The 72,089-nt window shown below is 42.8% G+C and overlaps 1 protein-coding gene across 1 annotated transcript; it reads left to right on the top strand.

Moving 5' to 3' along the window:
- Nucleotides 1–51,402: 51,402 nt before the first annotated feature.
- Nucleotides 51,403–53,008, top strand: LOC116642791 (importin subunit alpha-1-like). Its single transcript, XM_032421329.1, has one exon. It carries the CDS (start codon nt 51,419–51,421, stop codon nt 53,006–53,008), a length of 1,590 nt encoding a protein of 529 aa, XP_032277220.1. The 5' UTR covers nt 51,403–51,418.
- The last annotated feature ends 19,081 nt before the right edge of the window (nt 53,009–72,089 follow it).

Genomic DNA, 72,089 nt, shown 5'->3' with positions numbered 1-72,089 from the left:
CACAAATAAAATGACAACCCAATTTAAAAATGGGCAAAGGCAAAGGGCTTGAAGAACCATTTCTCCAGAGAAGGTATATAAATGGCGAATAAGCTCATGAAAATATACTCAGTCTCATTAGTCATTAGGAAAATGTAAATCAAAATCACAATGAGATGGGCGCCTGGGTGGCTCAGTTGGTTAAGCGACTGCCTTCGGCTCAGGTCATGATCCCAGGGTCCTGGGATCGAGTCCCGCATCGGGCTCCCGGCTCAGCGGGGAGCCTGCTTCTTCCTCTGCCCCTCTCCTCTCTCATGCTGTTTCTCTCTCGCTCGCTCTCTAATAAATAAATAAATAAAATCTAAAAAAAAAAAAAAAATCACAATGAGATACTGCTTCCCATTAGGATGGCTATAATAAAAAAGATGAACAGTTATAAGTGTCAGGGAAGATGTGGTGAGATTAGAACCCTTATACATTGCTGCTGGGAAAGCACATGGTTCTGTTGCCATGGAAAGTTTGGCAATTCCTTAAAATGTTAAACATATAGTATAAGCTATATAGTATATACTGTATATACGTATATACCCATGAGATTTAAAACCAAATGTCCATACAAAAACTTGCCCATGATTGTTCATAACCACATTATCTTTCATCACTTTTAAATTAAAGTTATAGTCACCACGTACATTATACCCCAGGACTTATTTATCTTATAACTGGAAGTTTGTACCTTTTGACCACCTTCGTAGCAGCATTATCCGTAATAACCCCAAAGTGAAAATAACCCAAATGTCCATCAACTGAAAAATGGAGAGACAGAATGTGGTGTATCCACACTATAAAATGTTTGGCCATAAAAAGAATGCAGTTCTGATACATGCGCAATCAATGAACGTTGGAATGTGCTAAGTGATAGAAGCCAGACACAAAAGGCCATATATTCTATGATCCACATATATGAAATGTCCAGAAAAAGCAAATCCAGAGAAGCATAAAGCAAATTAGTGGTTACCATGGACTGGGAGAGCAGGGGGAAAAGGGGAGGGAGTGCTCACGGGTGCAGCATTTCAAATTGAGGCAATAAAAATGCTCTGGAATTAGTACCGTCCGGATGTACAACTCTGAATAGAGCCCAAATCACTGAATTGTATACTTTAGAAGACTGAACTTTATGGTATATGAATTATAGCTCAATAAGGTTATTTAAGGGGCGCCTGGATGCCTGTCGGTTAAAGGTCCAACTCTTGATTTCAGTTCAGGTCGTGATCTCAGGGTCATGAGATGGAGCCCCATGTCAGGCTCCGTGCCGGGCATGGAGCTTACTTAAGATTTTCTTTCTCCCTCTCCCTCTGTCCTTACCCCCTTCTCTCTCTGTCTCTCTTTCTCTCTCCCTCTCTAAAAGAAATAAAAATAAAATAAAGTTGCTATTTAAAAATAAAAGTCCCCAGTGAGCCCCCTTGTCACCAGTAAAGAGTCCAGGATCCATAGCAGGTGTGGTCCATCTTGCCCACCTTTTCCAGTCACACCGTCTGCAGCACCCGCTTGGACTTGACCCTCCAGCAAAGTGGAGTTCCCTGTAGGTCCCAGAACCCATTTTACGGATTCTCACCTCCCTGGCTTAGAGTGTTAGATTGTCCTTTCCTCTCTTGTCGAACTGCTATTTTATTTTTTTAAAAAAAGATTTTAGGATAAAAATCTTATTTAACTAGTTTCTCTACTCTCTGAATTTCCTGTGAAGTACAAGTTAGATCTAAAGATTAATGACATTCCAGTTGTTTGGAAAGAGTACCCCATGGGAGATATCATGCACTTCATACTACACTGCAGCAGGACACAAACTGTGTTATTAGCTCCCATAGTTTGTATTCAACCCATAAAACTTCTGCTTTTAGAATATCCCTTTAATCGTTAATTACGTTTGTGCACAGAGGTTGTCCTTTGGCCTAAAGTTAATGCAGGGCTGTAAGTCTCAGCTTTTTTCTAAGTTGGTATTATCTTGTGATTTCATTGAGAATAAGCACTGTTTTAGTCAATGGGCTACCAAAAATTGAACAAGAGGTAACCCCTGTCCTCAGGGGTAGCACTGGGGGCCTCTTGTGTTTCATGCATGTCAAGTGTTGGATTGTGGGTGCACATACAAACACACTGTGCCATGTGGTACACGCATGGACACGCATGGACATGCATGGACATACACCATCGTGTCAAGAAAGAGAGTGCCTTCAACAGTGTTGAGCACCTGCCCAGGGCCCAAACCACGCTCCAAACTCCAAGCTCATGGGAAGCTGTCGGCTTGGGGACTCCCCAGCTCCTCTGCTTTCCCGCCAGCCAGGAAGCCTGAAAGCCCAGGAAGTAAACAAAAATAAAAAAATCAGTAAAATAATCTGTGACTGTTCCTTGAGCACCAAACTTGGGATTTGGCTCCCGCCTTCTCAATATTTGCAGTTAAAGACACAAACAAGCAAACTGGTTCACACTGCACACCAGCTAGTCATGCGTGCTGGCATTAAGTCAAACCCAAAACCCAAGCTGCTTTCAGCTCTCCAGGCTGTATGGAACCGGATTAGGAGCCAAGATGTTCCTTCCTCTGTGGTCAGCTGGAAAGCTAGGAGCAACTGAACTCTATTCAGCACAGACTTGAGACCTGCTTCTGAGCCGACACTTGACACCCCCCTTCTCTCCTGCGCCTGCATAAAAACCCAGTGTCCCAGCGTTCTTTCCACATGCACGCCTCACACGCGGTTTATACACTGATGGCTAGGTTAAGTCAGTTTGAACGGGTGGCCCAATCAGGATCGATTTTAGAAATGCAGCCCTGTCTGGAATGGCGAAAAGGACACGTGTGAGGGAAGGGAATGGCCTAAATGGTGGCTTTGCTCCCAATGAAGTGGTGCTGATTGCTTTTTGTATGTGTCTTTCATCATCATTAGCCGGCCCCAGCTTCCCCTCTTCAGATAAGGATACAAAAAACAACAGACTGAGCAGAGAGAGCTGAAGAGGCACAATCCAGCCAACGGTCACGAGCGCATGAAAAGGCAGCAAAATACGAGGAACTAAAAACAATGCATCTGAGACCTACCATCCCAGGCAGCAGATATCGATGGCCATCGCCCACGAATTCTCCCTGCCCATCAAGGGCACCCTAAACCACCTTCCACATCAGCAGCAAGTCTCTCACTTCACCTGCGTCCCGAGGAGGTAGCCTTTTCCCACATGCTTTTTGATTACCAGGTCGTGAGATAAATGGCCCTTTGGTAAATCCAGGAACAGAGCAACTCTGGAAAATCTTTTTAAAAAAATTGTAATATTCATCTTCCAACTTCTGCTGAAAGACCAAATAAAGTCCAGGTTGTTTGACAAAATGCCATGCAGCTCTGAAAACGGGAGTCGGAGTCTACTGTGTGACATGTTAGATCTATTTATGACTCGGGAGTTTGCATTACAAAGTTAGATGGCTGCCCATCCCTATCCCTCCTGGCAGAATCGCTCATGACTATCAGGCGGGAAAAGCCCCATGTATATTACGACTTTCATTCTGTCTTCGGTCATCAAAAATGAATTTCCCCTGGCAAACAGTTTATTTTGCAAGTGAGTTGAAGTGATTCATAGGCTGCTGAAAAATAGCATCTTGAAATTTATTCTTAAATATAGTGCTTTATAAATTTAGTTCACACATATGGTGTTTCCCAGGCAAACATTCAAAGGCACAGGGATCTGGGCGCCTGTGGCAAGGAAGAAATTGGGAAGCTGTTTGGAGGCAGTGTTCTGGTGCCTTCGGGGAGGCCTGTCGGGCCTCCCCTGATGGCTCCGCGCATGCGCCCGGGGTGGGGGGAGGGGGCCACCTCGATCTGGAAACCAGTGTGGACCGAATCTGTGCCATAGCAGAGAGAAGGGGTCTTCGCTCTCCTTCCTCCGTCATCCCCTCTACTCCCAGTCCACAAACTCAGGGCCAGTTCACTGCTCCGTGTCTTGTAAGAAAACCCCTGAATCACTTGGAATGATTCACAGAGTCACGCATCATCTGGAGCCCAAAACCCTGGGGTGCAGACGGCAGAATTCAGAAATAGAACGAAGTTCCGTAGTTCCAAGCACAGGGGCAGACACCTGGCATTGGGAAAGCCATGGTTACAAAACTAACATGGGACCAGACACTGCATCCTGGCATAAACGTGTCCCGGGAGACAGCGGGACAGAAGTCAACCACGAATCTGCTGTCCTAGGAGCGGGGCTTATCACAGCCAGCAGACTTCACTGGCTTTTTTGGGGGGGGGGGGGGGTGGGCAATGTGAAAAAAACAATTTCTCTGCACCTAGAAGACAGTGTTCTGGTCCTAAGCAAGTAGCTTAACTTCAGTTTGGATCTCAGCCCCCCAGCCCCCGCCCAACAAATAAACCATCTTTCATTGCACCCAATTCAGGGATACATGAAACCTGAAGTGAATTCAGAGCAATCTCTGGGTTTTAGAGGCTTTAAGAAACTTACCAAGTGGTAAGAGATAAAGTTGGGGTTAACACATGCCTATCCTTGCCGGTGGAACAGGGCTCTTTCTAAAGCCACAAGGAATGAGAACACAGTCCAAGAGCAGAGGCAGAAGGAACCCACCTCCCTTCCACATAGATTTCCCCCTTCCTTGCCCCTTGGTTGCTGAAGGGGCCAAGAAGGATAAGTCCTGGCTGGGAACTCTTCTTTCCCCTCCGCTGTTGATGGGATGCTGAGAGGAACCATGAATAGTGATACATTATTTACAATAATAAAAACAAAATAACAACACTCAACTTTTATTGGGCACTTACTGTATGCTAGGCACTGAGCTAAGCGCTCTATGTGCATGATTTATTTAAAATTTCTCGTAACACCGTCATGAGGTAGATCAGTGTGAATAATATTATTATTCTTCTTTTGATAGTCCAAGAAACAGTGTTAAGTAAGCTACTTGCTCAAAATGAGACAGCTTGTTCATGAAGGAGCCACACCCCGCCTGCTTCCAGAGCCTGGGATTGTACTCCCCTCCGGGCATTCTCATAGGCGGGGAGGGGGTGAGGATGGGTGATTAGAGAAGCCATACCCTTGCGAGGGTATGTGATTTGCTCTCAGCCTGCAGGAGTTGTTCAGGGGTGGTCTGGGACCCAACCATACTCATGTTTCTCCCCATTCCTCATCTGCACACCGGTCTCTGCCCCAAACCTGAAGAAAAGTGAGAGGGAATGGAGCCATCCAATCAGAAGAGGAAGGGTCTCTGATTCCACATTCTGGGAGGGGATGGAGGAATTTCATTGTCATCTTTAGACGTGAGGAGGGACCTTACCCAGATCGCTAGGAGGCCCTCTCCCCTGTTCCCAATAAGGAGAGAACAGCAAGAAGCACACTGAAGTCACAGCCTTAGGGAACTGCTGGAGAAGAAAGCATTTCATGACTGAGTTGCTGACCACAGGAAGAAGCTGCCAGAAGGGAGCAACATCTCCTCTGAGCTCCCTAACAGGAGGGGACATTTTCTGCATGGTGGTGTGTTGCTGTTCATTGTAACACTGGAAAATTTTAAATCAAAAATGAGATTTCCAGAAATGTGTTTTCCTAAATTCTTCACACGGGTGTGCTATTAATATGGAAATGAGGAGAGAGTTTAATCATGTTTGACTGTTTGCTGGAAAGAAAGCAAACATGCTGGTATGCTAAGTATCATCAGGTTTGTAAAATGGGGTCAGGCTGATGTGGGATTGATGGATTTCTTGCTGCTTATTATCCTGTTGAATGGTTGGAATAAATTCAATGCTGAGATGGGCCACCCTGCCCCTGCACCTGGCGCGGCGATCCTGAGAAGCAGGTGGCCTTGGTGGTGGCCTTGGCAGTGACCTGGAGGGCTGGAAGGTGGACCTCTCCAGGCCGGCACCTGTCCCTGCCCCTGAACCTGGCCCCAGCCACATGTCCCGCAGGGTGATTGTGGGGCAGGGCGGGCACAAAGCCGGAATAGAAGATCAAAGGGCAGATCAAACAAGGATTCCTTGTCTGCGTATAATTGATTCCTGTTTACAAAATGTGTCCATGTATATTGTTTCAATTAATCCTCCGAAGACATGAGTGAAAAAGGCAAGGCAGATATTTTTATCTGCCTGGTTTAGAGATGAATGAATGAGGCCCAAAGAGAGGGTAAGGGATTTGTTCAGTGTTACTCAGTTCACAAGGCGCAGACAGAACCTAGGACCCCGACCCCATTAGGCCACAGCCGTGCCGCTCATGCCAGGGTCCCAGGTGGGCTGGGTTCTGTGCCTTCAGCCTCCACATCCCGTGTGGGCTCCGGCCCCAGCTTAGACTCCGTTAGTTACACGTTCAGGGGCTAATTTTGCTCCCAGACACAGCAGAGGTAAGTACTTCGGGGTGATTTCAGAACCAACTCCCTCAGTTAATTAATCTCTTCAGGAAATAAGTCCTATGCGGTCATCCTGTAGCCACCGTGAGGATAGGAAGGAAGAGCACCTGTTCTCGGGAGCTTGTTGGCGAGGGCTGTGCTCCTGACTTTAATGCATTCACGGTCGCCCTGCGACCGTGACCAAAGGCAAATTCCGATTCAATAGATCTGGGCTGGGGTCTGATCTTCTGCATTTCTAATGGGTGGTGTCAGTGCTGGGGGTCCGTGGACCAGACTTTGAGCAGCAAGGCCCTAGCATCTGGTGGCAGAAGCCACTATTAATATTCTTTTTTCTCTAAGTCTTGTTCCTACTTGTCCCCGTGGGAACTGAAGTCCAGCCTCGGCTACCTGTCTGCCCAGCCCCCATGATAGGATGCTTGTCAGTTTACGCGGCTGCCTGATACTCACCGCCAGATGCTTTTCAGGCTCTCCGCTCGTCCACCTCAATGTGCTTTCATCCTGAACTTTGAGGTCCCAGCTCTTCCAGTCCAGCACATCCTGCTGTTGACTGGTTAGATCAGGACACAGAAATGTGTCCAATCAGCGTCCTGATAAACTAGGATGCAAGGCACTCAATTCCCAAACAAGGAGGTATATTTTAAGCTATGTCAACCTCTTAATTAGACATTAGTTTTATTTACTGTCAATTATGCAGAAGAGAACCCTTGTCCCACCGAGGATAAATGTCTCTCTGCACTCACTTGTTTCTGCTGATGACTTTATTAAAAGGTAAGAAGATGGGGCCTGCTTATTAGCATCACAGCAGGCATCAGATCAGTGCTATAAATGAACCTCCTGAGATCCCTTCTGAAATTGCAGATGGAGACAAACCAACTAAGAAGCCAGGAATTCAACTTTCCAAGGGAGGGAATGTAAGGGTAGGGTCTGAATGTTGGTATCAAAACACATGAGCAGAAATTTCAAGAGTAGAAGAAAAGCACATTCAGGTACCATCCATGGTTACCAAACTGCATGCCCTGTACATGTGTTAGAAGTAGAAGATAGTCCGTGACTTTTAAGATCACGGGCATGAGATTTCAGAATTCTCCGGAAGTCTGCCGCAGATTTGCATTTCACCCAGAGGCCCACAGCAATGACTCTGTGACTCCTAGTTCTAGAAACAGCTCTTGCCCATGCCACATCCTTAGCAGAGAAGTCTATTTATTTCCTACTCTAAAAGGGTCTTTGACTCTTGAGTGTGGAATTGAAATCTGCTTTTCTCTCTCACCCAAACTCAGCCTCCCCCCTCCATCTCCAGCCTTTGTGTGACGAGCTGTTCACGACACTGCATATCTTAAAAAATAGGCTATCTCCATTTTCAGACCAGAGGATAAAAGTATGTAAGGAGCATAGAATCAGGTATGTCAAGTGCTCAGCAATCACGTTTGTGAATGAATATGCTCATGTGACTCTAGCCGTCCACATGGGCAGTGGTGTAACTCCCTCTAGGTGGGGCTCAGAACTCCCTAGCATGGTCTAGTCCCTGCGTATCTGAAAGCCATCCCCATTTTATTTTATTTTTTAAAGATATTTATTCATTTGACAGAGAAAGAGAGAGACAGCATGAGCAGGGAGGGGGGTCAGAGAGAGAAGAAGCAAACTCCCCACTGAGCAGGGAGCCCGACGCAGGGCTCAATCCCAGGACCCCGCAATCATAACCTGAGCTGAAGGCAGGCGCTTTAACCACCTGAGCCACCCAGGCGCCCTGAGTCACCCCACTTTAAACTGCAATTCAAAACTCACCTCTTCCAGGTAGCTTTTTTCCCTGACGAACTCCTACACTGTACACATAGACTTAAGCTCTGGCTTGTGTCCCTCTTCCCACCCTAGCACTCCCAAGGTCAAATGCATGTTCATGGTACATGTAGAAAATTATTCTTACCAGGGGATCTCCTGAGAACTTCTACTTCATAGTGACTATTAGTATGAAAAAAATATTAATTAGCACAGGCCTGTTCTAGGAATAAATGACTTATGTAAATATTAATAGTAACAATTATTATTTTAAATGCAATTTACACATACTTATGAAATTCAAGCTCTTTATCATTCACTGACAAGTAGTAATGATAATATAAAACTAAAGTAACCTCAGTTCGGATGAGCAAATAAAGTTGATAGTAGAATGACTCTAATTAATGAATTTGCTAAAAGCCTTTCCCTGTTAATGAGTCTTTAGTCAAAGGTGAGTTTAGATTTAGGACATAAATTTTAGGTCTACTGATAATATATGTGGAAATGTGAAAGATTCAGCCCAACAAATATGTATTTCTTACTATGTATTCTGTACTGAGGGCAAACAATGATGAACCAGTCAGGACCCCTGCTCCTGAGGCTCTTACCATCTGGAGAAGATGATCTGAAAATATTTGTGAAGCAAGAGCTAACAGGAGAGAGAGAAGTTGAAAATACAAGGGAATGAGGCAAACTTTGTGGGGGGTGGGGCACTGGAATGGAGAGCAAAATTTGGGACGGGTGACTGACTTTTATCTGAAAACGGAAGGGAAGAATGAAGTGCGGGTTTCAATAGAAATAAGAAAGTGTTCACGTTCTATGGTCTTCATTCACTTAGAAAGTAGGAGGCTTACAGTTTGCTGAGGGCCAGAGAGTTGAAAGGAGGAGGGATGACTGGGGAGCTTGAGGAAAGTGGAAAAAGATGAACAGGGTAATTGACAAACAAATAGTTTCTTGGTGTTCAAGACCCAGCCAGGATAGGGGACCAAGGACTTGTAGTGACACCAGCCAACACAGGTTGAGGACCCTTTTCCAGCAGGACAGGCAATAGCTAATACCTGGGTATATTAGTAGACATTTTATGGAATGGATCCATTGGTGGGAGATTCTGGGGAAGAGCAAGAGAGGGAGAGGAGTATGAAGGCATTAAGCATGGTCCCGGACCGTGCTTGGTTGCATGTTGTGTTGGAGGGAAAGAGAGGCCTCAGGAGCACTAATAGGAGGGTATGGGCACTGGCAGCCTGCCTCCAGAGAAGAGCAGGTGCAGCGGTGGGAAATAGGAGGTGAAGAGTTCTATAGAGAAGCAGTTCTCAACAATGACAAGCTCCTTGGTGTGACTCTGGGTGTAAGTGACAAGCATGATGTGGAGGTGAGGGCACCTGGGTGGCTCAGTAAGTTAGGCGTCTGCCTTCAGCTTGGGTCATGATCCCAGGGCCCTGGGATTGAGCCCCTTGTCGGGCTCCCTGTTCAGCGGGGAATCTGATTCTCCTTCTCCCTCTGCCCCTTTCCTCTGCTGGTGCTTGATCGCTCTCTCTTTCTCTTTCTCAAGTAAATAAAATGTTTAAAAAAAGTGACATGGAGGTGGAAGTTTCTGGATTTAAGGTACCATGAGGTTAGGCTGTTTGATGGACCACCTAGATGGATACCAAAGTCACAGTTGATGATAGCAGGACAGAGTGCAGAAAGGTCTGTGGTTGGGCTGCTAAGAGGACAGTGAGAGACATGGAGATGGGGAGACAGAAGTAGCAATGAGAGGAAGAGAGTGATGAAGATGGCAGCACCCGTCTCTGGCAGGTGAGACTCTGTTTAGGGGAATCCCCAAGAGAGGCAGGTGAAGACCGCCTTTCATTAGGAAATCAGGATCACTTTGGCAGACTCCCTGGCAGATGGCATAATCTGACACGCCCGCCCCAAACCTGCGGCAGGAAGCTCAAGCTGCACCCGTTGTACAGGAGCCATGCTCGAAGGAGATGGCCGCCGAATCCCCGCACCCAGCACTAGCCGCACAGGTTCCCCGGGGCGGGGGGGGGGGGGGGGGGCGGTAGGACGGCAGCCTACAGGAGTGCCTGGTGCCGAGTGGGCCAGCAGTGGGTTTTCAAAAGACCAGTTCTGCAGAGTGGTTTTAGGCTTTGCTCCTGCTTGCAGACCCTGTAAACCTGGTGCTCCAAACCAGACCCCCACTTTGACCCACAACAGCATCCGAGCTATAGCTCTGTGTCTATCCAGCATCCCACGAACACATGCATTTTCAGCCCACATCAACAGGCCAGTTTCTGTGGCTCACAACCCACGGAATCCTGACTGACGCTGGGATGTAGCCGGACGGAAAGCATCCCAAGGGAGAAAGGGTTTTCCTGCAAGGGTGGGAGGAGAATGGTTTGGAAATGGATTTGGGAGGTGGTGACTGCTGCCTCTGCCTGACCTTGTCCTCTTACACCCTTTCTGGACTCCCATCCTGGGACTGCTCTGTGTTTGCCGGAGAATGTCACTTTTCCTGTAGCCCTCAGATGGAGAAGGTTCGTACTCCCACCTTCCAGTTTCTTGTCAGTAGGGTAGTGCTCATGTTCAGGTGCCGAGCAGGTCTGGGTGGTGGGTGGTGGTGCCTGAGGTTTCCAGAACCCCTGGTTGATTCCACATCAGATCTGCCCTTCTATCCGGAGAGAGTTGTCTATGACCATGGTGGTTAATGCTTCTTCAGGTGCTATGCACAGAGGGTTCGGGTTGCTGCCTCTGCCCATCTGAGTACCAGGAGATAGATGCCAAGTTCTTGTTGGGTCAACCAGATTCTGGAATTCTTTTTTTTTTTTTTCAAAGATTTATTTATTTGTTTTAGGGAGAGTGCATATGCACACAATTGGGGGAAAGGGTAGGAGGAGAGGGAGAGAGAATCTCAAGCAGACTCCCCGCTGAGACTGAGCCCAACACAGGACTTGATCTCACGACCTATGAGATAATGACTTGAGCCGAAACCAAGAGTCGGACGCTCAACTGACTGAGCCACCCAGGTGCCCCCTGATTCAGGAATTCTTATACAACAAGACCTGAGGGGATCCTTGAACTTGGGACTTAAAATAGATAATAAAGGACCAGGGTTAAGAAGACTTGACTTTCAGTGCCGAGTAGGGAAAATGGAGTTGACAGAATCATTCATTACTTAAGCAGAGATGTAAGTAAAAATAGAAATAATATGCAAGCATCATGTTTTGTGTACCAGTGTGGTTCTGGTAGGAAAAACCTGAGTCATGAGTGAGTAGGGAGTATCTCGGTACCAGTTCTATTCAAATCTTTTTTCTATTAAGTCATCTATAGAGAATTCCTTCTTGCATTTCATTCTGGTCCATGCCAATTAAAATAGACAATAATTATTATATGCCCATCATCCGACAGGCTCTGCGAAGTGTTGGGATATAGCACTGGCTACAATATAGTTGCCCTTGAAGGGAACTTACAGTCTGTCGACATGGGCAATCACATCAGGGAGAGCCGAGCAAGCATCTGTAATTGTGAAGTGTATAGGATGCGGGGGTGCGGGGGTGCACGTCAAGCTGGCTGTTTCTGTGTCCCAGTAGTATACTGTGAAGGGAGTTATCAGTTGACTTCTCTGAAAGTCCATATTTTAGTACTATTTCTATTGCTCTCCCAATTCCTTTCCTTTTGCTATTTCACAAATCCATGCCGGAAGAGAATCCAGAGCTGCTGAAAGTGTCTAGCAATGCAATTCTCTCCCAATGCAAAATACTCCATTGATGTTTGCCATGAATGCCTCCCTCAAAATGCATTCTGGGAATACTTTTCAACCAGGTGGGAGGGATTTTATAGCCTTTGCTGCCTGCAAGTTGGAGAAGTACATCTTCTCTAATAATGGCTGCCCTGAAGCTATTTCCCCATCCTGGGTGAGGAGCTCTCATTTCTCATCGTGGACAACCCACCCAGATCCTATAGGTGGGGTTAAGAGCCATTCCGTTATATAAGACAAAATGCTACCTTGCTGGCTGTTGGCCATTTCACTGATTTATCTTTATGGCATATGGGTTTCAAAAGCATTTGAAAACTAAAACCTTTAAAAATTGTATGTCTTTTCCCCCTTGACTGTCATCTCCTCTGTCCATTCCTTAAATAAAAACATTGTCCCCGGTTTAGTGTTTGCTCCTCTGCTCTCTCCCTCCCCATCTCTTGGGAGTCTCCTCCACAAAGGCTCATAGGATGTTGGATTTTGGTGGGACCTTGATGATCAACCCCTGCAACAGTTCTCTACTTCCTTTGCTATTCTCAACGAACCTCCTTCAAAGCATGTCTTGCAGAGTCCAATACATAAACCAGATAATGGGAGGCTTCTGTTTTTTTTAAGGGGATCAGGGACCCAGACCCTACCAGCTGCCTCTTTGTGCACCCACGCAGTAGTCCCTAATGCACTCAGTGTGTCCTTTTTTTTTTTTAAGTTTTTTTTTATTTGTTTATTTGACAGAGAGAGAGAGCACAAGCAGGGGGAGTGGCAGGCAGAGGGAGAGGGAGAAGCGGGCTCCCGGCAGAGCAAGGAGCCCAATGCGGGGCTCGATCCCAGAAACCTGGGATCATGACCTGAGCCAAAGGCAGACGCTTAACCCACTGAGCCACCCAGGCGTCCCCACTCAGTGTGTCCTAGACAGTGCTTCTTAAAGTAAGTCCCCCGGTCCTTGCAGGAGACCCAGACTTCTGCCTTCCAAAGCACCACCACCCCTGACCCACTAAATCAGAGTCTCAGGAGGGCCTGGGAATCTTCATTACACAAAACTCCTCAGCTGAGTCTCCTATTCATAAAACTTGAGAACCACTGCCTAGCAGGCGTAGTTTAAAGCTGCTATTCTGAGACAACACCCTTATCTTACAGAAGAGCCTCTTTTTTTAAAAAAAAGATTTTATTCATTTATTTATTTGAGAGACAGAGAGCAGGGGGATGAGCAGAGGGACAGGGAGAGAGAATCTCAAGCAGACTCCCCACTGAGCACAGAGCCAGATGTGGGTCTCAATTTCACAACCCATGAGATCATGACCTGAGCTAAAATCAAGAGTCCCACACTTAGCCACCCAGGCACCCCACACAGAGGAGGCTCTTGAGTCCCAGAGGGACAGAGCCAGACCTTCAAACAGAGTACATAGAAAGGTGCTAACTTCATGCTAGGCTCCTAGGGACTAGTTCCAGCTGCCTGCAGGGAGTTATGATCAATCAGCATTTCAAACTCCAATTTCATGTGGAATTTGCACTCTGTTCCTGCCACACCCACCATCCTGGGCTCAGTGGGGGCCTCCTGGAGGTCTCAAGCTTGGCCTTCGGACCTGAGGTTGTGCTTCTGACCCATGACTCTAGGTGACTCCCTGCACACCTCTGGGCTTCCTGGTCAATGTCCTCCTCTTGGCATTGTCACCAGTGTTAATCACAGACTCTCTCCAACACCACATTGCTGTAGAAAAACCCCAACATTCACTGCTGTGCTGATACCTCCATTCTTTGTCCTTATAATGGATGCAGTGATGTACCCATGGGTGGTCTCCAGTGTTGGGTAAACATTAGCACCACTCAGGGAGCCTTTTAAAAATACCCGCCAGGTCCCACCCAGAGATTCTTTCATCAGCCTGAGATGGGCACTGGGCATTGATATTTTTTTAATAATCTTTACCCATGGCCCACCTCCTCCCTCTGCACCACCTCTAATAAGCCCGATAGGGAGCACAGGTGGAGAAGCACTGTTCTAACTGGAATAGAATTAGTTAGGGAAACATTTGTCTTTCTAGCGAGACAGTGGGACCTGCCAGTGTATATACCGTGTCTTGATCACCTTTGGATTGCATTTCTTCCTTCCTATTGTATTTACTGAATGTTTATGGAGTGACTACAGTATGCTAGATATTAAAGCCACTATGCTGATGGGCCCAGAGGTATGAAATAAGTCAAACAAAGACAACTACCATATGGCTTCACTTGTATGTGGAAAAACAAAACAAAGGAACAACAAACAAAAACAAAAACAGACTCATAAATCCGGGGAACAAACCGATGGTTGCCAGAGGGGAAGGGTGAAGGGGATTAAGAGGTACAAACTTCCAGTTATAAAATAAACAAGTCACAGGGATGAAAAGTACGGCATAGGGAGTAGAGTCGATAATACTGTAATAACATTGTATGGGGGCAGACGGTGATGACATTTAACCTGGGAAGCATGGTGTGGAATTGTAGCATTGCTACATCATTCCTCTACACCCAGCACAAGTACAACCTTGCATGTCAGCTGTGCTTCAATAAATAAATAAAAAAGAATCAGACTAGCATTTTAACTCATCTGAAACCCCAAAGGTAGAAGAAGCTAATATTCACAGATCACTAAGAGAAAAGGACTGTCGTCAAGAACTCCTACCCAAATGAGACACCTGTCACCTGGGAAAATAAAAGAAGCATATCTCTGGATATGTAGCCCATGTCTTCCCATCAGAGGAATTATGTGAAAAGGTATAAAAAAAAAAGAGACACTACACTGGTCTCACTCTCTTGCACAGAAGTGACAGATAGATGGATGGATAGATAGATAGACATGATTCTTACTATTACCATTTATCCCATTTAGACTGTGATCTCCAGAAAGATCCATGCCTAGTTTTAACATACAACCCTACACTCTCAGTGCCATATCTTGCCCCTTGAAAGAGAAGCAGTGCGGAGTGCAAAGCACCCTTGCTTTGGTAACTGGCGACCTGTGTTCAAATTCGAGATCTGACACTTCCTGGCTTCTTAACCTCTCTCTGAACCTCATTTTCTTCATCCACTAAAAATATTATCTATCTGTGGGATGTTGTAAGAACCTCAGGTGGATGAGAAGCTGGCCAGGTGCTCCCAGTGCCTGCCAGTCAGCGTGAAGCTTTGTCTCCTCACTTGCAGAGAGCACTCCAGCCTTTCTGGGTACATCCAAAGTTGTCTAGATTGTGCTAGAGAAAGTCAGAGAGAAGAGAAACAGTTTACTAGTGATTTTGTTTAAGTCAAATGAGAAAATGTTTGAGTGTTTAAACATGCTGCAGTTTCAGGGCGCCTGGGTGGCTCAGTCGGTTAAGCATCTGCCTTTGGCTCAGGTCATGATCCCAGGGTCCTGGGATCGAGCCCCACGTCGGGCTCCCTGCTCAGTGGGGAGCCTGCTTCTCCCTCTCCCTTTGCCAGTCCCCTCTGCTCGTTCTCTCTCTTTCAAGTAAATAAAATCTTTTTACAAATAAATTAAAAAATAGAGAAAGAAAATCTTAAACATGCTGCAGTTTTAAGATTCCCAGAAAAGGTTAGGTGGTAATGCTGTTCAAAAATAGGGGAAAGATGGCAGACAATCACCAAAGAAAAAATATGTGAAATAAGAAAAGTTAGCTTAGTTTGGGTAGCAAGCAAAAACAGCAGTAGGTTGGGAAGTAGGAGACTAATCCTGGCTGAGCTACTAACTAGCTGTATAGCTTCGGAGCAGTGTGCCCCACACTTTACTCACTGATTAAGTCTTTAAAAATATAAAGCACAGTAAAAGTGCTAGCTATGTTGTATCGATTTCCTGAGAGTGAGCAGAAACTTTAAACAAATATATCCAAATACTAATATTAGATCACATGACACCAAATTTTCTCTCCTGATATTTATTCTGTGGTTTTCCCTCAAGATGTATGAGCAAATCTGTTCTGCACTGGATGTCATGAATCTCCGGATCTGGGTTAGACAGTGTAGCAGCAGCCTGATCTTTTCCTATACCCAAGCTCGACCAGAGAGGAGCTTACGCATTTCCAAGATGAAGACCTCTCTGTTTTAAATGGCTTCCAGCAAACTGATGTCATTTGACTTCTGTAGGAAACACCATTTTTATCATTTGTCATTCCTATTTCACTTAGGTGCTCCTGGAGGTGGTTCATTGTGGGGAGAGTGACTTACGGGCTAGTTTGCATCTTTTTTCCTTCCTTCTTTCCTTCTTTCCTTCCTTCCTTCCTCCCTCCATCCCTCTCTCTCTTTCGTCTTTTTCTTTCTTTCTTTTTTTTCTTTCTTTCTTTCATTCGCTAGTCTTAAAAGTTGACACGCCAACAAACCTCTAAGTGTCAGAGATTTTTAAAATCTCTAATGCACTATTTTTCAAATGGAAACTGATCACCAGTGGAGGGCAAATCCACTGGGCATGGTTAGGCTTTCAGAGGGGCGGTGGTGCTGAGGAGTTCAGCGAGAATCCTGAACAGCTCTATTAGCTTAGGGACTGGATCAGTGTGAAACTTAATACTTTAATGACTGAGCTTCTCTTGGGCTTTTTTTTTTTTTTTCCATTCCCTGGTCCCAAGAGAATCATTTTCTACTCTCAATGGAGCCTTCTTGAGTGGAGGAGAAAGCAAGGGTATAACTGAGTCAGGAGGGGCTAGGAAGAGCTTCCGAAGGGAGAGGACAATCTCTCACACAAACGTCTGGCAGCAGAGGGTGGTGGTAAGCACTCAACTTCTAGAATCAGACTTCCCCATCCAGGTAACCTGGCTGAGGTACTTACCTGAGTTAAGTCCCGTTTTCTTCTCTATTTTCCTGCCCCTGGTTGGTTAGTGTGAAATGAGATCCTCCCATAAAATATTGAGTACAGTGCTTGACACATAGTGAACACTTACTAATTATGGGGAATTCTAACGAGTCTTTTTTCTCAGTGTTTAACAATTTGCATAGTGGTTATCAGGGGTCAGCACATTTTGGGTGAATGCATGATATATGGCTGATGCTCTGAATGGCTCACTTTTGGAACGAGCTAATGAACTTATCATTATCATCAGAAGTTGCTGACATATAGAAGCCATCTGAGTATATAGGCACCTTTCCTACCCATATCCCCAGCACCTTGGTATACACATGTATATTTCACCCATCCAGATTGGTTGCAAGTGCCACTGCAGCCCTGGTATTAAAAGGTCTGGGACTCAGAGAGAGATAACATTTACAAATAAAATGTATCAGTATCCAAGGAACCCTCTAAAGAAAATTACCACTACTTCTGTCCTGAAAATGATGCCAAACTTTATACTATCACATAATGTCCAAGAGTGTGAGACTGTTTTCCAGTTGAATTAGAGCAGTTCTTGGGCATCTGCAGAGCCAGGGAGAAGTTGGCGGAAAGCGAGAGAGGGCAGACACACCCGTATGCGTTATGTACATAGAGTGTGTGTGTGTGGTTGGGGGTGGGGAGGAGATGAAGAAGCCAATTCTGCCCTGAAGGGATTAGAATAGGCTTTTATGGCATCCATGAGTCTTGAGTGAATTCCGAAAGAGGCATGTTTACCCGGCCATTGGGGCTGAGAGGGAAAACAGGGGGATTAGTCCAGACACAGAGAGAGGCATAAGCAAAGATACAGAGGAAAGAAATAGCCTGACTTCTATGGGCATCTGCAACCAGGTTGGCTAAAATTTGCCTAAAGTGTAGGGTGTACATGTATGTGGATGGAGCTGTAGCTTTAGCCTTCATTCCAACCCCCTCTGTCTCCACTTGTCCTCTTCTACCAGCCAGGATTCTTGGTTACAAGAAACCAATTCTGGCCATCCCAACCACAAAGGGGTTTAAGGAGTTTCTAGTTAAACAAGGTAAATTGAATTCATGTATTTACCTATGCTCCCTACTGAAATTCCACTAGAAGCACAGTAAAACAATAAGGAATTTCTTTTTTCTTAATAGCATAAATACAAAAAGAGAATGAAAATGGGGAAAGAGATAACATCAAACATTTTTTAGAAGCTGAAAAGAAAATGGTTTACTGGTAACTGACTCAGAAGAGTGTATATACATATGTGTGCTGTTATACAATTTGGTTTGTACCCCAGAAGAGCCAAAGGCCAGGAATTGGTGATACAAAGTAACTCTGGAAGTGGTGTAGAGCTGGGCTGAAAACAGAAAGACTGGCTTGAAATCTGTTCAGTAGTAATTGGACCTCCAAATCTTGGCTCTGTTCCAAAGGGTCAGGCAGTTGGTCCTCACTGCCACCCATCAGAAGACCAGGTATTTGTTCTTTGGAGAAGGCAAAACAGGAATCTCTGGATTCGAGGCACAGCAGGCACAGATGAGAGTGGAAAAGTACACTGAAAACAAGGAATCGAATAAGGATTTCTATATTGAATGGTGGTAACCGCAGCCCTCTTCCCATAAGTAGCTGCCTGGATGCTAGTGTCCAGATGCATCCCCTTCAAGTAGAAGACGGAAAGTTGTAGTACCTGTTGCTGTTGACCAGCCCACAAGAAAAGACCTGTGGATGCTGCCATGGTAACACAATGTCCCAGGCGGAACTCCTTACAGTGAAACCCACCACCATCCAGCCCCACCCACATGGGGCTTCCAACTTCCAACTCAGCTCTTCAGTGCCCTACCTTAATGTATAGGACAGCCTCTTACATCATAGACCAGACGTTTGAGGAAAGCTCCAACATGAAGCTCAGAGACAGTTCCAGGTTGAATCACATGCCCCCCAATTTCATATATTGAGGTCTTATCCTAACCCTAGTATCTCAGAGTGTGACCTTATTTGGAAATAGTGTGATTACAGATGCAGTTAATTAAGATGGACCCTTAATCCAATATGACTGATGTCTTTATTAAAAGAACACCATAGGAGAGAGGCCTGGAATAGAACCTTCCTTCATAGCCTTCGGATGGAGCCAACTCTGTTGTTTGACTTCCAGCTGCCAGAACTATGAGTTGTTTGAGGCCAGCTAGTTGGTGGTGCTTTGTTACAACAGCCCTAGTGAATTAATACAGAGACCAAGACAAATAATTAAGATAAAGAAAGTTGGGGGGAAAAAACCAAAACAATTATATACTAAGATAAAAGATTAAAAAAAACCAACTATGACTAATATCCTCAGGGAGATAATAAAAGATATCCCATCCATAAAACCAAAACAATGAGCTCTTGAAAAAATAACACTCGGAGAACTAAAATGAACCATTGGAAATTAAAAATCAAATTTAAATATTTTTAAAAGCTTAATAAAAATATCAAAAGGAAAAAGTTGGGTTAGTTTCCCCAAGACAGGTTTTAAATAAATCAAAGTGATTTTAAAAAAGAGAGAGAGGGAAGTTAAAAAAAATAATTAGGGGAGAAATCCAGAGTCTGACATACAAATAATAAGAGTTCTAGAAAGAGAGAACAGAGAAAATGGAGAAAAGGATACTAATGATGCAACAATTCAGAGATGTTTCCCCAAACTGACGCTCTTGTGTTTCTAAATTGAAAGAACCCAGCAATTGCCCAACTTGATGGATGATACAAGACCCACACAAAAGAGTATCATCATGAAAACAGAACATAGAAGACAGAGTGACTGTTTTTAAAGATGCTAGAGTTAAATAATAAATTATATACAAGATATCAAGAATTAGAATGGTACCAGGCTTCTTAAGAGCAATCTCGAAGACAGAAGATAATGAATGAATCAATGTTTTCAAAATTCCGTGCCAAGGTTTCCTAAACTCACATTCTATTCCTGAACCATCCATCAAGTGTGAAATAAAATATTTCAGAAATTTTACCTCATAAGTGCTTTCTCAGGAAGCTAGTAGAGAATTTGTTCCATCAAAAGGGAAAGTAAACCAAGAAAGAGGGGGGAGAATGGTATCCAGGAAACAGGGGATCCAATATCAGAGAGGGAGGAGGGTGGGAAAAAGAGAGGTGGGGGGAGAGAGAGATAGAGAGGTTGGGAGTGGGAGAAACCTGTACCTCAGGCCTAGACAGCAACTAATGCAAGGAAATAGTAAAAACATAAAGGGATAAATGATGGATGGATAGATAGATAGATAGATAGATAGATAGATAGATAGATAGATAGGATGGATGTGTTCCCTAAGGTGTTCTAATGTATTGAGAAGAGATATCCAATTCTACACAGGTTTGGCAAAAGTGATAGATACATGGACCACCATGGAATAAATGAAGCAATTGTTTACTCTGGATGGGGGAGTTGTAAAAGAAAGGAATTGTAATTATGGTATAGTATATGCGCTGTTGTAAATAACTCTTCACGCTCCTAATAATATAAACTGAAAATTTAACCAAAAATTAAATGAATCACATTGTGAAGATGTCTATGTATGGGTAGAAGGGAGGACTGCTTTTTTTTTTTTTTAAGATTTTATTTATTTGAGAGAGAGAACAGAGAGAGAGCATGAGTGGGGGGGAAGGGCAGAGGGTGAGGGAGTAGCAGGCTCCCCACTGAGCAGGGAGCCCTATGCCAGGCTCCATCACAGGACCCTGAGCCAAAGGCAGGCACTTAACCAACTGAGCCTCCCAAGTGCTAACATATATATATGTTAGAACTATCTAACTTTTAAATGGTGCACATTTGCTCAGATGAAAATGGGGGCATTTATTGGAAAGATACAGAGGGCTCACAGCCTCTGGGAGGGACAGGCTTGGAAAAAGGGTGGGAATTAAGGGGGCTCCAGAGGCCAGGAGGTGGGAGCATGTGGCTAGAATGCTGCTCCCATCCCCCCACGACAGAACCCCACCTTTGAGAGGCTGAGTGCACATTCCCACTGTCTCTGGCTAAGTCTGGGTCACTTGCCAAAATCCTGGCTACCAGAGAGTGGGAGGGGAAGAGTTTCCCCCCTTAAGCTTTCACAGTCACCAGTAGGTTCTGGATTCTAGCAATGAGGAACTTATCCTCAGGGCAGCTAGTAGGGTATAAAAAGGAGGGACAGGCCACCCATTCTTCCATTTTTGTCAAATTGGGGATAACCAAGTTTACTGGCTCCCTGCCCTTATCAGTTCAGCTGTGTAAGCTCCCTCTCCTCCAATAGGTAACACTAATGGGAGACCTAAGTGCTTCTACCTTCATCCAAGACATCCTTCTTGAAGGAGGAGGAGATTGGAGGGAAAGAAGAAAAGGGGTCTCTATTTCTTCATCCTTCGATAGTGAAGGATGAAAAGTGTGGTGGTCAGGGAAGATTCAACACACATTACTCACTGTGACACGGAATGAGCAACTGCTAAAAACACTGGAACTGGAACTCATGCCTTTGGACACCCACCCAATCCATTTGAGAACAGACTAGGAAGCAGCCAATGGGGTAGAAATGTCTCAGCACCAAGGACAGATGGACTTAACTTCTTTTAATCTCAGAACTCTGCAGAAAGGAAAGAGTTAAAGAAGGCTAACATATCCCTATGGAAAAGAAAGGAAATGTTGCTTTGTTTGAACATACTTCAGGGGTGCATGAGAAAATATCAAACTGTGAATAGATTCCTCTTCTAATTATAGCATACCTACTTATATTATAGCATGACTACTGGCATGTTGTGTAGACAGCTTCTTGGAATCCCTAGTGGCTATGAGATAAGCGTCCCTGAGCGACCCAAAATGTTGGTTATGTGCCCCTAACCCACTCACAGCCTTTGCTCATCCTTACTTTTGAGCTGTTATTAACTGGGGTGTGGGATTCAATTGAAAGTTCTCATTTTAATTGCACTCATTTTATCAGGTTATTGGCAGTGTGGACACTTCTTTCACTCAGGCTTCCAGGTCAAAGATGAGAAGGAAAGTGGATGCTGGGGGAATAAGAAGGTGACCTGAGGATACAGGCAGCCTGTCAGGTAGTATAAGGTAGTTTCCTGTTGATCAGGAGTATCTAGGCATTGAAAAACTGTCCTGTACCCCAGCGTCAGAGAAGTAATTGGCTTGAGCTGAGAGTGGCTTGCTGGGGCAATAACACACCACAGTCCTGACCTTTGGGGTTGATTGCAAGAGCAGTAAAGCAGATGTGTTTGATTAAAGCACTTCATAGTCCTACGGTTCCAGGGATTGTTTAATGTAATTACTCTGTAAAATAATGTTACAGCAAATTGCAGCCATGAAAAACCGGAATTTACAACTTGGGCTTTCACATATATACTACATACAATCAAAGCCTCACATTAACTGTCTACCATAAATTTCCTACAGATTCACCTCTAATAATCTGAAAGTGTAGTTAGGCTAACCTCCACAATGCACGGGAAGCACATTCTTTCAAAATCAAGATGGCTGCCGGGAAAATAATTGGATTATCATCAGTAGGATGGACCTGTTGTGATTGGTCCAGTTGTGATTTCTTTTTGCAACAGGAAGGCTGGGAGCCTAGCTGAAGCTGCGAGTGGGATTCTGGGTACAGCAGAGCTCTCAGATAAGGGCACCTTTGCAGTCTAGTTACACAGAGACAGCAGAGGTAAGACAGTTCCAGAACTCATAGGACTCCACTCAACATCAGCTCAGTGTTACAAGCGTTGGGACTCTGCTGAATTTAGGATTAACCAGGAAACCAGTGCAGCAATCAATGAATTTTAGCAGGACAGCTTTGAAATTGATTCAGAATGGCACCACAGTATTCACCTACTACAATGTTCATGCTGTCAGGGGTAGGTAGAGAGAGTTTAAACAGTCTAGATGTGAGGACTCCATGGATTATGACTGTAACTGATTCTTAAGGAAGGACAAAAACCTTCCAATTAGATATGGACCAAATTAATGTAAGTCAGGGACATAATTAGGTATTTTCTTCCTGCAAAGATGAAGCTAAGTGGAAATTTGAAGATATTAGTCAGTTAAACAGAATCCCAAACCCATAAAAATGACTCCATAGAAAGCTTGGTTGAAAACTTTTTTCTGTGAGGTTTCAGTAGAAGTGAAATTACTTTCTTAGCTGCTTGGCTCTGTACCTACTGCCCATCAGTAAAGGGATGTTTCAGTATTAAAACTTCCACAAAGCCATGAGCAGCCTTGTAGGTTATTCTTTTATCATAACTTCTTTTCACCCTCCCTTGGGAGTGTGTCCCCCAAGATTCCAAGAGGGAAAGGAGAAAAGCTCACTCTTCACCTTCATTGGACTCCCCAGTCCAGTCCAGTAGGGCTTTATCATCCTGGATTTGAAAATGCTAGGATACCCCATAAAATTAGCCAACTGTCTGAGAGGTGGACCCAGCTATTAATGTTCCATTGATATGTAACAGGGTCAGGCTTTCAAGCATCCCCATCATTCTCCTGTTACATCACCAGCACCTCTGGTGGCCCTTTCCCCATGTGCAGGTAAACACACCTATTATAATGAAACCCCACATCCTGAATCTATACCAGTGTCCCCATTCCATTTAAAAATGACCCTGTTGGGGGGCGGAGCAAGATGGCGGAGGAGTAGGAGACCTGGATTTTATCTGGTCTCAGGAATTCAGCTGGATAGGGATCAAACCATTCTGAACACCTACGAACTCAACAGGAGATCGAAGAAAAGAATAGCAACAACTCTCTGAACAGAAAAGCGACCACTTTCTGGAAGGTAGGACGTGGGGAGAAGTGAATCCGAGGTGATATTCGGGAAGATAGACGGCGGGGGAGGCGGCTTCCCATCGGCCACTTCTGGCAAGTGATAGAGCCGCGGAGCACAAAATCGGAACTTTTAGAAGTCGGCTCCACTGAGGGACGTTGCTCCAGTGGCTAAGCGGGGGTGGAACCCTCGCGGGACAGTGTGGTCTCAGGACCCTCGGGGTCACAGAAAGACCGGGGGTGCATGAGTGCAGCAGAGCTCCCAGGTATTGGAGCAGGGAAGCCGGCTGCAGAGACGGAGCCGAGGCGTGGGCTCTCAGCTCGGGGTTGCCATAAACCTTGATCCGCGGCACAGTCGGGCCACTGCTGCTCCAGCAGGGACCCAACAAGCGGCAGATCCGGGGAGACTCCCCTTCCTCCCCTAGGAGGAGCGGCACGGGAGCGCACCACAGGGATCTGCTGGGTTTGGAGACTCCACACTGGGTCGGGTGCCAGAGATAGAAACGCTCGGTCACAGGCCAGGTGAGCAGGGAGTGCGGCCGGAGACCAGGGAGACGGGAGTGACTGACTGCTTTTCTCTGGGGGCGCACTGAGGAGCTGGGCCCCGAGTTCTCGGTTCCTCCGGGGCAGAGATTGGGAGGCCGCCATTTTCACTCTCGGCCTCCAAAGCTGAACGGAAAGCTTGCAGGGAACAAAAGCTCCTGAGAGCAAACCCGAGCAGATTACTTAGCCCGGACTTGACAAGGGCGGGGTAATTCCACCTCCGGCAAAGACATTTGGGAACCATGGCAATAGGCCCTCCCCCAGAAGATCAGCGAGAACAGCAAGCCAAGACCAAGTTTACCGATCAAGGAGAACAGCAGAACTCCAGCGCTAGGGGAATACTGCACATAGAATCCATGGCTTTTTTACCATGATTCTATAGTCTTTCAAAGTTAATTTTTTTTAACTGTCTTTTTTTTTTTATTTTTCTTTTTCCCTTTTTCAACCAACATCTTATCAATCCCTTTTTAAAAAAACATTTTTAGTTTTCATTTTAGAGTCATATTCTATCCCTTCATAGTAGTTACCTGTATTTTTGGCATATATATATAAGTTGTTCTCTCTTTAAAATTTTGAGATAGTTTCTTCTAACAGATCAAAATATACCCTAAATCTCTACTGTATGGTTTTTTTCTATTCCCCTGCCTGATCACATTCTCTCCCTTTTTTTTCTTTTTTTTTTTAAATCCTCTTCTTTCTTTTTTCAAACAACTTCTTATCAATTCCTTTTATAAAATTTTTTATAATTTTCATCTTTACAGTCATATTGCATCCCTTCATCATATCAACCCTTATTTTTGTACATATATAAGTTTTTCTTTCTTTAAAATTTTGGGAGGCACTTTCTTTTAACAGACCAAAATACACCCAAAATCTAGTGTGTGGCACTGATCTATGTACCAGCCTGATCATATTTGATCATATTCTGTTTTTTTTTTTTTGTTCTGTTTTTGTTTGTTTTTATCTTTATCTTTATCTTTTTCTTTTTTTTTTTTTCTTTTTCTTTTTTCTCTCTTTCCCTTTCTTTTCCTCCTGCTTCAGGTCTTTCCTGATTTGTTTAGAGTATATTTTCTGGGGACGTTTTCACCCTGTTAGCATTTTGTTCTCTCATTCATCTATTCTCCTCTGGACAAAATGACAAGATGGAAAAAATCACCTCAACAAAAAGAACAAGAGGTAGTACCGACTGCCAGGGACCTACTCAATACGGACATTAGTACGATGTTGGATCTAGAGTTCAGAATCATCCCTTTAAAGATACTAGCTAGGCCTGAAAAAAGCATGGAAGTTATTAGAGAAATGCTTTCTGGAGAAATAAAAGAACTAAAATCTAACCAAGTCAAAATCTAAAAGGCTATTGATGAGGTGCAATCAAAAATGGGGGCGCTAACTGCTAGGATAAATGAGGGAGAAGAAAGAATCAGTGAGATAGAAGACCAAATGATGGAAAATAAAGAAGCTGAGAAAGAGAGACATAAACAACTACTGGATCACAAGGGCAGAATTCAAGAGATAAGCAATACCATAAGATGAAACAACATTAGAATAATTGGGATTCCAGAAGAAGAAGAAAGAGAGAGAGGGGCAGAAGGTATACTGGAACAAATTATAGCAGAGAACTTCCCTAATTTGGGGAAGGAAACAGGCATCAAAATCCAGGAAGCACAGAGAACCCCTCTCAAAATCAATAAAAATAGGTCAACACCCCGACATCTAATAGTAAAACTTACGAGTTTCAGAGACAAAGCGAAAATCGTGAAAGCAGCTCAGGAGAAGAGATATGTAACCTACAATGGTAGAAACATTAGATTGGCAACAGACCTATCCACAGAGACCTGGCAGGCCAGAAAGGACTGGCAGGATATATTCAGAGCACTAAATGAGAAAAATATGCAGCCAAGAATACTATATCCAGCTAGGCTGTCATTGAAAATAGAAGGAGAGATAAAAAACTTCCAGGACAAACAAAAACTAAAGGAATTTGCAAACACGAAACCAGCCCTACAAGAAATCTTGAAAGGGGTCCTCTAAGCAAAGAGAGAGCCTAAAAGAAACATAGATCAGAAAGGAACATAGACAATATACAGTAAGAGTCACCTTACAGGCAATACAATGGCACTAAATGCATATCTTTCAATAGTTACCCTGAATGTAAATGGGCTAAATGCCCCAATCAGAAGACACAGGCTATCAGTTTGGATTAAAAAACAAGACCCATCGATATGCTGTCTGCAAGAGACTCATTTTAGACCCAAAGACACCCCCAGATTGAAAGTGAGGGGGTGGAAAACCATTTACCATGCTAATGGACACCAAAAGAAAGCTGGGGTGGCAATCCTTCTATCAGACAAATTAGATTTTAAACCAAAGACTGTAATAAGAGATGAGGAAGGACACTATATCCTACTTAAAGGGTCTATCCAACAAGAAGATCTAACAATTGTAAATATCTATGCCCCTAACATGGGAGCAGCCAATTATATAAGGCAATTGATAACAAAAGCAAAGAAACACATCAACAACAATACAATAATAGTGGGGGACTTTAACACCCCCCTCACTGAAATGGACAGATCATCTAAACAAAAGATCAACAAGGAAATAAAGAATTTAAATGACACACTGGACCAAATGGACTTCACAGACATATTCAGAACATTCCATCCCAAAGCAACAGAATACACATTCTTCTCTAGTGCCCATGGAACATTCTCCAGAATCGATCACATCCTAGGTCATAAATCAGGTCTCAACCGGTACCAAAAGATTGGGATCATTCCCTGCCTATTTTCAGACCACAATGCTTTGAAACTAGAACTCAATCACAAGAGGAAAGTCGGGAAGAACTCAAATACATGGAGGCTAAAGAGCATCCTACTAAAGAATGAATGGGTCAACCAGGAAATTAAAGAAGAATTTTAAAAATTCATGGAAACCAATAAAAATGAAAACACAACTATTCAAAATCTTTGGGATGCAGCAAAGGCAGTCCTAAGAGGCAAGTACATAGCAATACAAGCCTTTCTCAAGAAACAAGAAAGGTCTCAAGTACACAACCTAACCCTACACCTAAAGGAGCTGGAGAAAGAACAGCAAATAAAGCCTAAACCCAGCAGGAGAAGAGAAATAATAAAGATCAGAGCAGAAATCAATGAAATAGAAACCAAAAGAACAGTAGAACAGATCAACAAAACTAGGAGCTGATTCTTTGAAAGAATTAACAAGATTGATAAACCCCTAGCCAGACTTATCAAAAAGAAAAGAGAAATGACCCAAATCAACAAAATCATGAATGAAAGAGGAGAGATCACAACCAACACCAAAGAAATACAAACAATTATAAGAACATATTATGAGCAACTCTATGCCAGCAAATTAGATAACCTGGAAGAAATGGATGCATTCCTAGAGATGTATCAACTACCAAAACTGAACCAGGAAGAAATAGAAAACCTGAACAGACCTATAACCACTAAGGAAATTGAAGCAGTCATCAAAAATCTCCCAAAAAACCAAAGCCCAGGGCCAGATGGCTTCCCAGGGGAATTCTACCAAACATTTCAAGAAGAATTAATACCCATTCTTCTGAAACTGTTCCAAAAAATAGAAATGGAAGGAAAACTTCCAAACTCATTTTATGAGGCCACCATTACCTTGATCCCCAAACCAGACAAAGACCCCATCAAGAAGGAGAATTACAGACCAATATTCCTGATGAACATGGATGCAAAAATTCTAACCAAAATACTAGCCAATAGGATCCAACAGTACATGAAAAGGATTCTTCACCACGACCAAGTCGGATTTATCCCTGGGCTGCAAGGTTGGTTCAACATCCGCAAATCAATCAATGTGATACAATACATTAACAAAAGAAAGAACAAGAACCATATGATCCTCTCAATAGATGCAGAAAAAGCATTTGACAAAGTACAGCATCCTTTCTTGATCAAAACTCTTCAGAGTATAGGGATAGAGGGAACATACCTCAATATCATAAAAGCCATCTATGAAAAACCTACAGCGAATATCATTCTCAATGGGGAAAAACTGAGAGCTTGCCCCAAGGTCAGGAATGCGGCAGGGATGTCCACTATCACCACTGCTATTCAACATAGTGTTAGAAGTCCTAGGCACAGCAATCAGACAACAAAAAGAAATAAAAGGCATCCAAATCAGCAAAGAAGAAGTCAAACTCTCACTCTTTGCAGATGATATGATACTTTACGTGGAAAATCCAAAAGACTCCACCCCAAAACTGCTAGAACTCATACAGGAATTCAGTAAAGTGGCAGGATATAAAATCAATGCACAGAAGTCAGTGGCATTCCTATACACCAACAACAAGACAGAAGAAAGAGAAATTAAGGAGTCGATCCCATTTACAATTGCACTCAAACCCATAAGATACCTAGGAATAAATCTAACCAAAGAGGCAAAGGATCTGTACTCAGAAAACTATAAAATACTCATGAAAGAAATTGAAGAAGACACAAAGAAATGGAAAAACGTTCCATGCTCATGGATTGGAAGAACAAATATTGTGAAGATGTCAGTGCTACCTAGAGCAATCTACACATTCAATGCAATCCCCATCAAAATACCATCCACTTTTTTCAAAGAAATGGAACAAATAATCCTAAAATTTGTATGGAACCAGAAAAGACCCCGAATAGCCAGAGGAATGTTGAAAAAGAAAAGCAAAGCTGGCAGCATCACAATTCCGGGCTTCCAGCTCTTTTACAAAGCTGTCATCATCAAGACAGTATGGTACTGGCATAAAAACAGACACATAGATCAGTGGAAAAGAATAGAGAGCCCAGAAATGGACCCTCAACTCTATGGTCAACTAATCTTTGACAAAGCAGGGAAGAATGTCCAATGGAAAAAAGACAGTCTCTTCAACAAATGGTGTTGGGAAAATTGGACAGCCACATGCAGAAGAATGAAACTGGACCATTTCCTTACACCACACACAAAAATAGACTCAAAATGGTTGAAAGACCTAAATGTGAGACAGGAGTCCATCAAAATCCTAGAGGAGAACAGAGGCAGCAACCTCTTCGACCTCAGCCACAGCAACTTCTTCCTAGAAACATCACCAAAGGCAAGGGAAGCAAGGGCAAACATGAACTATTGGGACTTCATCAAGATAAAAAGCTTTTGCACAGCAAAAGAAACAGTCAACAAAACCAAAAGACAACTGACAGAATGGGAGAAGATATTTGCAAATGACCTATCAGATAAAGGGCTAGTATCCAAAATCTATAAAGAACTTATCAAACTCAACACCCAAAGAACAAATAATCCCATCAAGAAATGGGCAGAAGACATGAACAGACATTTTTCCAAAGAAGACATCCAAATGGCCAACAGACACATGAAAAAGTGCTCAACAACACTCGGCATCAGGGAAATCCAAATCAAAACCTCAATGAGATACCACCTCACACCAGTCAGAATGGCTAAAATTAACAAGTCAGGAAAGGACAGATGTTGGCGGGGATGCGGAGAAAGGGGAACCCTCCTACACAGTTGGTGGGAATGCAAGCTGGTGCAGCCACTCTGGAAAACAGTATGGAGGTTCCTCAAAAAATTGAAAATAGAGCTACCATACGATCCAGCAATTACACTACTGGGTATTTACCCCAAAGATACAAATGTAGGGATCCGAAGAGGTACATGCACCCTGATGTTTATAGCAGCAATGTCCACAATAGCCAAACTGTGGAAAGAGCCAAGATGTCCATAGACAGATGAATGGATAAAGAAGAGGTGGTATATATATATATATATATATATATATATATATATACACACACACACACACACACACACACACACACAATGGAATATTATGCAGCCATCAAAAGGAATGAGATCTTGCCATTTGCAACGACGTGGATAGAACTGGAGGTTATTATGCTGAGCGAAATAAGTCAAACAGAGAAAGACATGTATCATATGACCTCACTGATATGAGGAATTCTTAATCTCAGGAAACAAACTGAGGGTTGCTGGAGTGGGGGTTTGGGTGGGAGGGATGGGTTGACTGGGTGATAAACACTGGGGAGGGTATGTGCTCTGGTAAGCGCTATGAGTTGTGCAAGACTGTTGAATCTCAGATCTGTACCTCTGAAACAAATGCAGTATATGTTAAGAAAAAAAAAGAAGAAGAAGATAGCAGGAGGGGAAGAATGAAGGGGGGGAAATCGGAGGGGGAAACGAACCATGAGAGACGATGGACTCTGAAAAACAAACTGAGGGTTCTAGAGGGGAGGGGGGTGGGAGAATGGGTTAGCTTGGTGATGAGTATTAAGGAGGGCACGTTCTGCAAGGGGCACTGGTTGTTATGCACAAACAATGAATCATGGAACACTACATCTAAAACCGATGATGTAATGTATGGTGATTAACATAACAATAAAAAATTTTTTAAAAATGACCCTGTTATCCCTTGGGTTATGAAAGTGAGGAAAACCAGTGGCAGGTATGGGAAATCTGACTCTGATAGATCTGTCTCTGGACTAGCAAGATACCCCAGCGTAGGAAAAAGTGATTTGGTCCATTCATCTCTGATGACACATGCCCATTCTCGATTGTAGGGAAGAGAAAAGATGACTTATTGCTACTTATTTACTCAGGATCTATTTTCCTCACTGCTTAAGCACTGCACAGTAGGAAGTTAGCTGCTTAGGAAGTTAGGATATATTAAAGCTGTTAGGTCAAGGATACTAATTCCAGGGATTATTGTTGTGCCAGATGTCTCCTGCTCAAACCCAAACACTGATCACAGTTACGTAGGAGGCCATGTTTAAGTGGAATAGGAATGATGGTATGGATTTCCATCACGAGGAGATATCATAGGTACACTTTCAGAACCAAGACTAACTTCTGGCCTCTGTGTCATGGGCCCATGACACATGGGCCCATGGACCCAATCACGAAGCAGTTGTAATATTTCAGCCTTCAATTGTTCTTACTTGTGTTCTTTTATTGCACAAAATTTTGAATTTGTTCATTCTCTGACACTGTCTTCTAGATTTAGGATTCTTCTTGAGAACTGAATTTTCAAGAAGGCTGGATGATGCATTTTAGTGAACTATTAATTACAGTAGTGTTGGCAGTGAACCAAGTGACTAGCGCAATGCTATTAAAATGAATTCTTAAATACTTTTAATGATTGACAAACCAAATCATTGGTAAGAAACCATTACAATTATGTTCAATAATTGCTGTTATAATTCAATAGTTTAATATTATGTTATCTATTCCTGCATAACAATATTATTACAAACTTAGCAGCTTAAAACAACACACATGTATTACCTCTCAGTTGTAGTGGGTCTGGAATTTGGACACACTTAGCTGAGTCCTCTGTCCAGGGTTTCTCACAAGGCTGTAACCAAGGCTGAGACCAGGGTTATGGTCTCATTGGAAGCTGGACTGGGGAAGAATCCACTTCTGACCTCATCTGACAGTAGCAGGATCCAGTTTCTTGTGGGCTATTGGACCAAAGACTTCAGTTGCTTCCTGGCTATTGACTGGAGATCACCCTCAGTTCCTTGCCTTGTGGATCTCTTCACATGGAAGCCTATTTCATCAGCCATCAAGAGAGGAGTCAAGGGAGAGAGCCTGCTTGAAAAATGGAGATTACAATCTTATGTGACATAATCATGAAAGTGACACCCCGCCATCTTTGCTGTAATTTATCTTTGAGAAGCAAGTCATGGGTCCTACTTATACTTATGGAGATGCTTTTACACAGGGACAGAAATGCCAGTAGGGAAGCATAATTGGGAAACTGTTTTAGAGTCAGTCCACCATGAAAATATTGAGAAAGACAAAATGTTTGATCTCTTTAAGAAAGATCCCTTAAAAGTTTAGGTTTAAACCATAAAAGGGGGGAAAAGACAGTGGCAACAGCTCAAAATAAAATTTTGCTGCAGGAGCAAGAAATCAGTAAAAATATAGTTGATCTATTAATCAGAGGGAAAGAATAAGAAGAGAGATTAATAAGTTAGTCTTTGTAGGGGCGCCTGGGTGGCTCAGTTTTTTATGCGTCTACCTTTGGCTCAGATCATGATCCTGGGGTCTGGGGATTGAGCCCCGAGTCTGGTGCCCTGCTTGGTGGGAAGCCTGCTTCTCTGTCTCCCTCTGCCTCTCCCCCTGCTCGTGTTCTCTTTCTCTCTCTCTCAAAAAATAAATAAAATCATAAAAAAAGTAAGTTAGCCTTTGTAAACAAGTAAGAACAAAGCAAGCCAGAGTAATTCAATTCAACACATATTTACTGAGCATCCATATAACTTGTACTCTGCTGATGTGCTATGGAGAGTGAGGAGATTGTAGGAGTACAAAAAAGATGAAAATAAATATTAAAGAGCCTTTTTTCTCAAGTTGCTTATAACACTAGCAAACATTTATATTGATTTTATCCTAAGCCAGACACAAATCCAATAACTTTACATGGATTATCTAATTTAAGCCTTAAAACAACCCTATAAAGACCATAACACCTCTAAAGGTGTTATTATTGTTCCCATGAAGAAGGGAAAGAAAAGGCACAAAGGGGTTAGTGATTTGCCCAAGGGCACAGAGTCAGTAAATGAGGTAGTGTCACTCCAAAGTCCATCATCTGCACCAGGACTCACCATAGGCCAAATTTGAAAAGCTACCTGCTTTTGTAAATAAAGTTTTATTAGAACACAGACATGCTCATTTGATTACATGTCCATGACTGCTTTCATATGATAATGGCAGAGTTGAGAAGTTGCCCCATCACCTGCAATGCCTAAAATATTTACTATCTGGCCCTTTACAGAAAAGAATTACCAGTCCTTGCTATGAACAAATATAGCATAATAGCTCTTTGGTAGAGACAGACATAACGTGTACTCAGAACTCTAGGATATGAGATGGAATATGAACTGCATAGAGGTACAAAGAGAATGGAATAATGTTACTATGTCTTTCCTGAATACAATGGTGGTGAGTGGAGATGGGTGGTAGGAGAATGGGGGTGTGGTTAAAGGTTCTTAAGGGCCATAAAGCTGATGTAATTTCCTGAAAAGTGGAGATAAGAATGGCATAGGAAAAGACTAAAGATGTGATATAGCTAGAGTCAGTAGTTTTAGAGAAAAAAGAGAAATTGGAAGAAAGATGTATGTCCTTGAGTGTTTCTAAGTAACTATGTTACTGTGTTTATGCAAATAAAGTAGTAAAATCTAATTAAACGTCTTGTCTTTTAAAAAAGCCAGTTTCACCTCTAAACTTCAACACTTATATGTAAAATAGTTTCTACCAATAGAATTAAGCAGATAATAGGGAGAGGTCACATGAAGTCTGAGAGTCCAGTTTGCTTTACAAATATGAAACTGACACTTGAATCCAAAAAAGCCCCTGCAGACATTAGAATAAAGCCGACAACTTGAAGCCAGCGTACTCGTCGTCATGGCATTCATCTGTCCCTGCCTTGTTTGAGTTCTTTAACTCTTGCTCCTGCCTAGATTTTTCTTTTTTTTTTTTTTTAATCATTTAGCTAATTCTTACCAAGGGATGCAGCAAGGGAATAGTCTTATGCAAGACATTTAAAATTAGGTGAATATTTGCTTTGATCTCTTGTTCGTCTTTGTGACTTGCTAATGGTACAATCGGATTGTAAAGTTGACTTTCTTTTATTTCTGACATCAGGGTCCACTGGTGGGTGTTACGGCCCTCAAACAGAAATAACCACCCTCCAGTGGGTTTTCTTTGAAAATGTAACTTATGTCTCTGACAGTAAACATCACACAGAGATAAAGCTGAAAACAGAAAATTTAATAAAATAAAGACATGTTTGACCATCTTTCTCTAGAGCTTCAGAAATAGTCCAGTGTTTCATAAGCAGTACGTGGCATAGCATGGCACGTCCAAAAGACTGATAGGCATCCCACTGCTCCAAGATTTCCCTTGGTGATCAGAGCTGTGGACTTTCACTGCTTGCCCAATTGTTATGACACGATTTCTGCCTTTTCAGCCTATTTTGCTATCACTTATGTTCTTCTAGTTTTAATTCCGGTTTTGTGTTTTTGGCAAAATAGAAGTAAGTTAAATGGGGTTGAAGGTACTTGGAGCCAATTGAAGTCAACTACTGTTAAATATGTATGAAGGTTACAGGATCAGAGCCTCACTTGCCAGAAGAAAAAAAAATCTCTTATTTTGCACATTTTCTGCCCATAGGCATTTTTAAAGAAGCTCCTCAGCATGCCTCAAGCTTTGCCTCAGCTACGTTCCATTCCATTTCTGGTCACACACTTTTTGTTCCTTAAATATCATCCCATTTTCAGAGAGAAGTTCAAATTATGCCTAAAAACTTTAGGTACCCTTTCTGACAAGGCAGATGTTAATTGACTTATATAAGTTCTGAATTCTCACCTGCTTCTAAATCTTTCAGGATTTCTGTCTATTTCACTCTAAAATGAGGAAAGCATGAGGTTTGCCCAGGAGGCCTGCATTTAATTCCTTATTAGAATCTTGTTCCCCCAGAACTAGATGAAAGCAGGAGTCAGAAGAGTGACTGACTGACCCACTCAGTTGAACACTTCCATTTTCTTCTAAGAAATGAGATATTAATGGTCTGTGGAAGGTGTTAAATACAGACTGTTTCCACTAGAAACAGAAGGCTGGGTTTTCTTTCCATTTGCATTTATTTCTGTCTTTCATGGAAAAGCCTAACTTAAGTATTAAGAAAACTCCTATAAGTGCAAAAACTATCAGGAATACCATAAAGCATCAGAAGATGAATCAAAGGGTCAGGCTTAGGTAAAAAGGAAATAAAACCCTGCAGAGGGACAACATCATGGCAGACTAGTTAGGGTGCTCACTCTCCCAGTGTGCATGCTGCCTCATCCTATAGGGTCCTGGTTTCCCCAAGAATAAAGTTAGAGTCATCACAATTTCTCTTAATCTGCCAGACTTTATCAGACTATGTGAACAAAAAAACTTCCTTTTGTTCATCTACCAAAGTTTTAGATGGCTATTTTCTATGTTGTAGAAAATTTTGTATTTTAAAATAGTGATTTTTCTCTCCATATGCTCCTTTCTATGGGGGGCAGATGTCTCCCTGTGGGAGGATTAAACATCTCTGCCACTTTGATATCATGTTATTTGCTTTGAAGTAGAAATGATGCATGCTCCTTCTGAGCAGAAGCTTCAAGGGCCATCTCATGGCTCTGCCATGTTCTCATTTCCCTCTGCCAAGAGATAAGCAATGCTGTAATAGGGACTGTTACAAATACATGGACCCAGATGAAGAAGATATACAGCTGCCTTACAACAAGAATGTAATATGAGCAAGAGATAAACCTTTATTGGTGTCAGCTGCTGAAAGTCAGGGAATGTTTGTTACTGCAGTATAACTGAGCCTGAGCTGACTGATACATATTATTTGGAAAATTCTAAAGTCTTTTACTAAGTCCAGCAGCAGTCTAATTTAAAGTATTTGCATTGGCCTCTTCCTACACACTTTGTTAAGTATCATCTCTTCTTAACCACTCATCCATATATTTAATCAGTCATTCAACAAGTGTATCTTATGTCTGGAGTGCTTGCCATCTATCTTGTACACTGGTAAAAAATTTGAACTCAAGAGTACACTGTGTGGCTTTGGGAGCAGACAATCTAGAGAGGAAGATGGATATTAAACAACCACACAGGGGCACCTGGGTGGCTCAGTTGGTTAAGTGTCCGACTCCTGGTTTAGGCTAAGTTCATGATCTCAGAATCCTGGGATTGAGCCCTGTGTTGGGTTCCCTGCTCAGTGGTGAGTCTGTTTGCGATTCTTTCCCTCTCCCTTTCCCTCTGCCCCCTTCCCGCTCGTGCTCTCTCTCTCTCTCTCTCAAATAAATAAATAAATCTTAAAAAATAAACAATCACACAAATACAAAATTACTAATTGTGCAACAAATATGAAGGAAAAATAAAGGGCTCAGCAAGAGAGTGTAACAGGGCGCTAAGTTAGATTGGGCAGTCAAGGAAGTTTGTGCTGTGGATCAAAAGGTGAGACCTGAAGGATGAGTCGAAGTTAGCTAGTAGCAGGTAGAGAGAACAGAATATGCTGATGCTGTGCAGTGGGAAGGGATTTGATGTTTGAAGAATGGAAAGAAGGCTAATATTGTTAGAGCATGGCAAGTGATGGGGGAGAAGAAAAGGCAAAAGTGGAAGGTTAGGCAAGATCACAAAAGGCCCTGGAGGGTGGGTAGCCACATGCTCCAGCTTGTCCCAGACAGTCCTAGTGAATGCTGGTGCCACCATCAGTAAGAACCCCCTTTCTCTGTCACAGTGCCTCCATTTGGATGATAAATTATATATCCACCTTACTTATCAGACATTATAAAGATTTGGATTTTAAGAGCCAAGCACATAAAGGGAAAATTTTTGCTGTTGGAGGAGAGTGAGTTAATTGGATGTGTCTTTTAAAAAGATGACAGATTGCTGGGGGCGCCTGGGTGGCTCAGTCGTTAAACGTCTGCCTTTGGCTCAGGTCATGATCCCAGGGTCCTGGGATCGAGCCCCATGTCCAGCTCCCTGCTCAGCGGGAAGCCTGCTTCTCCCTCTCCCACTCCCCTGCTTGTGTTCCCTCTCTCGCTGTGTCTCTCTCTGTCAAATAAATAAAATCTTAAAAAAATAATAAAAAAAATAAAAAGATAATGGGTTGCTGGATAGAAGATGGCAAGAGTGAAGAAATGGAGACCAGTGTGGAGGCTATAGACATGGACCAGGAGAAAGGTAGTGGTGGAGATGGAGAGTAGTGAAAATATATGGGCTGTATTTGTAATGGCAAACCACCACAAAGTTCTATCATTTTCTTTGTTGCTGACCACAGGGGCATGAAGGGCACCTCCTCAGAAGAAGTAAAACCATCAACTTTTGTTTTAGGTTATCCCTATTCCAAATCACTCTGCCTTTACTTTTGATTTATCTGCATCCTTATGAAAAAGAAACAAATGGTTTTACATATCACATCAATATTTTATTTTTTATGGACCATTTTGGCTGCTTGCATCTCCATGTCCTCCTTTTTCTCTCATTCCACTTTTATCCTTGGCCTCATCTTCTTCCTCCCCATCAAATTCCTTTCCAAATTCCTTTCTTCCTCTCGTCTATACTTCCCTCTTCTCCTCTCAGAAAATAAGGGCAAAACAGGACATATTTTGCGTATAGAAGATCGAGGGAAATGTACCTATTATGTCAATAGTGCATTTTTATTAACTTAGTTTATACTTCACTAAATAATGTATAGAGCTACTTTGTATGAATAAAATTATTGATATAATTTTCCCCCTATTTATTGACCAGCTTCCCATCACATGATGCCAGAGAAGTTTGAAGCCTACCCAATATACATTTTCTAGAGGTGGGTGGGAAATCAGGGCAAGATGCATCCTCTAGGAATGTGAAGACAGCTTTCTGGGCTTCAGTTTCTCTACCTGAAAGAAAATAACTCTTCAAATATGAGGTCCAAGAAATATCTAATTTTATGACTCTCTGATGTCATTCCAAGACATTACTCTGAAGGTTATCACAAAATACTCCAGAGATAGGTGAAGTTCAAGTACCAGAACGTAATGACTCTGATCATTCAGTTTGGGTCTCAGATTTGTCCATTTTTACTGAACTGTGTATTATTAGTGAAAAAAGCTTCTCTCTCAAAGACAAGGCAGTCAAATGAGAATGAAATGTGCCTGTCCTTCAAATTGAAGAAAGGAAAATGCTGATTGTTCTTTGGTGGTAGTTGGAAACCATGAACACTCACCAGAACCCATTTGATCGATGACAACTCCATTAAACATTCTTAGGAATGTCAGCCAATCAGTGACAACTGCAAGCATCTGCTAGTCAACCAATCAGCAAGACTCTCACTCTGGTAACCTTGCTTCCACACAGACGCAACCAATTCCTAAACACTCTCACCTTCCCCAACCCTATGTAAAAGCAGATGTTCACTTTGACCACAGACCATGCCTTCTAAGTATAGCTCTCTCTTACATAGCAAGCCATATATTCAGATATTGATTCATGGCTTTTTCCTTCAAGATATGGAATTTCTGGGATTTCCTTCAGTACCTGTATTTGGAATTTCTTTAAAATTTCATGTAATTGTATTCTTCTCAGTATTCTTCTCAAACAGAGATCCTTAGTTAAGTATGGAACCAAGTGTGATTTCAAAGTTTAACTAATGTTTGTAACTATAAAGACCCACATTTAAAAATCCTCAATCAAAGCAAGTGTTTAAAGTTTTGACCCAGAAAATACAGAAACACCATAACTGAGAGGGCAGACTTCTAGGAGTTTGGGAAATGTGGGGCAGCAACATAAATTAGCTTTGAGCAATTGTGTTATTTTCGCAAAGAAAGTGTTCTGACGGTCTGTTTCTATAGGGCAGGAAACACAGGGAGCCTGGGAGCTGGGAAGGAAGGAATCCATGCGAGATGGGGTGCAGATTTTTGGGAAGCTCTTAAGTATTCCAAAATTCCCAGCTTGGTCTTCAGACATATGAGTATTTTTATGCTGTTTTAATTTTCAATAATTATTTCCCCTTGTTTCTCCTTCATTCTGCAGTAGATCCTTTCTGAAAATGTCAGCCTGAGAGAAAGGGGGATGTTCAGTGAGTCTCCTTGAGGACCAACCCCTGAGGGGGTGGGAATGGGAAGTGAAAATTCATGGGGAATGTTAAAGTAATGTGAATTTAAACAACTATGAAATGACTTCTACCTCTCGAGTTAAATATAATATTCCCTGTAAGCAAATGTGTTAGGAAATGGTCACTCACATGTTCTTCTAATGCATATATAAAATAATTAGTTTTCTAGAGGACAGTTTTGTAATATTTATCAAAAAGATTTAAAACATGCATAGCATCTGAGCCAGTGAAATCCCCTGTAGGGCTGTATCCTAAGGACATGATAATAGATATGCATAAAGTATACGTCGAAGGATGTTTTTATAAAGAATAAGGGCTTGAGAAGACCAACTTCATGGGGCTAACAGTACTTATATCTACACTGTGGAATTAATAGGATTTTCATATCTTTTAAAAATTTTATTCTTGGGGAGGAAATACATTTCAGAAAAAACGGAGAAATTCAGGGAGAGTATCATTTTCCTTCTGGTAACAATTGCCTTCCCTATCCCACTGATGTTAGGGGAGTAACCTCAACATTGGGAATTTTATGTCAAATAGGAGGTGAGGGGATTGCCATGGGAGCAGATGGTAAGGGAGCTAGAAATGGCAGCTTGATCCATCTTGTGGCCTCACTCTGCCATTCCTACCTGTGCCTGGGACTGGTGGAGGATGCCTCTGTAGAAAATAGCCTCTGTAGGAGGAGGTCCATAGGAACCCAAGATAAAAGAGATAGGAGCACACATTACATTCACCCAAGGCCCAGGGCCCACTTTCCATTTGGCTCGCTGCCTGCTTTCCTTCAGGCTTCTTCTGAGGTCTTCCAGCCTTGCGGGGTCCCACTTTCATGGTTGGGTTAACTCCCTTTCCAGTTGGGTATATTTCTTGGCCGCCATTTCCTTGGTTCTATCTTGCTTCTGAGGAGTCATTAAGCCACATGTGCAAACCATATTTAGGGGTTGTGCAGCTGCAGAGGCCCATGGATATTTAGTGGTGAACAAATCTCTGCATTTTTAAAGCTCAGCTGTTTGAAACATGCTGAATGCAAAAATCATTGGTGAGTTACAATGTGGTAAATGACTCTAATTAAATGCCTCTATATTATGACACAGTTCATGATATTTCATTGCAAAAATTAAAGCTGGAACACCTAGAGTGGTGAGCGCTATATTCTTTACCGCCTTACATGGCACTGAGGAAGAATGCATAAAAGCAACATTGAAAGATAATTGTGTTACAGGAAGAGGTTTATTATTCGGATTCTTTTAGCCTCTTTAAACCTTTAGCAAACGAGTTTTGTACAATGTTGTACATTGTCTCCATGCTTTTCATCTATTTGATAGAAGAATGGGGAACAAATTACATTTAAACAAAATTTCCAACAGATGATAGTGTCTAGATAACTGGTCTGTTGTTGTTTTTCTAATTTGGGTGTTTTACATAAAGCAGTTGTGAAAACAAGACATGAAATACTAAACTCACATTGAGTTCAGCATAAAATTGGCAGCTTGAGTGAAGAGCTTCCCGGTCAGTTACTAAAGCACACTTTAACTTTCTCATTTAAGTAAAAACTTCTGGAATTTCCTAGGATCTCTTATTAGCATTTCCATATTTTGTACCTAGAAACCTATATTTGGTACAATTTTCTTTCTCTTGTGCATACCTCTGAGTTTGGATCTATCACCATTAAAAATGTCAGTTGGAGGATCAGGTCTTAATTTCCATAAATGGTTGAAACTTTCAACTTATTCTTAAATATAAATCACTGAGATTGATAGTTTGCTTTTCAGTGTGGCCAACTGATAATATTCTACTAAACCATAAATCATGAGCCTGATTTGACAAAGTTTTTAGTGCAGTAAATTATTTAGATTCTCCACAGTCATTCTGCTAGAGTTCAGTTATGGTAGATAATAAATGTTCTGGATTCCAGTCCTGCTGCTGTCATTGGCATTCCAAGCTAATCTTTTTATCTTTGTGTCCTCAAGGAGAAAGTATGGCTCATAAAGCCACACTTGTCATCAAGGATATAGAAAGAATAAACATAATTATTGTAAAATGCTTTATAAATAGAGGGTGATATTGCTTGCTACATCCTGAACTTGATACTCTAGTTTAATTCCAGATTGGAAGCCAAAAGTTTTCCTCAGCTGAGAAAGCTGGCCCAAACCTCACTTAAAGCAGTGATTCTCCACTTAGATTTCTCTGGGACACTTTTAAGATATACAGGTGCCCAGACCCCACACTGAATCAGGGTATTTGGGGGAGGGGGGATTCATGGCATCTCTATGTGTGATTCTTTATTTCCTTTCAAGGGGACTGAAGAGTCATTGCCCAATCACTATCTGCCCAGAAGGTGTGTTACTGTTTTATATGTGTTCTTTTGTTTAGTTTTTAGAACACTGTTATTCCTATTTTACAGATGAGAAATGAAGATTTAGGACTCAGATGCTTCAAATTTGCCAAGGTCACAGTTTCCAAACACACAGCCAGAATATAACCCAGCCCTCTGTGGCCCCAGGCTCCAGATCTGTTCCTCTGCTCTTCTGCCTCCATAAGCAAGAGTTGATATGCCTGGTGGAGGGAAAGAGCCTGGCAAAGAATTGGAGAAAAGCAGCAGGGTCTTCCTACCGCACCAGTTCCATCTGTTTTCACCTGGGGACTGACTGGTGGAGAGTTTTCCAGGAAAGGCAACCTCTCGATTGACTGTTGATGAGTCAGTTTCCCACCATTGCTTATCTTTGTTACCTTCTGCAGCTCTGTGTAGACAAACTAAAGGTTCAAAACAGATGCCATTTGAACACAAGGTTCTGTTTAAGCAAGATATTTCCATGCATGGCCAATGGTAACAATGATTTGCAGATCTGGTTTCAAAAGATTCTACTAAAATGAAAATCCCATAGAACAGATGGAATCCTAAGTCTCTGTCCATAATGTAGTAAATATTTATAACAAAAACTTTGTTCTGTTGCTCACATTGGTGCTGTGATGGCACTTGAAGGCAATGAGGGATTTTTTTCAAAAGGCATTTATTTGGTTTTGAAAAAGATGTGCCTATAATTTTTGATTTAATCATAAGTCTTCCCAAAGAAAAGAAGACTATTGTCAGTAGGGGCTCAGCATTTATAGGGCAGAAGGTAAGAGTGGGTGAAAGATAAACCTTTGCTAATAAGGAGGAGAAGGAACACTGAGGAGGGAAAGCCTCAAGTGGAGGAAAATGTCACACAATGGAAAGGCATGAGCTTTGTAATTAGAAAAATCTGTGTTCCAATCCTGACTTTGCCTTATGTAAACATTTATTTATTAAATGAGTTCTAACCCTGTGCCAGATACTGAGTTAGGCATTAGGCATACAGAGATAAGTAAGGAATAGTTCCTGGGAGCACAAAATCTAGAATATATACAAATTTTAAAACATTTAAATTGATGATGGCTAAGCACAATGACAAGGCCCATTACTGGGTACTAAAGAGGCGCAGAGAAGGGACGTTTAAAGTCAGAGGAAGGGGGCAGACTAGGAAACCTTGCTTACTGGTGACTTTGGGTGAGTTACTCTCTGTAAGCATCAGTGTTCTTGAGCTGATAATACTTACCTTGCTGGATTGTTGTGAGAATTGAATAAGCCACATATGATCTACCATGCTACCAGGCAAATAGTAGAATTTCTATGACTAGTTCAATGTTCATAATATGATTGTGGTGACAAAGATGATATTGACATGAAGGACAAATGAGTCAAAGAACAAAGAACTCTGGTAGTGGTTAGAAGAGCTGACTGCTTTGCCAGTTAAAGAGGGTGTCCATGTCTCTCTTCAAAGTGCTGCACATTTTGTTTAATTCCATGAAATTGTGAGCTTCCTGAAGACAGGCATGACTCTGTCTTATGAATCACTGTGTCTCCAGGATTTAGCCTTGATCCTGGCATGTGTTCATGTTCATGGAGGAAAGGACATGGAAGACAAAGAAAAGATGGAAAGAGAATCAAATAAAAGGGAGAAGGGAGACTTCAGGCAAAATCATTTTTCAAGGATACTACACGCTGCTGTCCCTCACCCGTATTTCATGTTTCACAGCAATACCTTCCATGACCAACTCATCTTTCCATTACATGTCATTCTCTAACCCGACATCATGCAGAGTCTCAATCCTGATTTCCTTTATCTTCCTTTTCCCTCCTTCCTAGAAGGTTGAAATTTCAGCCATGCTACTTACTGAGCTGTATGCCCTTACATAAGTTTTTAATCTCTTTGAGTCAAGTGATGATAAATCCAGTTAAACATGGCAGATTGAAATATGCATTAAGTCTACTTACTCTTCCTAATATTCTATTATAATTACAGTGAACATGTTTTAAGTGGGATAGGTGATAAACTTAAAAGAACAAAAGTGACATCACAGAATAATGGTTAAAAGTTTTTGAAAGTTGGAAAGCTCATAGAAGAAAGATAATTGGCTGAAAACTCAGCTTGCAGAGGGCAAATCAATAATGAGCAAGCTGACTCATTACACTGACTTGCAGAAATGCTCAGAAATTGTAGGTACCTCTGAAGGCAAAGGTGTGGGTAAGGCTTAAGAGGAGAGAGAGAAACAGACAGAGAGACAGGCAGAGACAGAGACATAGAGACATGGAGAGAGTGCCAAATCTCCAGATTTCCTCCTTGATCTGTCCAGCCAGGCTACTACCACTTCCATGTCCTTGACCAAAATATGAATGTTTCCTCTCTGAAGAACTTGAACCAGAGGTGTTCTGGAATTGGAATGCCAGGCAGAGGTAAGTGGGATATAGCATCATGCCAAAACTAAAAAAAATAAGTCAAAGTCTACATATTGGGGTGTGACGGTCCCCCAAGCCTTCCCTCCCCACTACTGCTACCAGAGTTCTGGTGGTCAGGCCTGTGCCAAAAGGAAGGGGATTAAAGGACTCCACTCAGGGAGGCTTAGCCAACAAAAACACCTACAGACTTTGATTCAGGAGTCCTCTAATAAAATGGCATAGTCCCTACAGAGAATTCTCCTGGTTGACAATTCAAAAGAGCTTCCAACCAGCATTTCAGTGCCTCACTTTTAAATAAATTCAAGCATCCAAGAATTTCAAGACATTCGAGGACATCTACTAATGTGAAGGAGAAAAACAAAAATAAGCAAATGAAAAAAAGAGAAACTTAGAAGAAATAAATATAATGTAGTAATCAAAAGAAAAATTCAATGAAATTATTATTAATATGACCAGAGTTATCAGAATAAAGGATCAATGCCTTCAAAATTCTAAGAGAAAGTTATATCCAATCTAGAATTTTATATTCAAGCTATCGATCAAATATAGGAGTAGGATGAAAATATTTTCAGACATCCAAGGCCTCCAAATTTACCTCCCCCAATTTTTTCTTAGTTAGCCCCTGGATATCTTTCCACAATAGCAACATGAGGCAGGGGGTAGGGGAAGTAAAGGAAAATGAATATGAAAATAGTGACCTTAACATAGGAGAAAAGGTCAGGGAGGATGGTAAGAGAAGTCCCAGGATGGCAGGTGTGCATCCTGCCTGGTAGTGATGTCCAGCCCCAATTACAACAGAATGGAGGGCTTCACCAGGAATATCTTAAAATTAAAAAAAAAAAAAAAAAAAGGAAATCTATATTGTCCAGTGCACTGTAATATATTGAGAAGACATTTATTGTTGTGTTGGAGATGAATTAGTATTAGGTCCATAGAAAAATAAACAAAAAAATCATGGTATTATTGACTCCAGAAGAGAAAAAAATTGTAATGAAAAGAAGTAAAATTATGCTATGTAGCTCAGCTATATATAATAACATATGTATACAAGTAATATAAGCATTGCATATTTATTTAACCAGAAAGTGTAACACAACCACCAGGAGAAAAGGGGTGAAGGAAAGTATTCATGGGATGGCAGGGGGAGGCAGAGAGAGCTAAACTACATATCATTCATAGTAAAAAAAATCAATATATTAGAAATAAAACTGAAAAGTCAATAAACTGTAATATAAGCAAACTATTTAGCAAGATGGAGAAAAATGCCAGAAGAAACAGCTAAAATGCTTGAAAAGGACTGTTTCACTTGAACAGAAGTTACAGAAAAGAAGGAACAAGTGTTTATATGTATTAATTAGATAAATATTAAATATGTAATGCACAAAATTCCTAACAATTGCACCATACACAATAGAGACTCAAAAAGTAGTTTTACAAAGAATCTGATTAAATGGGCAGAAGACCTGAATAGACATTTCTCCAAAGAAGACATACAGATACATGAAAAGATGCTCACATCACCAAGCACCAGGGAAATGCAAATCAAAACCACAAAGAGGTATCACCTTACACCTGTCAGAATAGCTAAAATCAGAAAGACAAGAAATAGCAAGTATTGGCAAGGATGTGGAGAAAAAGGGACCCTCATCCACTGTTGGTAGAAATGCAAACTGATGCAGCCACTGTGGAAAACAGTATGGAGTTTCCTCAAAAAATTAAAAATAGAAACACCATATGGTCCAGTAATTCCATTACTGGGCATTTATCCAAAGAAAATAAAAACACTAATTTGAAAAGATACATGCACCTCTATGTTTATTGCAACATTATTTACAACAACCAAGATACGGAAGCAACCTAAGTGTCCAACAATAGATGAAGAGATAAGAATATATGGTGTATTTTCTCTATAATGGAATATTAGTGATCAAAAAAATGAGCTCTTACCATTTGTGACAGCATGGATGGATCTAAAGTAAGTGAATTTGGTAAGTGAAATAAGTCAGACAGAGAAGACAAATACCATATGATTTCATTTACATGTGGAATCTAAAAAGCAAACCAAACAAATTAACAAAAAGCAGAATGAAACCTATAAATACAGAGAAAAAACTGATGGTTATCAAAGGGGCAGGGGGTGAGGGGATGGGCAAAATGGATGAAGGGGAGTGGGAGGTACAGACTTCCATTTATGGAATGACTAAGTCATGGGAATAAAAGACACAGTGTAGAGAATATAGCCAATTATACTGTGATAGCGACGTATGGCGACAGATGGTAACCACACTTGTGATGAGCACAGCATAAAGTATAGAGAAGTTGAATCACTATGTTGTACACTTGGAACTAATGTAACATTATGTGTCAACCATATTCAAATTAAAAAAATCCAAAAAAAGGAAAGAAAATAGAAAAAGACAAATGATACTGACTGTCGTTGATGCTATTGCTCGATGCCGCCCCAACTGTTCCGTGTGAGCCTTGCTCACAGAACCCCAGGCTGAAGTCCTGTTGACTGAGCCGGCAGCTTCCACACCCCTCGGGAAGTACTCGGGGAAGCTGGGGGGGGAGGGAGGCAGACATCTGGCTGGAAAAAGAAGCACCATCATTTATAGATTTCCCCTTTGGTTCTTAAAATATTACAGTGTAACTATGTGTGTGTTTATAATATAAAACATAAAGGATAAATACATCCCCTTCTATCTGGTGCCCAGTGAGTTTACCAGCTCTAAATATGGGGAGGGGCACTGGCAGGAAAAAGGGGCCCATTTTGGTGTGTTGCGTGCTTCCTTCAGCCTAGAAGCCATTGCTGTGGTAGTCGTCAGGGAGGGTCCACTGGAAACCAATGTGATGAGGGAGCCTTAGCTCTCTGGATGGAGATTCTTACATATTTGTTTCTTTCCTGAAGATACAGGAGCCTGAAGGTGAACATTTGGGAAGAACGGGTTTTCTCCACCATATATCACTCTTCTCAGAGAAGCGGATCAGAGCCTGTGAGCCTCCTTGTCATTCTCTATCCTTGATAAGCTAAAAAATATTCATCTCAGGGTTATTGCTCCCATCACCGATATTTTTTTCCACAGATGACATCTGTTCTATATTCTGTAACTCCCATACAAGCCGAGAGTTTTCTCTGGAAAGAAAATAACTTTTACAGGCGCGAGACAAGAAAACAAGTGTGCAGGGAAATGGACTACAAGGCAGTACAGAGTGTTCTCAGGCCAACGCATGGAAGAAGGCACCCCCTTTGATGTGATTCCTGTCATCCTAAGGCCTGCTTTCCACTGACGGGGAGAAGTAGGGACCTGGGGAGTCACTATGACGATGATGAGAGAAAACAAGAGCAGTAGCCTCAGGTCACAGGCCTCGGCTGTCATCCTAGTTCTGCCCTGAGGAAAGTCTGGGCTTTCCCCTCTTCATCAGGGAAGCAAGCGTGGACGCTGGCCGATTTCCTCACATCCTGACTCCAGGTCCTCTGCTTCTCTCTCTCTCTCCAGAGCAACAATATCAGGGGTGTGAGGCTGAGAAGACAGGAGTCAGTCATGGCTGGGGGCGCCCCAGTTTGTCTTGTAACCTGGCCCAGCTCTGGGGCTCTCTGAGCCTTAGTTTTCTTTATTTAAAGGGACAAACATCAACACCTTGCCCACATTGTTGCTGTGAGGACTGGAGGTGGCTCGGGAGGTCCGGAGTTGGCTACGCAGCCTGGCACAGAGGAAGAGGGACTGGTGAGGGTTCCCCAGAGGAGAAGCCCGCAGGTTGGCAACAAAAAGTTTGCTGAATCCTCTGAAGAGCTGGGGAGGTGGGTGAGGATGAGCATCCTTGGAAAATTGCACACTTGCAAACACAGGATTAAAGAACAAGAGCGATGATAGAAGGTTCCACAAAGGCAAAATAGATTTTTTAAAAACCTGGTGACCTGTTCGAGGGAAACCCAGAGGAGACAAGACGAATTTTTCACAACTGTATATATGTAGCTCTGTCCCTGACGCCGCTGTCACGGGCTCCAAGCACACCGCACTCACACGTGTTCTTGCTCTCACACACACGCACATACGCTCACTCTCTCTCTCTCACACACACACACACACACACACAGAGTTGGGGCTCTATCCACACTGGACTCATTAAGTTGCTGGCTCTGGCAAGGTTACAGTCATTGTTCATAATTCATAAAGTGTCATAAATGTCTATACTGTCTTGCAGTGGATGAAGCTCTGCTGAATAACAACAATAACAAGATAAAAAGACTACATTCTTGCCCCAGGAGCATACGGTTTGAAACCTGACACACAAAAGGTTAGGACTGAGAGCCCTCCTAGCTTCTAGAAATGTACTGTGGAGAAACTGCAGACCTGTAACAGGAGGCACGGTCAGGCTGCAGTTTCCCAGGAGGGCTTTGAGGTTTTGTGAGTACAGGCTTACACTGTGCACAGCCACTGATGTCTCAGTTAAGAAACGAAAAGAAACGTAGAGAAAGTAAGTGTTGTCCGGGGCTAAATGCACCCCGGAATCTGGAAATTGTTGTCCAATCCTGGAATTCATGGCGTCTGACACCCAGGTGCCTGTCTCCTTTAGGGGACAGAAATGAACGAGGACAAAACCCCTAACACGGACCAGGTGCATGCAGACACACTGCGCCGTGCCTTCTCTGCTGAGATCGAGAGTCGGATGCTGAAGCGACTGAGCCACCCAGGCCTCCCTGCACTGTCCTGTCTATGAGTTCTAAGTTCTCTGTGAGCTAGTCAGGTCCTGTTCTCCTGGCTGTAGAGTGGTTAGTTACCGTGTCTGAGATCAGAGGAGGCCGCAAGCTGCAATTTGAACCAGGCCCTCCTGACTCTGAGGCCTTTCTGGATCACCATGCTACTTTCTCATCACTGGACTATGGATATAACAACATTTCCAACAGTCATCCTCTCCTTATTCTTGCAGTTCATCTACTTGCTCACGTCAACCCGATAGGAAGAGTACCTGGAGGTACAACGATTGTGAAGGGGAAGACATGCAATACCGCAGAGGTATATCCTTATCAGCTTTGCTCACAGACTTTCAGACAGGCTGGGGAGGCAGAGAGGCATCTCAGGCCAGACTGGGCTGCTTTGTTCAGCCAAGAATGCACAGTGTGGATGAAGTGATGATTTCAGGGAAAGACTCTGGGGGACAGGAGAGAGAGACAGTTAGCTTGAGTCTCTGCAATATTACTTAGTGGAGTAAACAGCAGATAATAAAAAAATATGCTTATTGATTAACTAATGGACTAACCCTAGCCTATGCCCTCCAAATGTATGTGACATTTATCACCAAAAAGAACTGTCCCTTCAAGGTGGATGTACCAAAGGCACAAAGTGCACAGCTGCTTGGGAAGAATTTTGGAAGTTTTGGAAGAATCAACACCTCGGCCCCCCAAATAATCATGTTTTTTTCTGTTGGTTGATCCCTGAGACTCTGCCCTTGGAGTTTTGTCTCATTAGCTCCCTTCACTTGCATTGTTGATTTTGATCTTACCCTGTGCCAGGCCCTGCCTGGGCTGGGCTGGAGATCCAGGCAATGAGATGAGAAGCTGCCCATTATCCCAGGGAGAGACAGACAAATAAAAAGGCATTTAACACATAGGAGTGAGCTAGTGGGAGGCAGCAAGGCACAGGTGGATGGGCCACAGAAAAGGAGATGTCTTCATCATGGCCCAAGCATGGCCCAAGATGACAAAGGGTCCAGAGCATGCACCACAGCGGGGAGCCTAGTCCAAGACCTTGCTCCTCCAGTGGAGGATTCTAGAAGGGAAAGATGGTGCACGGGGGAGTAATATCATCGTATTTTTATCTTAAAATACAAATCAGGACCAAAAAAAGGAGGCTGGCCTGCATAATCCATTATGTCACTCCGATTCTAATATTATGAGCATTCTTAGAAGAGATGATGATTTTTTTTAAACAAGTGATGTATTCTCTGGAGTGAGTAAAGGCTTCACAAAGCTACAATTTTTATATTAAAAGAGGAAGAACATCCAAAGGGGTCTGAGCACCTGAGAGCAAGGGGAGCTCTGAGAAAGGACAGGTGGAGATATGGTGCAGAAAAGAGAAATGAGTGTCTTACTCTCGTCTGGCCAGGCCAATTACCAGGAAGGACATAAATTATATAAATTCATTCATTTTACTTAATCTACCAGAAATTATTATTTCATGAATTTAAAACCCAATTTTAATCACCAGTAGAACACATGGAGTCTCTGGGGCAGAATTGGCCCCGCCTGAAAGATAAAATTTGAAGAAGGTTCTGGTACCTTTGGCTTAGGTTCATATTCAGTCACCTCAAAAAATTATTAAAGTTGCATTTCCCCATACAAAATAATGATTTTGAAAAGGGCAGTGGACGTCTGTCAAATAATTGTTGGCCAGCCTGCCACTGTTGCCGGTAGAACATTCTTGATGGTATTGGCTTGTACGGGAAGGGCAGCCTTCACGCAGGGGTAGAGGAAACCTACTTGTCTGCAAATATCTGCCAAGTGTCTGCCACCAAGCAGGCACCATGCCAGTGGGACAGTGAACAAAGAGGGATAGCCTGAGACTTTGTGGTCCTTACATTCCAATTACAGCATTAGAGAGATTCAATTCAATAAATGGGCAAGGACAAGAATTCGTTCTGTGAAGGAAAACCCCCGAGGGTGAGGTTAACCAGATTACGGGATGCGTTGACATCAATTTCCCCTAGGGAGGTCAAGACAGGCTTCCAAAGGAAGATGGTATTTAAGTTGAGAACTGGACTTGGAAACAGCTAGCGAGTGGAGGCGTGACAGGGAGTGGTCGGGGCAGACAAGAAAGCAAGCACAGGAACACAGTCTGCCGTGTAATCGAGACGCAGACGCAGTGCAGAAGAAGGTCAAGGGGAGAATGTGGTCAAAACCACGCAGGGTGAAAAGCAATGGTTAAGTCTGATCATTACCCTCATCCTGGGTCCCTGCTGCTGTGGAGATCTTCGAATCTCTACAAGGGTGTAGGGTCAGTTGCTCGCATGATGCACATATCTAAAAACCTACCAACCAACACAAAAGACCATTCCCTCTGGAGGAATGTAGCATTACACTGCCTTTAGTAATTTGGGAAAAACAAACAAATGGGGAATGCTGAGAATTCATTCCCAGTGAGCCAATGTTCTGTTAGGATTGTACAGAAAGAATAAAAGCCTATGGGAGGAAAGCAAGTGTGCCTGGAAAGCTTGGGTGACATGATAGATTGGCCATTTTCTTGTTGCTGAATTGATGGCATTGCGATTGAATTTACTTTTATCTTCAGAGATAGAGGAATTTTGTAGTCTTTTTATTTCCTCCCCCCCTCAAAGAAAAAAGAAAAAAAAAGGAAAAAAAAGAAAAAACCCACTTTCTGGTTCCAGATTGCTTACCCCTAGGGAAATGTTGCTGTGCTGCCAGGAGGTAGGAGGTTCCAAGGAAATAAATAGAGCATGAATTGCTCCTGAGGTATAGATGTCTTTCTACATCTGACATTCAGAAAAGGAGTTCGCAAACTGTATGCGGGAACAAAAATCCATTGCAGTTATCAGTTTGAGGTTAGTCACAGAAAGGAAAGAACTCTGAGACGCTATCATTTTACTCTATGTTTCCCTCCCTTCTTAAAAATCAGAACAGCCATCTTACTTCCGTCTGGACTTCTTAATTGGTGGGAGGGGTGATTCATTTTAGGAAGTATATTGTTTCCTATTTAGTATCTGCAACACTGCTTCCCAAGGTTCACGGTGAACACCACCAGGTCATGGTGAACACTGGTGCTGAAAAGCCTCTTTGAGATCCCGCAATCCTGAAAAGACCTTCATGTTGACTCCATGCAGCCATAAAATTGGAAACAAAACAGCCATCTGATATGAATTTTTAGGAGGTCACCTAAAAAGTGTTCATCTTTCGACACCGTCTTTGGGGTGATCCGTGGTGGACGTTTTGAGGGCAGCTGACCTGCAGCCTGCGCGCCCCGGATCGCCTCCTGTGGAAGCCTGAGCCGGCCGTCTTTCTCCCTTTGTCTCATAACCATGTCCACCAACGAGAATGCTAATTCACCAGCTGCCCGCCTTAACAGATTCAAGAACAAGGGGAAAGACAGTACAGAAATGAGGCGGCGCCGAATAGAAGTTAATGTGGAGCTGAGGAAAGCTAAGAAGGATGACCAGATGCTGAAAAGGAGAAACGTAAGCTCGTTTCCTGATGATGCTACCTCTCCACTACAGGAAAACCGCAACAACCAGGGCGCTGTAAATTGGTCTGTTGATGACATTGTCAAAGGCATAAATAGCAACAATTTGGAAAGCCAGCTCCAGGCTACTCAAGCTGCTAGGAAACTGCTTTCTAGGGAAAAACAGCCCCCCATAGACAACATAATCCGGGCTGGTTTGATTCCAAAGTTTGTGTCCTTCTTGGGCAGAACTGATTGTAGTCCCATTCAGTTTGAATCTGCTTGGGCTCTCACTAACATTGCTTCTGGGACGTCAGAACAGACCAAGGCTGTGGTAGATGGAGGTGCTATCCCAGCATTCATTTCTCTGTTGGCATCTTCCCATGCCCACATCAGTGAACAAGCTGTATGGGCTCTAGGAAACATTGCAGGTGATGGTTCAGTTTTTCGAGACTTGGTTATTAAGTATGGTGCAGTTGACCCACTACTGGCTCTCCTTGCAGTTCCTGATATGTCATCTTTAGCATGTGGTTACTTACGTAACCTTACTTGGACACTTTCAAACCTTTGTCGCAACAAGAATCCTGCACCCCCATTAGATGCTGTTGAGCAGATTCTTCCTACTTTAGTTCGTCTCCTGCATCATGATGATCCAGAAGTATTGGCAGATACCTGCTGGGCCATTTCCTACCTTACTGATGGTCCAAATGAACGGATTGAAATGGTTGTGAAAACAGGAGTTGTGCCCCAGCTTGTGAAGCTTCTAGGAGCTACTGAATTGCCCATTGTGACTCCTGCGCTAAGAGCCATAGGAAATATTGTCACTGGGACAGATGAACAGACTCAGGTTGTAATAGATGCAGGAGCACTTGCTGTTTTTCCCAGCCTCCTAACGAACCCCAAAACTAATATTCAGAAGGAAGCTACGTGGACAATGTCAAACATCACAGCTGGTCGCCAGGACCAGATACAGCAAGTTGTGAATCATGGATTAGTCCCATTCCTCGTTGGTGCTCTCTCTAAGGCAGACTTTAAGACACAAAAGGAAGCTGTCTGGGCTGTGACCAACTATACAAGTGGTGGGACAGTTGAACAGATTGTATACCTCGTTCATTGTGGCATAATAGAACCAGTGATGAACCTCTTAACTGCAAAAGACACCGAAATTATTCTGGTTATTCTGGATGCCATTTCAAACATCTTTCAGGCTGCTGAGAAACTAGGTGAAACTGAGAAACTTAGTATAATGATTGAAGAATGTGGAGGTTTGGACAAAATTGAAGCTCTACAAAACCATGAAAATGAGTCTGTGTACAAAGCTTCATTAAACTTGATTGAGAAGTATTTCTCTGTAGAGGAAGAGGAAGATCAGAATGTTGTGCCAGAAACTACCTCTGAAGGCTATACGTTCCAAGTTCAGGATGGCACTCCCGGGACTTTTCACTTTTAGATTGTACAGCTGAGGCAGAAAGTTGTTTGTTGTGTACTCTGTTTGGCAGAAGTTTGTCTTACTGTTTCTCTACTAAGAACTCTTTTTAAATGTGTTTTGTTATTGTAGCACTTTTTACAAGGAAACTCTACTTGACCAGTTCCAAACTGTACAACCTATATGAAGCTCCTCCTCTCAGTGGGTTTCTTATTTCTATGTGGAATCTCCTCTCTTGCAGTGTCCTGTAAATAAAGATTAAATTCCAAAAAAAAAAAAAAAAAAAAGTGTTCATCTTTCCTCCAAAGGGTTTCCTCTTACCACTCAATATTCTTTTAATTTTTCCTTTACTATGTAAGGTTATGAAAGATAACTCCCCATCATCTCCTAAAAGCTGGGATTTCCGCAAGTCACCCTGAGTGACAGTGTGGTTGCCGTTTCCAGTGGCCTCTCCAGGGAAACAAAAGGGGGGCTTCTGGTTGAGAAAGAGTGGACCATTCTCACAAAACCTTCTTAGAGCCTCCTCCAGTTCAAGACGAAAATCTGACATTATGTCAAGAAGGAGCTTGAAACTATTTGCATTTGCTCCCTCTCAACACCTTCTGTCAGAATAATGAAAAGCTCCGTGCCTCCTTGACGGAAGGCTGACATTCTGTCCTTCATGGTCTTCTACTGGCCAGAGAGGGAAATGAAGAAATAATTTTCAGAGTCCCTATTGATCTGGCATTGTATTAACTGTGTGCTGAGCCAAGCTATTTATTGACGAAACGCTAGCTGGACACTTCTAATTAGCTCAGCTTTCCTGAGCAGATTTTAGGATGGGTGAAAAGATGCCAGAATGGGATTCTCTGAAGCTGTCACAGAGCTATCTCCATGACCCCTAAAAGTCTTTCTGAGTTTCCAGTCACGTTGTAAAGGAGCTGAGACACAATGTTTGGTTCTTATTCACAAACACCCACTTGCATGGAGGAACATGAAATTGTCTCTTGAAAGAAATTGTGGAACCACAGGAAGAGAAAGTTCTTTCTTTCGTCGAGGCAAATGGCGGAGTTCATACGGTAAGGCCAATCTTTCTTTGCACAGGGATTTTGTTTCCTTCCAGTCACTGACCTTGGTTAGGTAACACCCTCTGGGAAGCTGCTCTTGTCTACTTAGATTCACTCTTTGAAACGCTTTAGAATCTCAGAGATAATCAGGGAATAGTTCATTTTTAAAAAGTAAACGCAGCATTGAAATATAAGTTACATACAGGAAGGTGCCCAAACCATAAGCACACAGTTTGACATATTTTGTATAAAGTGAACACACCTGTGTCATCAGGACACAGATCAAGAAACAGAGCATTTCCAGCTGCCAAGGAAACCTCCTCTGTCCCTTCCTGTCACTGTCACCCAAAAGGGTCACCACTGTGTGGGCTTCTAACACCAGAGCTTCATTTTGCCTCCATTTTATATAAATGGAATAATAAGATCTATAAACTTCTGTTTCTGACTTCCTTTACTCAATATACTCTTCATAAGATTCAATCAAGGACAACACACGTTTGAGGTTAAGTTATATAAGAGATGATATTTGGTCTATAGTTTTTTGCCTGATTTTGACAAGTGTTTATGAAAAGCCAAAACCAAAATGCTGAGCCTTTATTAATAGAAGTTTAGCAGACGTACCAAACTTACTAGTGCAGATAATCTTGAAGAGAATACTTTGCATAAGTGGAAACTGCTATGTCAAGTTACTTTAGAAATATTCAAAAGGCTGTGTGGGCCCAGGCCTAACAGAATAATAGTAAGCACTCACAAATTTCAAGTTTGACATGAATGTATTCCTATTTATGAGTTTAGAGTGACTCCCTGCTTTAAAAACTTTGCAAAATTCTTCTAAGCTTCTTAAATTCCCTGCAGCTTAGAGCCACTATATAAATATTCACAGGATTTCCAAAGCAAAAATTGCTGCTTTTCTTGGCCCCTGACAAGAAAACCAACAAGAGACTTTACTGGAACAAGATGCAAAGCACAATCATATTGAATTTGAACACCAATTTAAAAGCAACTCTTTATACTTTCTGGTGCTAGTAATCAGAGAGGCAAAATATTAATGAGACTTTATGTCAGACAGCTTACCTCTTATAGTTGGGATTAGCTCCTGCTTTTAAAAATAAAAATAACCTATAATATATAAAAATAACTTTTCCTTAATATTGTACCATAAAAGTAAAACTTATTTTTTATGATAATTAAATCATACGTCCTCATTTTAGTAGAGGAAATGTTTGATTTTTCTCTTATCTGAAGAATGGGCACTAGAAAAATCTGTAGAAAAGGTCCCACATCCTGGGCTGGCATTTGAGAGACCAAGATGAATATGAGGTAAAACCAAAAAGGGATGGAGAATCCAAAATTAGGAAGTTTCAACGACCAGCTGAGTCTCAAAAACTAGAATGGAGCACTGAATCTATCTGGAAGAGACCCACCCATCCATTCATTCGTTCCTTCCTTTACAAACATCTATTATGTACTTATCATGTATCTAGCCCAAGTGGGTAACAGTTTACCAAATGAATAAGGTGCCTTGCTAGAGTAGAAAAATGCATACTTAGCACCAATTGTGTGCTGGTAAACAGGCACTTTGGCGAAAAAAATAATCCCTAATGTTAGTGTTTGCCTTGTTCTACGACGTAAATATTCTCTCCGAGTCCAATGTGAAGATACCAGTGTGAAGTCACTGAAAAGGAGTTGGGGCAGGATGTGGACTTGGTTCCTGTAAGCGGGCAGAGCCAGCTCCAACACATCACTGCCTTGAACACACAGTTTTGGTGATGGAAAAAAAAAATCCATACTTACCAAGATAAAGGCAATATAAACAGTATTGGACCTTCTTATCAATTAATCAAAGAAAACGGAGTATATATTCTAGGAGTCTGAAAGCCCACATAGAAGGTGTCTCATTCAAGGCTAAGAGAGCTGAAAAGCAAGAAATGATTTCCCAAGGAAAAGCAACATAAATAGAATAATCACCGCAGGACAGTGACTTGGAGGAGTGCCAAAAGGTCTGCAGGCCCAAGTATCTCCCTGCGAAATTTCACCTTGATGTGAAATTCCCATGGTTAGCATCGGTCTTTTTTTTTTTAATCAGTCTTTAAAATTAGATTTTTGCGTGTCAGAAGGGCCTTGTCCAGATGCCAGTGTGCCCTGAGAGAGGTAACAAGCTGCGCCCCCGTAAGCAGGCAGTTGAGAGAAGGGGAAGGAATGCTGACCGAGAGGGGATGGGTCAGCTCCATTCCTGGCCTGCTAATAATTGTGTAACATGCGGTGAGCCCCTTCACAGTTTCAAGCCTCCATCTCCTTGTGGACCCAATGACATCCTCTTTCATCATGCTACATGCTACAAATCACCTCTGTATCCAATAGCCCTCTGAGCCTGGAGTCAGACAGCAGATCGTTGGTGGCTCTGTGCTAGAAGATCCCATGCTTTGACAGTGTTATCTCTTTGGCACTGGGAGACGAGATATGGCGGCCGAGAGAGATGTCCATCTACTTTGTACAAAGGTTATTAATAATTTACACTAAATCTACCATGAAATGGAACCCTCTTAGGAGTTCCTGTGAAGATCACCAGCTCTTACTAATGCTTTATGAGGGTTCTTGAGATTTCCAAAGAAAGATGTCATGCAACTCTGAGCATCAAACTTTCTGGAGCCTAAGAAGAACCTGAACATCGTAAGATGCAGTGTTCCTTGGTGAGTCAAACTAAATGAAGCGTAAGAGAAATGCCCAGAATTTTAAATACCATGAATCAAAGTTAACAGCTAGATTCAAATATTTTAATATAGCAAACTGGGCTTGGATTCTGAGAGTGAGTTTCCTGCCCCTCCTTCCAACCCATCCTTCATATGACCAGGGTGTATTTGAGAGTGCATTTTTATTGTCCTCCTAAGTACCCTAAAAGTTACAGCCTAGTTACTACATACCAGAATTTACTTTGGTCAGCAGTAATTGGCAGGCAAATTTCATACTGCTCATCATAACCGTACCCCAACTCACAGAGCCAGACAACACAGGAAGCTGAGCCTGAGCAGGCTCGAGCCCTCCAAGGGCCCTTCTGAACCTGGGTCCCCAGTATCCTAACACATGCCTGCCACTGCCCTGCTCCTTAACTCTTTTTTTGAAGAAACACAAATTTTGCCACATCTTAATTTTTAAATATTGGGGTATTTTTTAAAAAGCCCCCTAAAAATAAATTAAAAAAAAAAAAAAAAAAAAGCCCCCTGATAGCTTGCTCTGCAGCCATTTTTAGGCAAAGAAATGTGTTTTTCAAAATATTTGCTTATTCCTAGGGAGGAGGCATTTTTCTGTCAGAGAAAATTTCCGTGGGCTTTAAAACATGAACAAACTAAAGCCGTGAGTGGCCCTCTTGCGTGAGCTGACGTCAGCATGTCTCTGAGAGCCAGTTGACGTGAGAGCCCCAGGATAAGAAGGACCATTCACAGTAAATCGTCAGGGGCAAAGGCCATTTGAGGCCTTGCAACCATGGTGGTGTCCAAGTTTTTCCAGAGACAGTACAGCGTGTGGTTCAGAGGATCCATTAACTGGTGGAGAAAATGGGCTTCTACAGGTGGAGAACCTTCTTCATTTATCTGCTTGCATTTGCGTCACATTCTTTTTCTGACTTTGAAAGAAATGCAAGTTTGTAAAAATGCAAATGGTAAAGAATAAGAGAAATAAAAGCAAATGTTCCCTGTAATCACATACCCCAGAAATAACCAGTTATTATTTTACATAGACTTTCCTGGGTTTTTATGCGCACATCAGTATCTACATAATAATTACCATTACCATTTTTAAAAATGGATCATAATATGTGTGTGTGTGTGTACTTTTTACAACTTGTTTTTCCTCCCACTTATCCTAAACATCTTTTTAAGTCAGTCTATGCAGTTCTTTTTAAGGACTGGACAGAAAGAACACTCCTTTAGGATATATGCATCATTGGGATTTCTTTGCGAGGGGAGCATGGGCCAGGCAGTGAGTGTCCCATTTCACAGACGGATAAATGGAGTTACAGAGAGAATACCTGCCCTTCTCAGAGTCCAGAACCAGATGACACCCAAGCATGGCTGAAACCTTTACTCCTTGGTCTTTGAGGCACGTTCCACTTCCCTGGGGCCAGTCCATTGCCTCCTGCCTCCGAAATATAAGTTAAAATGATCACTTTTGAACAAACTAAGCTGTGCTAACCATAGATTGATTTTGCAGGTTGCTGCCAAAAGGGATACTCAAATAATCATTAGACCACAGGGGACGGTCATTCATCCCTGTAGGAACTAAAAATAAACCCACTGGGTTTTCTCTGTTCCATTTCCTAGCAGAAATTCAAAGCGAACCAATGACACATTGGCTTAGAAATGCTTGTGTTATGTTCCCTTAAGAGAAACAAGCTTTTGGCAATTACAGTTATCTATTGCTCCTTGTTAAGATGCAGAGACCATGATAAGCCTTCCATTCTCTCTTGACTGGGAAAGACAGCTATCCTTTTGGGTTGGGGGACACTCTGGGCTGCTTCTGCGTGGAAGGGTTGGTGAGCTCTCTTTCTCACCCAGTCGAGGCTCTGGCCGCATGACCTCCAGGACATGTGGTCCCTGTCCTGCCCCTCTACCTGGAATGCCTGTCCCTCCCTACACCTCTGCTAATATACGGAGCATTCTATCAGACTCTGTTCAAATCCCTTCTGCCCTTTCATGCTTTGACCCTCTCCTTTTCCTGCCCAGATTCCCCAGGCTCCTTCTGGCTCCTGTTTGCCCTTCTCTCTCTCGCTCACCGCTGCAATCCAGCCATCTCCCTGGGCCTCATATGTGGGCCTATTGTCATTTGCTCTCAGTCATGGAGCTCTGTTGATTCTCCTGCTGTGTCTAGCTTGTGCTCCGTGCATCATCCCCAGCCCCTCTGCCCAGCCCTATCTCCATACCATCTTAACCTCAGGTCTTGCTATGACTTGTTCCATGGACACCCGCCTTCACAGTTCTCCTCCTTAGCAGACCACCTGTCTCCTCCTTCAGTAAACCTTCCAGAAGCAAGCTCTCATCACACCCTTCTCTCTTTCAAAAATGTCAGTGGAACACCATCACTGGTATGCATTAGTTCACTCAACAGCTGTTTGTTGGTGCTGAGACTCTGCAGGGGAAGAATATCTCGGCCCCTCTCCACCAAGGCACAGTTTCCTGGGCAGTGGGGAGACCCATGGAGAAGCCGTGGCAGACCCATGGGGTGAGTGTAGGAAGGAAGGAAGCCAGGGCTGCTGGGGGTACAGCCCAGCCTGGGGCTCAGGGGAGCTCTGAGGAGGGACGACAGGTCACAGCGAGTCCTAAGGAGGAATGGAGTCTGTCATGGTGACAAAGGGGGTCACAACCTTCCACAACCTGTCCTTGGCCAGGCTTCTAACCCCCTTCCCACTGCTCCCCCAACCCTGACCCTCCCCTCCAGCATCTTTGTGCAGCTCCCTTAACACGCTTCACATCTCCTCTTGGGTTTTTTCTGCTTAGAAATCCTCCTTCAGATGTGTCCACCCCATCTCTCACCTTCAAGTCTAACCCCTCGCTCACCACCGGTAGTCAACCGTGCATCCATACGCACCCATGCGTTCATTCTACAGTTACAGATTTTCACAGGGCTGCTTTGCGTCAGGTATTGAATTACAGGCTGAATATAGACATAAGGAGAAAAAAAAAAAGACTTAGTCTCCACCCTAGGGAAGCCCCTGTCTACTGTTTTAAGCAGCTAATTCCCACACCTGGACGCTGTCATCATGTTGCAGGTAACAAATGTTTTGTCATACTGGGTAACTTCTGCTTGCTCCTTCCCCTCCTCCCTCTCCCCATTCTCCTTCTCAATTCTGGTTGTCATTCAGGTCTTTATCACCTGGGCGTTTGCCACATTACACCTTGTGTTACTGATCCTCTTCGGTTGTGTTCTTTCTCTGACTCAGTTGTAAGCTCCTATAGGTCAGAAATCTCTTCTTTTACTCCTTATAATGCCTAGCAAAGTTCTCAGTACATATTTACTCTAAAATACTGTAATGTGTCAGGCATTGCCAGTTAAGGTTCCTGCCTCTAGGGTCTCCCAGCTGAGTGGGAAGTAGAGTGCATGTGTGGGTAGAGGGCGTGGAGCAGACGCCATACCACACCAGGCCCCAGCACGGAGAGCCTTCAATGTCACGAGTAGCTGAGCCAGGGAATGTCACCACAACAGTGAGCAACCTTGGTCTGACCCCCTCTCCCTTCCTGCGCTGGGCCTCCTCTGGATACTCATCACTGATTGCTCGTGGGGAGAAGTGCTTCCTTCCTCTGGCACATTCTCCCACCGTAAATGCACTCTGCCATTTTCTGTTGTTCAAAGCTGGACTCGGTAGCACAAGTTACCCACCTAATCCAATAAATTCCTTTTATTACTAAGCCAGAGCTGCAGTGATTTATCTCAAAACCTCAAATCATTTTGACTCTAACATATACTTAAATTATAAACCACGTCAGGAAAATATCTCATTTTCCATAAGTAGTAATAGTCAGGTTTAAAAGTTACAGGATACTATTTTATAGAGAAAATGTTGAACTCTGCCATTTCCTGCCCAAGCCTGTAATAAGTAACGCAAATATAATAGGTTTATTTTTTTATTTTCCAGTGACTTTGGAAAACATAAATGGGAACTGCTTCCTATTCCCTTCAAAGATTTAAATTCCAGAGACTTTAGGAAATATTTTTGAAGTTTCCAGTTTGATTTTGGTAGAGGATTGCTGATAACCTGCTGAAATCACATTTAATTGAAACAGAAATCTCAAATTGAATTTCTTCTGGATGCTGCCTTATCTTGCCAAAATTTTAATGAGTTTACATGTAAAACCTTGAGAGTGGACAAATTAATAATCATTTTAGCCACAGCCATATTTTTTTGTGGAAGAGTTACCAATTCATTGAACTGTGAGAAATGTCCCTGTTACATGTACAGCGAGACAAATATATGAATAGATAAAACAAGTGAAATAAAACAAAAACCTAACACCAAGATGTTTTGGCAATTTCCTTCCTGTATGTCTTATTTTGATAATAAAATACTTACAAAATCAACTTCTGCAAATGTTCGAATACAGCAAATGTGGGACTAATGATAGACTCAACTTGCCCTTTACACTTCTTACCTTTAGCAGCAAAGGTAATTTTCAGAAAGCAGAGTTGCTCTGAGAGAAACATCTTTTTCTCTATTTATAAAGCAATTGAAAAAATAATAAAATCCAGTGGATGTTATTCAAAAAACAACCTTTCCTTAAGAAAACATTTCAGTGTACCAATTTTATTTGATCACTAATGGGTCATTTCAACTGCAGAATATTAGAACTCATTTCCCATTATCACCATTAATCGGAATATGGAGTCCCACATGCTGATGATTTTGACAAATTTATGTTGCTGGTAAAGTGAAAATCATATTTGTTTACAACCAAATCATAGGCGATCACTGCCTTCATTACTGGAGAGTTGAATTTCACTGATTTCCAAAACTCTGAAACTCAAAAGCTGGATTTCCTCTGCTACCTAGGATTCGAATCAGCAGTGGGATATCTTATCTTGATTTGTAGCACATCAGTATCACTGAATGCAGTTGGAAGCATGAACAAGGCTAATTGGATTGATAACATGGCAATAGGCAAATGGCTGACGATTTTAGCATTACATTTACTGGAAATCCAAAAGCATTCCTCATTTCCCACCTCTTTCCTAATTGGAAGATACCCTCTAAGTTTTACTCTTTAACCTTGTGGGTCTGACCTCTTCCCTCAAGCGTTTAACTAGTCACCTTGGCACTGACCGGAGACTAATTCAGATGGAATAACAGAGCCAGTCTCATTTTGTTTTACGAGGAGATAGGAGAGAGAGAAGATACTCCGTAGTGTAGCACTGTTTAATTTGTTTTGTTTTGTTTTTTTCCATCGCTTTTCAAAAGCTCTGTTCTTTTACTGCCCAGGAAAAGGAAAGGTTTATTTCTGTGCCTGACAGAGAAACTCGTGTGTGATGGGGAATGCGTGCTTCAGGTGCCCAAGGGGCATGGCTGCTACCGCCAGGCATCTGCTTATCCAGTTGATGGTTTTGAAGCATGCATAAAGCACCCACCAGGGATAGCTTGCAATCAAAGTCTCTTTCTGAAGCCCATAGCTACATCCAAGGCCTCACCATGGTACTCTGGCCAGCAGCACCTCTCACCAGCCCCCGTGGAAACTCACCAGCCCCAGGTCCATTCCCGACCTGAAGTGCAGGCGCCAGACAAGTGTGTGCCCTGACTGGCCAGGCGTCGAGTCAACATTTATGGAGGGGCTTTTAGGTTCCAATTCTGAAGATGCAAACATGAACAAGCCCCAGCTCCTCCCTTCCGGGAGCTCACAGCTGGAATCGCTCAGACCAGGAGTTCAGACGACACAGCTCTGCATCTCACTGAGGCCGCTGTAGGATACTGTCCTGATGAGCATGGCGTCCTGGAAAGAGAGACAGAGTGGGGACAGATAAAGAAAAAATTAGAAGGAGCATAAACAGCCTGCGGTGGAGTAAGGCTACAGCTGAGCTCCTACATCTTCCCCAGTGCCGGATCTGAAGGATGACACAGGCCAATACAGTGGCCTCTGAGCCAGGAGCTTCAAAGGTTTGATAAGTAGACTGTTACCACTGTGATCATGGCTCATCATGTATGTCTCGAGCCACAGAGTAACTGATGTTTATTAAATGCTGACTATGCACACAAGTTACATTACCTCATTTAATCTTCAGAGTGATTTTTCCAGTTGGTACTATAATCCCATTTTATAGACAAAAAATAGATCAGTAATTTGCCTAAAGTCTCACGCTTGGTAAATGTGGGAATCAGCATGTGACCTCAACTGTAAGCATTTATTTTTGCCTTCCCGCAACAACGCAGTAGTTTCCCGGCAAACGTGGAGTATTTCTGGTTCAGTTTCTGAGCAATGGAACAGCCCCCTTGAGCCCTTACCCCAAATCCAGTGGATCAACCCGTCTGGGGTTTTCCCAAGCCACTCATGACTGGGCCAGTGTTAGTGTTCTGCAGTTGGCTCTTTTCTCTGCAACATGGTGGGGGGGGGGGGGTTGGGGTGTGCTTGGCTTGCTGGGCCATCTGCTCCTCCAGCTTCTGCCAACCTAGAATTTCTCTCTCCCTCTGGCCACCCTGGCAGTATCTATTCCTCCATTCCCTTTGTCTTTCACTCCAATGGCCTTTTTCATTCCATACCTTTCCAGAAGGCTGCTGGTTCCATTTCAAATAGTCTACTCACTTGCCTTCTAAAGATGGGCCTTATCAGTCCAATATTTTAAGTCCACTGAGATGTAGCATTTTGGAATCAATAGATCTACAAATTACGTCTCTGCTACTTACCAGCTGAATGACGTTGGGCAAGTGGCTTTACCTCTCTGAGCCTCGATTTTCTCATCTACAGAATGGACACAATAATGCCAATCTCATAGGGTGGTTGCCAAGACTCAGTAACCTTGCTTTTGCAAAAAAGCAGAGCAATATTTGCTCTTAAGGCCACCACATCTCACAGCGCCAAGCTCGGATGGGAAGGGCGTCTCCTGGTGTGCTGCAGTTGCATAGGGCACAACCCGTACAACAGTACCTAACAGTCCTGCCTGGCATACAGCTCACAGTTAGCAGATGCTGTTATTCTTTCCTTTCCTTCTACTAGTCACTTCTTCCGGAAACACATTTTAATAGGCCCTTAAACTCTCTCTTTTGGGATCAGGATTGCAGCCCGAGTCTACAGCACATGAAGTAAAATAGCTGCGTTGTCCTCCTCATCCATTTAGATGTTTAAGAAAAACTTCCATGTAGAAAAGCAAGTGGTGAAGGCTGACTTTTGGTCTGTCTCCTGCCCATAATGTGAAATGGTTGAGGGCCCTGAGTCATTCAACCACTCCTCTAGCCCAACGAGAATGTGCGGACCCTCTTCACAAAGGCAGGACACAGCGGCTCCTGGGGGGTCTGCTCTCAGCCCGTCTGGCACACTAGTCTTTAACTCATTGCATTACTTCTGCATACAGCACTTTCACCAGTAAGGGCTTTCATTTGGAACAGATATTTGCACAGTAAATGCATATTCCCCAGCAAGTCTCTCTGGGTTCACTGCAATGCCAGAGAACGTTCTCTCTGGGAGTGGCAAGGTCTCCGTAAAAAGGAGATCATTTGAGCCATTCTCCATCCCAAAGCCTTTACATTTCCAACATAACATGATTATTTCTCTAGCCCATTGCCTAATAATAAATATCCTTCTGATCTCTTGACCTGGACATGATTGTTGAAATTATTGTCCTTTTCTTACTCTTCATAGCCGAGCTCCTTAGATACATGATCTATACCTACTCTCTCTGTTGTATTTGCTTCCTAATTTAGCCTCTATAATCTGGCTTCTATTTTAAGATCCTCTCCTGTTTTGTTAAGGCCCCTTCCTTCCCCTTTTCTTGGCATCTCTCCAGACTTCTTTTTTTTTTTTTCCTTTGAGGTCACCAATGACTTTTTCTTCTTCAAATGCTGACCTTACCAGGCTCCACAGAAATGATGCAATGGAGAAAGTCTTCCCACAGGGGTGTCAGAACAACTGGAAATCAATCTGGGAAAAAAAGAAATCTTAAATCCTACTTCATGATTGTAACTTTTTTTTAAGATTTATTTATTTATTTGAGAGAGAGAGAGAGAGAGCATATGCACAAGTGAGGGTGGGAGGGGCAGAAGGAGAGGGAGAAAGAGAACCCTCCAGCAGACTCCCCACTGATCTCAGAGTGCTCATGGGGCTCCATCCCACGACCCCGAGATCACGACCCTAGCTGAAATCAAGAGTCGGCTGCTTAACCAACTGAGCCACCCAGGTGTCCCATGATTATACCCTTTATACCCCAAATTAATTAAGACCTAGACATAAAAGCCAAATCTCCAAGACTGTAGAAGAAAACATAGGAATCTCTGTGGCCTTGAAGCAAGCAAAGATTTCTTAGACAGGACCTGAAAAGTATAAATTATAGAAGAAAAAAAATGATAAATCAGACTTGATCAAAATTCAAACCTTCTACTCAACAAGAAAGAATCATGAAGAAAATGAATTGGCAAGCCATAAACCATTAAGAAAATATTCCTCTTAGAAATATTTGACAAAGGACGTGTATACAGAATACATAAAGAACTCATAACAGCTTAGTAGGAAGATGGGAAAACATCAATAAAAATGGCAAAAAAAAAAAAAAAATCCCTTGGGCAGAGAAATGGCCAACAAGCACATGAAAAAGTATTCAACTTCATCCTCACCAGGGGAGTGAAAATTGAGAAGATGGACAATACCAGAGTTGGTGAGACAGAGAGCAGCCAGAACTCTCATACATTGATGGCTGAGGTGTAAAATGGTATGACCAGTTTGGAAAATTTTCTGGCAGTTTCTTATGACACTAAAAATATAACTATATTCTACTTAGCAATGTTACTTCTAGGTATTGCCCAAGAGAAATAAAATCATATACCAAAAAAAAAAAAAAAGGAGATTTGTATAAGAATCCTCATAGTGGCTTTCTTAATAGAAGCTGAAACTGGGAAAAAAAAGTGACCATGAGAAGTAGAATACATTTTAAAAGTGCAGTAGAGCAGGACAATGAGATGCCGTTCAGACAAAAAAGGAACTATCCAAATAACAATATGTTTGCGCTCAAAAATCTGCTGTGGGAAAGAAAGCAATTGTTAAAGATGTCAAATGTTCTTTTTTTTAAAAAAAAAGATGTTATTTATTTATTTGTCAGGAGAGAGGGAACACAAGCCGGGGGAGTGGGAGAGGGAGAAGCAGGCTTCCTGCCGAGCAGGGAGCCCGATGTGGGACTCAATCCCAGGACCCTGGGATCATGACCTGAGCCAAAGGCAGACGCTTAACCGACTGAGCCACCCAGGCACCCCAAAGATGTCACACGTTCTATGTGATTGCATTTATGTGAAGTTCAAGAACAGGCAAAAGTGAGTGACGGAGATAGAAACTGGGACAGCGGTGTGCTCTGAGGAGGGGAAGGGGGCGGAGAGTAGGGATTGACCAGTCAGGGACATGGGGCAGCTTTCTGGGGTCGGGGGAATGTTCTATATCTCGATAGGAATGTGATTTCCATGCATGTATGCCTTTGTCAAAACTCACTGAACTTGTACACTTAAAATCTGTGAATTCTCTGAAAATTGTCATTCACCAAAAACAAACTTTCTCAAAAACAAACCTTTCCCCTTCTCAGACTTTTTGCTATTATCTTGTATCTCTTCAAACTCAAACCTCCACTTTGAGGGCCCCTCTTCTTGTTCGTACCCCCTCGTTCTGTGTGCTGCCAAAGGGTCTGTGCTTATCCCACCCCCCCATCCTTCCCTTTTGCACTCTGATTCATTCATTCACTCCAAGCACACCCACTGTCAAGACACAATACAACTAAATTCCTAGATTCAAGGCTCATTTCCCAGCAAGACTGGAGAACATTCCGTCTGCCCCCTAAGAAAATGTGCCCTCCGTGATTCACACGCCACCAACCCTCCCCTCCCTTCTGCCCACCACTTCATACCACCCTCTGAAACCAAGCAAAACCAAATTGTTTACCTGGAAATACCATAAGACCCACAAATATCAGAGCCAGCTTGGCACATGGTGCCCCCCTAAGCCTGTGTCACGATGTCATCCTTGCTTCCCGGAAATGGGCTCCTTGGGTTTGCGTCCTGTCGACTTCAGAGGCTGAATGCACTGGAGAGTGACCGTAGCTAATTCTGGTGTCCCAGCGGCATCTAAGTGCATGGCTGATGTTCAGTGAATACTGATAAGTAATAACAACTATGTGCTTGAGTATGGGAGCCCAGCCTCAAGCACGATGCGACCAGAGAAACAGAGCAACAAATTCTGAAGTTTTTATGGTCATTAATTAAGTTTAGAAAGCTAGCAAACTACATAAGAAAAATGAAGTGATCTTTTAGAGTCAGGCCTGGCAATGACCAGGATGATTTAATTTTACTGGGTTCTCTTTGTTTTATTTCCTTTGTGTTTGGAAAAGAACCCTAACTCTCATACGGCCACAAAAGAAAGTCATCAGAAACAGCAACTGAAAACCCTACAGCTGCTATTTTCTTAGCTGGGTTTTGTTACTCAGCTGAATACTCAGAAATATACGACAGGGTAAAAAGGCTTGTGGGGAATACAACAAGGGGTCTGGCTAAAACATTTTTGAAAAGAATTATCCAGACCAAGTAATTTTCTTGTTCCAGCTCTTTGTACCAAAGATGTTGAATGACTTGTTCCATTTTCTAGGAATACTTTTGTCTGATCTCCTGAAGCTGGTCCTCTATGACTTTGGAATAAAGTTATAAGTAGATATCATTACTGCTTTTACTACTATGACTAAAGAAATGCCTAATGCCTGGGTATTTTTTAACAGTACACGTTGCATTTTGTGGAACTGAGATCACTGAGCCACTGGGCAGGTGTTTCTCCAGGCAAAAGGATGCAAATCCTAAGGATGGGTAAATTACCCTGTGAGTTAAAGCTGGAAAAAACTGCTTTTAACAGGAGACAGGGGAAAGGAGAGATAGAGATCAGGGAAGGTATCGTGGAGAAGTGCTTTTGAATTGGACCTGAATAGTGATTAAGTCTGCTTATACAGATATTGAAGACACATGCCTTGCATGGAAGGGCAAAAGAGTTAAACCTTCGAAAGGCTTTTCATTGTCTTACATTCTTGTACATGACCTGCTCCTGCGTTCTTCTCTGCTGCTTTTTCTCTCACCATTTTTTCCTTATTCACTAAGCTGGACTCACTCTAGCCTTTCCTTCCATTCCTTGACATGAGATTTGTCCCCATCTCTCTGGAATGCTCTTCTCCCAGATATTTATGAGGCTTCTCTCCACTTGATCATTCAGCCTTCCCTGACTAACTTAGCCAACCCGCTCAGACACTATCCTATCACCATATGAAGTAGTCTCAATGGTGCACATCACTAATTAGAATGATCTTCGTTATCTTATTGCACATTTCCCATCAGGACCATATGTTCTCCATCTTCATTTCTGTGTCTTCAACACCTGGAATAATGTCTGCTGTAGACCAAGCACTCACTAAATGAAGGAATGGATGGGTGGAGAAAAAGATGCTCTTGTTCCTTGAGACTCCTTGAAAAATGCATGGAATGAATGAGGATTGAGTAAATCGCATTGCTGACAGTTTACTCTGGATGGAAAAAAGTCGTGGGCCCTCAGATTGCAGAGTAAGGTTCAAGCCTGATTTTGATAGGCCTTAGATGCTGGTCAGTGAGCTTGCAAGAGAGGTCTAACTGACAGATGGAGTGTGGCACCCAAAACATGAATGCTACTCCCAGGCAGGAGTCGAGGCAAAGACTACACCACTGGAGAACGAATGCATGCTTTTGGCCTCAGTGGTGACATGAGCAGAGCCATGTTTAAGGGAGATTAAAGCAGGGCCAGTGTGGAGGATGGATCTGGGGGGGTGGGGCGGGTAGGATGAGGCAGTGAGAGTAGGGGTAATCAGCATAACACTGGCGACTACAATGTGCTGAGGGCTTTCTGCGTGCCAGACCCATTGTTATACACATTCACTGCACCCCCTTACCTGTGCTCACAGGAAGTTCCTGGGATAGGTCACAGAATTCCCTTCTACCCAAAAGAAACTTGAGGCATGAAGAGGCTAAGTCACTTGTTCAAGGTCACAGAGCTCAAAAGAGCACACTGGGAGAAATCTGAGGGGAGTATTATCTGAAGAGGAGGAGGGTAGATGTTACTGCTCCCACCAAATATTCTTTGCCACCATCATTCCAGTCATCCTCCAATTGGGCTTGGCCACAGGCCTTGCTCAGGCCAGTGGAATGTGAGTGGAAGTGCTAAGGGTCACTTTTGGTTGGAGGTTGTGAGAACCAGCGTGCAATTCACCTGAGGTCTCCTTCCTTCTGCCACACAGACTAGTACTGTGACTGTTCTGGAGCCTGGTCCTAGAGTTCCTCATGTGGAGCACAGCCCCCAGCCAAGTGCCCATAGGTTGTTTGGAACTGCTGAGATCTGTATAATCCAGCCTACTGTGGATTCTTGATCCAAGGAGAGTCACCGCAGAGTTCAGCAGGACAGGAACAGAATATCAGCAATTGCTCTGGAAGGACACCTCTACAGAAGTTTAATTGAATCGTGCTGAAGATGGGGCCACATCTTCAAATTTTGGCTCCTTCCCACAGCACCCTTGGGCATAGAAGGTTGACTTAATCTCCCCCCTTGGACCTTATAACATTCCTCGGTATTATCAACATTGGTTCATGCAGGTACTTATTTTATTTTTTCCCCCTTCATCCTGATCCCCAAATATATTTATCCTTAAATATGCATGTGTCCCTGTAAGATGTTTTTGTGAGTGCATGTTTTTAATTTACACAATTGGTATCGTGCTCTAATTCTCGTTCTGCCTCTTAAATTGTCTTAGAATTATTTTCTTCCTGTGCCATTCTCTGTGTATGGCTCTAGGTACATTTGGTTTGTTCATTCTCCAAGCTTCAAAGCATTCCATGGTAGGGGTCCATCTGTCCAGGCCCTAACAGTGGACACAAGGAAATCATCTACTCACCCTTCCCACACAATGCCAAAACGAAATCCAACACAGATTTCCCTACGAAATCAGCAAGAATTGCTTTGGGGTATGTGGGCAAGAGTCAGATCACTTGGTCATAAGTCTGGACACACCTAATTCCATTAAATACTACCAAACTGCCATACATTTAAAAAGGCCTGGATATACTTATACCGCTACCAGTAGCACTGCCGAGGGTCCTGGTGTCCTTCATGGTATTCAGTGTTTGTTTTCATCTGCATCTGTAAAATGGTCTGGCCCCATCCCTTGCCTCTCACGTCCTCGGGATCTGGCCCATGAGGAGCCTGTGAGCCAGTTCTGTGTGGTGCCCTAAAGTCACCGCATGGGGACAAGGGTTCTGCAAGGCCAGCCCTCTGGGACTGGTGAGCTCAGCCCAGCAAGCGTCGCCGCGCTCCTGTACTGGTCACGTGGGGTTAGGGACCCTGGGCCTTCTGTCCTTGCAGTCCCCGCGCCTGGCCTGGCACACAGCAGGTACTCAAGGAATATTTGCAACTTTGTTGAATTTGCCGCGAGACCATCAGTAACTTACTGTTTCAGGACTCCACTAAATTATTCAGTTGGCCTGAGAGCCAGGATAAAACTGCCTAAGATGCCTGAGTCCCTGGGTGAATCCTCTTCGCCAAGTAATGAGCCATGGATTTTAATTATTCCAAGGGCGCCACCCGGTCATTCGCCCTCTGCATCATGCACATGCCCTGAGCCTGGACTCGAAAGACTATGTTTGTTTTTAGTGTATGAGATTCACCTATTTCCCATTTCCTCCTTTCTGCCTTCATTCCTCAGGGGATCTGAACCAAAATACGTCCTTTGCTTTACAAACTAGAAATGAGCAAATTTCGTGTTTCAGATTATAAAACAAACAGCAATAGCAAACACCACAAAGCCAGTCCCTTAGGAACAGAAGCTCAGACTCTGGGGTCCCTGAGGAGGGGCCATCACTAGCATGGACAGGCAGCCCAGCTCCATCTCCTCCTCGGTGGCAAAGGGGAGCTTTGGTGGCAGCTCACCACAAATAAATGTGCTGATGCATGCTTCCCCATCTTAAAAATAATTAGTGCAAATGTCAGGTAAATAATTCTGAAAGGCTAATTGGTGCTGCATTTGGCCTCTTCCCAAACCTGTCCTCCACGAGGACCTGCAGAGTCACTGGTTTATGTGCCCAGATCTGCTCAGCTCACAATCGGCTTTAGCCTTCTCTTCTGTATTTGTCAGTGTCACCAGAATGATGCATTTGATTTAAAAAAAAAAAAAAAAAACAACCAGCAAGTCTGGGAGCCTAGCAAAAGCTTGATTAAGAGAAATGTTTGGGCCATGGGGTAGTTTGATTAATTTCATGTCCTAGGTAACTGAGAGTTAAGTAAGAAATCCTTTTCGATCCCTGTGACTGAAAACATTTCTAAAATGAACCAGTCCATTCTCCTGTCCTTATAAGCACGGAGGAGTGGGCACGGTGGAATCCTTCTTTGAGGACAGGAAGTTCAGCTGTAATTCTCGGCCATCATTCCTGAATGCCGATTATAAGATTATTCATGTAGATTTAGAAGGTATAGCAGCTGGATGTGAACAAATCCTGATACCTTCTAGGAGCTGAGATTTATAAATAAGTCTTTGCCTTTCCTTTTTTGTAATTTGCCGTTGAGGGTATAAAAGAAGTCTGGTTAATGGAAGGTCCTGATTAGTTGGAAGATGGACAATTGAAGTTTTTGTTTTTTGTTTAGAATCTTAGTGAAGAGTAATCTGATTCATTGTCTAATTAAACTAATACAGTTTTTCAGATTCCTGAGTCCATAGACATGTTCTTCTGTGGATGAGAGTACCTCATAAAAATCATAAATGGTATCCAGAGAGTATTAAGTATAATTTTTGCCCAACATTGATTCGTATCATATGTGAGGGGAAATTGTGGCTTTTTAAACACTCAAGTTTTTTTAAGCAAATAACCTTAATTTATCTAAATGTGTTATAAAAGCTTCTGTTTTGGAAAGACAGCATAGTATAAAGTATAATGAGCTTTGCTCATTATATACAATGAGTTCTTGCTTTGAAGTCAGACACAATCTGAGTGAAATTTTAGTTCTGCCCCTGCTGTGTGACCATGAAAAAATTATTTAACCTCTCTGAGCCTGAACTTCTTCCTCTGAGAAATAAAAATAAAAATCCTTCCCTTACAGGAAGGGCCAGGCTGGAGATTAAATGAGAGGATATGTGGAAGCGCCTGGTGCCTAGTGATTGATGAAGAAAGTCAGATCTGTCCCCATGATTTAAAAACAAATTGGGGCTCCTGGGTGGCTCAGTCAGTTAAGCAGCTGACTCTTGATTTCGGCTCAGGTCATGATCTCAGGGTCATGAGATCGAGCCCCGTGTTGGGCTCTACACTGCACATGGAGCCTGCTTGGGATTCTCCCTCTCCCTCTGCCCCTCCC

This window comes from Phoca vitulina, unplaced genomic scaffold (assembly GCF_004348235.1).
Source record: "Phoca vitulina isolate PV1807 unplaced genomic scaffold, GSC_HSeal_1.0 scaffold24, whole genome shotgun sequence".
NCBI lineage: Eukaryota > Metazoa > Chordata > Mammalia > Carnivora > Phocidae > Phoca > Phoca vitulina.
Note: the sequence above shows the minus strand (reverse complement) of the source record. Positions and strands in the feature narration are given on the sequence as shown.

Excerpts from the sequence above, each read along its gene's own strand:
- LOC116642791 (XM_032421329.1), top strand. The coding sequence starts at position 51,419 with ATGTCCACCAACGAGAATGCTAATTCACCAGCTGCCCGCCTTAACAGA.